The sequence below is a fragment of the Prosopis cineraria genome, unplaced genomic scaffold (genome assembly GCF_029017545.1).
Source record: "Prosopis cineraria cultivar Desert tree isolate PC_DT_omini unplaced genomic scaffold, ASM2901754v1 PC5, whole genome shotgun sequence".
In the NCBI taxonomy this organism is placed as follows: domain Eukaryota; kingdom Viridiplantae; phylum Streptophyta; class Magnoliopsida; order Fabales; family Fabaceae; genus Prosopis; species Prosopis cineraria.
In genome coordinates, this window is record NW_026555336.1 from 29,698,132 (window position 1) to 29,770,220 (window position 72,089).

Sequence of the window (72,089 nt, forward strand, 5' to 3'; positions counted from 1 at the left end):
AAAATTTTATTTTTTTTACATAAAAATTGAAAATGATTAAAAAATAAAATAAGATTTAATAATTTGAATTTTTAGGCTAGTCTGAAAGCTTGAAATATTAGGACCTTGCTTGATGAATTTTTTTTTATATGTTCAAGTATTTTAACTTCGTAAGGGCCTGCAACTAAATACACCCAGAAAAATCATCCCTTCTAAATGTCAGGTCAAAAAAAAAAAATAAACTATGTATAAATGCCCTTCTCTAGTTAATTTTATATTTAATTGATTTTTCGTGAACGTGCGTAAAATAATTATAAATAATTCTGCCTATGAGGAACGTGAATGACAGATTCCTCAACTTTTTTTATGATCCACTCAGTACAGATTTCTCAACTCGACAACCTCTTTGGAGATTAAAATATGGAATTTCTAATAATATATGATATTACTATTTCATTGTTTTAACACTAATAATTCCCCTTTTGTTCCTCGATATGACATGTTAATTAAACGTAGATTAAATATTTGAAGGACCCAATGGCATTTTTTTTTAGGAAAAATTTCAATTAAGAATCAGGAATATAATTTAATTATTGGTGAGTTTTAAAAAATTTAAAATTTCATTTTAGTCTAGCAGAATTGAAATGGAAATAATTTCAACTGTAAAAAGAATTAATAACCTTCACTTGTTATGTAGAATCATTAATTGTTAATTTTTTTTATTTCACTTGTTAATACCAACATGAGTTGTTAAATATATTAGTTTGTCAGATAAGCAACAACATTAGTTGCTGATTTATTAACTTTATTTATTAATTTACTAACATCAATTGTAAATTACAAGACTTGTTAATAATTTATAACTGATATTAGTAAATTAACAATTAAAGTTAGCAATTTAACAACTGATATTGCTGTTTGTGATTAAACAATTGATGTCAAGTTTTGTATAATTATTAACATGTCATTTCATGTATTTCTTTCATTTCTATATATAAGAGAAAAAATTGTATCACACAATTTAAGAAAGTTAATTAACTATAATAATTATGTCATGAAATAAAAAAGTGGACCAAACTGCACTGTGTTAATCAACATAGGTTGATAGGCATACATTAATTATTTTTTACTGATGTAAATTATGAGAGTTGATTTAAGAAATGTAGAATAAATTTTTATAAGAATGGGTGATTTTGCTTATAAAAAAATACAAATCAAAAGTGATAGTTTATCTAACAAAAAAAGTGAAAGAAGTAATTTACAACTCATGTTGTTAAATTAATAAGTAAAATAAAAAAAATTAACAACTAATAATTTTACATATCAAGTGAAACTATTTTAATCTTTTGACTATTAAAATTATTTTTACTTCAGTTGCCCTAGACTGAATTAAAATTTTAATTTTTTTAAAATTCATTAATAATTAAATGACATTTTTAGTCTTTAATTAAAATTCTCCCTTTTTTTACTCACAATGACATAATGATATTAAAGAAAAAGGTTGTACAACGCGATCATTCGAGCTGTTCCCTCACATCACATGCATCCAAATTTTTTTTTTTAAATAATTCACCATATCAGGGCACGTGAACAAGTGATTATTCATAATGAACCTATAATTAAGAAAAAAAAAAAAAAAGAAGCAATGCACAACACGCACACAATCGTGGTATACTGTACTTGAGGATCCACGCTCTTTATGTCGTTTCATGACCACATATGCTGCCTTGACCTTACATACTCTGTATTTTGAGTTTTACAAGTTGTTATGTACATTTTATTCATATACGTATTTTGCTTTAATATATTTATCATAATTTTTAAAATATCTAACATTTATTTCTATTTTTTATGAGTTCACTTGTTCGATCATGTTAACAAATAGTTTGGCCAAAAACGTCATGCATTAATGATTAATATTCTTTGTGGTGTATCTAACTGGCCGGATCATAAATTTAAAAATTATCGTGTAATATATATATATATATATATATCACATATTATATACGTGTAATTTATATATCTATATTTGGTGTTATATATAGTGGTGACTTGTTTCCTATAGATTTCTTCCTATAATAATATATAATTTATAGTATTAAAATTGAATTGAAATTCAGCATTAACCTTAAATTTCAAAGAAATGTATAAAGAATATTGGTTGCTTTAAGAAGATAAAGTGGAAGCATTAAGTGAGAAGTCACTGATACAGGCAGTCCACCTTGACGAAGGACCCAAAAAAAAAAAAATCTTTAAAATTTTACTCTAAATGTAATAGTTTATTAAAAGATTGTCCCCGTCAAATTTTGTTGTTAAAAAATAACAATTCAATTTGGTTTGGGTTTTGCACAAAATGACGTTTGATATCTGGTATGGGTTCAAAGAATTGTAGGATGTGTTTAACCTATCAATTAGTCAAAAGAATCCTTGATGTTGTGTTTGTTTATAATTGTATAGACCAAGTGAAATGGGATGGAGAGAGGGATGATCGATAGGAGTCATGACTCCCAAATTTTTTAGTTTTTTTTTTAATAAAATGTAATAGTTACTCCTTTCAATCTCATTTATAAATCACATTCTAGAAGGTTCATTTGGTCTCATTTATAAGTCATGATGCGTCTTTTTAGGTAATATTTAAAAAGTATTTTCAAAATTACCCTTCATGAGAGAAAAAAGGTAACAGGACATTACTTTTTAGATTTATTATATAGGGGCATGTTTGAAATTTTACTTACTTTTATTCCTTGTACTTTTATTGTATTGATATTGATTAAATTGGTAGAAATAACTTATAAATAGGACCAGAGGGACTATATATTTTCAGCTCTCTTAAGTTGGAACATTATAAAAGTTATGAAATATTAGATAGGATTCTCATTTTAATTCTATATATAATCTTTTATATATGTATAGAGCAACTATTTTAGTAGCTTGAAGATATGGTTGTTATAAGATCTATTCATTTTCAACAAAATAATGCTATACATGCCTTTAAAGTATTGATGTCATTTTATTTAATGAAAGAAATTATGAGAATTATTATTAACAAACTTTGTTAAATATTGCAACAAAAATTTTAAAATATATTGAATACTATATGCTTAATATCTATTATCAAATCTCTTATTCAAAAGTTAAGAGGTTTGGTGAAAATATTTTTGTAAAAAATTATTTTTTTTCAAAACAATCAAGCTATCAAAATTTATGATATGAATGATTTTTACTCTAATATAATTTGATATCATTGACATAAAGAATTTATGCAATTGAGCATTATTACTATATTGATATATTTGTTTACTACAATTATTAATTAAAAATTAAATAATAAATTCAATAAGCAAGTAATATAATTTATTATATTGAATAAAACTTTAGATTCTAATAATATATTTAAATTATTTAATGCTCACAAAGATGATAAAATTTTTATTAATTTAATAATAATTTACATTGAGAGGGAAATTACCAAAACAATTGTCATAAATATAATAACTAATGATTTTTATACCATAAAAAATCAATAAGCAAAACTTTATATATATATATATATATATTGTTATACATGTATAAAATTAAATATAAACATATATGTTGAAATATTTATATTATGTTGATGATATATATATATATATATATTTAACTTTTTAAATTATTATATATACTTTGTCATAATAGTCCCATTAATAAAACTTTCTAGCTCCCTCTCTACTAGTGATAGGCGGGCTTGGCTAAACCCAATTATCATAAAATCACTTATTTTTTAAGTTTAGCCCTTATTAATTGAGCTCAAGGCCAAGTCTACTATAAGCCCCTTTTTATTTTTTATTTTAAAAAAATTAATTTTTATACTATAGTATAATATATTCTTTTTAAAAGTATAAATTATAATTTTTAAAAATTAAAAATAAGTAACTAAATTTTAATTTTAAAATATAAACATATTGTTCTAAAATCTAAATTTAATTTAAAATAAAAAAATATCTTCTTTCATAGATAAAATAAAAAAGGCACCCAAATGGGCTGCCCAAGTCTAGGTTACAAGGTTGGGCTTCAAAACCTAATTATGTTAAAAATATCTAATTTTTCAAGCCTGAATCTTTATTAAAAAAAAAAAAGCTTAAATAGGTGGCTCATCAAACGTGACCAATTTTCCTAATTCTAATTGTAGCAAAGATATTATCTAATATGTTAAGTAGGCATGTGTTGGAAAAGGAGATAATTGTCATAAAACTTGCTCTACAGTACTGCTTTATACTATCTCATTGATTTTTATTTTTATTTTTTTTGCTAATGATGCATTATTTTTTATGATGGTAAGGAAGAAGTGTTGTGAAAAGATTAGGTTTATTTTTGAGGTTCATGGTAGAGCATCTAAAAAGCAAGCTAACTTGAACAAGTCAGGCATGTAAGTGAAAGGAAGATAGATCTGTGTGAATGATTAAGGATTGAAGAGACAGTGGATCCTTAGGTGTAGTGGCTTTTATTAAATAAAAATGGTGAATAAAATCAAAATTAGAAGCAAAAATTCTAACTCAAGCTAGAAAAGAGGTACTAATAAAGGTTGTAGTTGATGTAGTCCCTATGTACCCTAGGTTATGCTTTAAATTTCCAAAAAATAAACGTGCATAGAATTTGACAAATTAGCGACTAAGTTGTGGTGGAGTAGAAAAAAGGACAATGATGAGATTCATTACAAGGCTTGGGATAAATTAATCATTTCAACCAAATTTGGCACTCTAAGAAGAGACATACACATAGCAAAGCCCGAATCAAAATAAAGAACAACAACCCAGGTTAGCCTATTAGGTAGTTAGCTAAATGAAACCTTGTGTTCTAGAAGAGTGGCAATCTTGCACCTTGCCAATTGTACCATTTCTTAAAGAAAGCAGAGCACCTACATGGCCACTCTCCCTCGATGAGGCACACGAACGGTACCTAGAATGACACGAACAGTTGCTTGCTCCTTTTGACGTTGAAAGTCAAATTCAAAGGACTGCCCTATTTCCTTTCTCTATAAAAGGCAAGAGCACGTAATTAGAACTCTGCAATCTCGAACATTCCAACAACCTAACCTCAAATCAACTTTCTTAATGCAAACTCAAATGAACCCTATGTCAACCCAAGTTAACCCAAAGCGACCCTATTGTTCTTATAGCTTAGGCATCCTAGGCTACTTATGTAATGTCTACCTTAATATTACCAAAAATACATCACACATAACATACTATTATGGCAATTAAAATTAGGCAAATCCTTAGCATAGTATACCATGATAGAAAATGGTTAATCATAAATCATATTTAGAAAACATTTCAAAAAGTTTGAAATTGCAAGAAACCCTTTAAAAAAATATGTTTAAGTTCAAGCCTTGATTGAAAATTAGAGTAATTAAATAGTAGGAAGGATGAAAATCATACAAGATATGATAACAAATCAAATTAGGGTCTAAAGAGCCAAAAATAACATTTTTGACATAACACACAGTGGCATAATGCACATACACCACGGCATATGATGCAATAAGTATACTTCAGTATTTTGGCATTACGCCACAATATACGCATTTTACATTACAGTGTAAAATGTCGAACCCATGATAATAACATGATGTCATGACAAACTTTTTGACTAAACTTCCAACGCACCTCGAATCTTCGTTTGATGTTCTATTAAGATAACCTAAGTGTCTATAAAAAGATCTTTCAATGAACTAACTAATAAGACTGATTTTATTCCTAAATTATTTCATATCAAAAAGTTGGATGTCCAAACACATATTAACCATAAATTCACATTTAAAGACAACCCAAATGTCCAAAATCTAAATCAAGTACTAAAAGTGTAAACCAACATTTAGACCACACTCAATAAAGTCATGACAACTTGTGTAACATGTCAGGGTAGCCAGATATCACATATTTTACAAAATTCAATGTCAACCCCTTAACCTAAAAAACAATAAGGGGATGCATTTTAATATTAAATCTTACAATATTCAATCACGATCATCTTAAATTTAAAAGTTACACTTGTACTAATATTTTGATTATGTCCAAACTTCTTAAATCACAACACAACATTCTAAAGCTCAAAATATAACCAACCAACATAAATAATTAAATAGTGCAAATAATATCAAAATATGCATTTTTCTAACTAGCATTATCAAATTAGTTATACATATATAAACCACAATAAAGAGGCCTATAGTAAAAAATAAGCTCCGGTGCTTTCCCTTTGTCCTATCCTAAGTTAGGGCTTGTAAAATGTTAAGTAATATGGTGAGTATAACCATTCAATAACCAACGTAGTCTAATCTATGCACGTGCAAGTTAATCAATCATAGAAATGCAAACTGGCAATATAAGTGTCATATACACAAATCACACAACACAAAAATATCATAGTCACAATCATAACAATTATGTGAGAATTATTAAGGAAATGCATGATCAATCACCGCAGTCATGATCTTGTCAACTATATGATATAAGGTCTCCCTTACTTAACCACATAATGCTCCACAATCAAGATAATCAAGGGATTAACCCTCAAAGGATTATCTAAGGTTGTAAAATCACATAAAAAAATTTCTCAAAACTTTTACAATAGAATCCCAAATTTAACATTTCAAATCTCAAACAATATTTAATAAGCTCAAATTAGAGCTTTAAAAATAATGTAGAAGTTTAGAAATCAATTTGGATCTAAATTCGTGAGTTTTAAAACTCAAAACTGATATTTGTGTAGAAAACAACACATGCGCCGCGGCTCATGACATGTGCACCGTGGATTGTCTTCTTTGTGCCATGCACCACAGTGTGAGGCGCCATGTGCTGCGGTGCATTACATGAATTTGATAGCATTAGTGCTATCATTTGACAGCACAGGGAGCGAACTTCCAACACGTCTCAAATCTCCGTCCGATGTCTAATTGAGGTGGTTTTGGTGTCTACATGAAACTTTCTCCTAGCTATAGCTACCAGCACTAGTTTCACACTCAAATTCTTTTTCTATAAAAAGTTAGACATCAAAACTCATTTTGACCACTTTTTTACAAATTTTCTCAAATACATGTCCAAACTCAACCACACGTGCTAAATAGCTCACACCAACCATCCGACCATACTCAATAGACTCTAACGGACCCATGCAACGCACCACACACAATTAAAAACATGTTTATCATAAAACCACCACTCAACCTCGATTTTCTTAAAACATAAAAGGGGAGTAAAAGTTGCACAAATGCATCAATTTCATCCTAAATCTTTCAAAATATATATATCTCTACTTGCATAAGTATTTTGACCCTATTCATGGGTTTACAACCAAAACTCACTAACCCAAGGCACAAAATACACAAGTTATACATAAAATCATGCAAGTAGTGTAAAAATCATGTCAAATAATCCTAGTTGGCAAATACAATAACATATACACATGGAACCACAACAAGGAGGCATATAGAGAATTACTCTACAATCCTAAGCCTCAGTGTGTTCTTTCCGGACTCAGATCCGATAAGCTAGGTCTTGAAAATATTGAGAATAGAGAATTACTCCACATACACTATTCTATCAACCCAAAATTCACTATCATTTATACCAAATGGGCTCTTTAGGTTTCATTAATACACATGATCATTAATAATACTTCAAACTATTATTAATGCACACAAACCTCTCCCAACTACCATATTTATGTCAATTTTTAGATATTAAATACTCCCATGGACCAACCACTTTTAAAATCATCAATGTGGTGTTCCAATACTTTAAACAACTCCCAATTATATTCATTTTAATCAATGGAACTAAATCCATAATCTTATAGACTAAAAATCCATCTTCCAACTCAAACCCTACCATAAATCATCATAAATGAGGGAGAGCAAGGAAGAAGAAGGCTTAGATTACTTAACTTGAGTGTCTAGGAGCTTCAATTTATCGTCAATATACTCTAACCATAAGCCCTAGCAGAGATAAAGTTATGCTCTTTGACTTTCTCTTCCTCTTCTTTGTTTTTCTCGCACTGATATGAATATGATATATCATATTTTTAGCCATGCACTGCAGAGCACACTACCCTCCGCCACGGTGCATGGCACAGAGAAGCCTGTTACATTTAAATCTATCTTTATGCACCGCAATGGACAAACCACATGCTGCGACATGTGGCACAAAGAGAAATTCTTCACTTTTTATTCCTCTTTCCTTGCCCAAGTGGCCTACCATCAATCCAGACCCAACTTCTAAGGCTAAAATCACTATAATTACACTAAGTTAAGCCCTTTTGGCCATACACCTCATTACTCACTAATCAAAATAATTGGGTTAACTAATCATATTAATTTTCCTGGATGTTACATATGACAATTATCAATGAAATGTGTAATCATTACTATAGTCACAGTCTTATCAATCATGTGACCATAGATAATAATATGCATGATTAATGGTCACCTTTATATTCTCCTCATTTTCTCTTGTTAAACCCTAAAGTTAAGTCAATATCCATGTCACTAGTTACTCCAACAAGCTTTTGTTAAGTGGTGTAGGTCAACCAAAGTTCATAATACACATAACTAAACCATAGGTTTCCTCTCAATGAACAAGTAGGGTACCGTAGCCTTAAACTAGTCTCTTTGAGGAACAAGTAGAGACAAGTCATGGTTATGTCTCTCAATAAACATTAGGAATTGAACTCTAAATGATGGCCTTATCATGTGAATTTTATATCACTACTCCTCTCTAAAGACAAACTCCCACCAATCATGATTATATAACAAACATGCTTAATAAACACATAGCAGGACTTTATTCATTACATCAAGCTCAAGGTATTTAACATATTACTCATTTAGTTCACATTCATCATACCGCATATTCTCAATTAACATGTTCATCACCTAATTATATGCCACATAATCCCCATACCATAACACAATGTCATACCATCTCATCTTATTTAGAAAATCAAAAATAAAATTTCACATTTGAAAGCCGCATCATACATTCATTACATTACTCATTCATTCATCTTAATTCTCAATATGAAATCCCATTAAATCTCATTTTCCTCAGGATCACTTCAACCATCAATTTTAAAGGTATACTTGCATTTTATAAGTTCTAAAGCACAAATTTGTACTATGATAATTATGAAAGTAAGTTCATATATTCAAAATGTGTTCACAAAACTATATAATAAATCAACAAGCAAATACACAAATTAGATTCCTCCTATCACCTCAAACTTTTGAAAGAGTAAAAGGTGCACCTCAATGACAACTTGCTTTCCAAGTTAAGTCCAAGCTCAATTGATACACAAAAGGTTAATCTACAATCAACAATACTAATCATCATCAATATCACCAATTACTTACTTCCAACTCTTAAATTTTAATACTTTAATAATACAAAACTCTCAACTCTTGAGTTTAATCACAACATTAGGTTTAGTAACTCCTATTAGATCTAACTAACTTCATCAAACCCATCTATCACCATTACTGGCTTTCAATAACCCCAAAAATCCTCATTAATGGAACTTTAATGCACATGTTTATCCAAAATTGAGAGCTCACTCTCATGAATGAGTAAAACTACTATCTCTAATTTTAAATAACTCAAACAACTCCCATTAACTCCATTCAAGTTAATGGATTTGGGCCTAAAACTCCCAAAGTCCAAAAATCATCCTCCAACTATAAACCGTAACGTAAAAATGGTATACAAAGGAAGAGGAATGGCAAGGAAGGCTTACCTTAGTTATTAGAATCTTTAAATCTCCTCAAAACAATAGTAAAATTGTGCCCTCGTAAAGAGAATTGTGAGGCTTGTCATTCTCCTCTTTTTTCTTTCTATTTTCATGAATGAAAACGCCATTTTAAGTCTAATTTTCAACATTACATTGCGATGTAAATGCATTATGCCATGACATAATACAGAGTAGGCCAAATTCTAATTTTCTCTTTTCAATTTGAGTCCAGGTGACCCAATTTACTTAAGAACACAATCCAAATGCTAAAGCCAACCAATAGGCCTATTAAATATCTCTAACTATTCTCAAATTCAATTATATTTAAATTTATATAATCACCCTTCATTAGCTTAATTAATTAAGGAAATAATTTTTGAGATGTTATCACTTATGTTTCTTCTCCCTTTTATCATTGGAGTACCTATTGTATTTATGCCTTAGTAATGCAAATAGATTTAATTTGTCCTTTAGGATACTCCTTGTTTCTCATCTAGTTTTGGCACTACAAGGAAATTGTGGTAAAGGATCTTGAAAACCCATATAATTGTCTCATATACTATTTACCTCAATGATTTACTCCTCTAACACACCTAGCAAACCCTCAAAGGGCACGATGCTCCACACTTCAGTCTTAAAACCAAGCCAATATTAACTAAACTTAAGAGTGCTAGAGGGCTATAGTTTAGAGATTTTGTTGATTTCAATATTTCTTTGCTTATGAAGATTGCATGGAAGGTGTTGCAAGATCATGATGCTTTGTGGGTTAGAATTATTAAAGGGTTACATTTTCTTAAGAATGATTTCTTAGAGGAAAAGAATGGAGGTAAGGCATCATAGGGTTGAAGCTAGGGATATGATTAGACCAAATCTAATATGAAGGATTGGAAATGGAAAAAGATGATGATCTTGAAGGATATGTGGATGTGTTTAAAGGAATCTTTCAATTTTTAAGATAGTAAGAGTGAGGATATGGTGGTTAATTTGATAAGTGATGCATGGTAGATGTTGGAGGATTTAAAAGATAAAGTGCCAAGCAATGTAAGTGATGCGATAAGAAAGATTCCATTATCTAATATAAGTTGATGATAAGTTAAGGTGGGGGAGGAGTAGAAATGGATGCTAGAAGGTGAAGTTTGGATATGTAGCTATTAGAATAAGGAGGAAGTGTGATTGTAAAGAAAAAAATTATTTCTCATACAAGGTTCCTGATGATCTTTTGAAATTGATGTGAAATAGGAAGGGGAGAGAGAAAGAGAAAGGAGAAAGAGAGAGAAAACGCCAAGAAAGTAAAAATTCTTTATTCAATGATCATTAAAGTCTAAATACAATTTAGAACTGTATGGTTATTTGTAGAATTCTAGAAACATTAAAATAATAATTAAAATTTAAATTTAGATTCAAATCTTATTCTATTTAAAATTTAAAGGTAATGATAAGATGATTTAACTGGTCTAGATATCTTATTCAAAATGGAGTTTATATTGCAAAATTCATCTTCAATTATCTATTTAGCATTTAATTTAGAATGATCCTTTCAACAAACAAGATAACAATAGATATGACTAAATTTTTTTGCTCATTCATGACAACATCAATGGCCTTGGTTAGTGGCTGGTAACTATTTGACAACATTGAAATTGGAGCATGGTGGATTTGATTACCCATAAAATCATTAGAAAGTAAAAGGGTAGCTCAAAAGCATCCCAGTAAAATATAAGATCCTTAACATTAAGTACTGAACTAATCTTGGCATGAAGTTCGTGAATGTCATAGGCAAAGGTCTTAGCGGTGTTAGAAGTATAGGCTTTTATAGGAAGGGGTAAAAAACTAAGAGGCTATTTAGGATAAAAACTTAAAGCACCATTACAAGGGTTCTTAAAAAGTGAGTTGATTAATAATTAGGTTCAACTATCTGCATGTTAAGAGTTTAAGGTAGTAAGTCTTAAGTCCTTAATTTCTAGGTTCATGTTTGAATTTTGCAAGACAAAACAAAATTATCTTTCCTTCATGTTTGAACATATAAGTGCTCTCTCGCTCGCAATTGGTGACATTATGATCATAAAGCCATCGATGTCCTAAAATTATCAGGGGTTCATTCATAGAAAACACATCATAAAGGATTTATTTTTAGTACTCTCCTAACTAAAGGGAAAGGTAACATTACTTAATAATAAGGACAAATGATTTATTGATCCAAGATAAATGAAATGGTTTAAGATGTGACTTTGGTTGAAGACCAAATCTTGCTACTTTGACACTAGAAATCACATTTCTTAGGCTACCCCCATCAATTAATAGCTTATGCACTTGTTCCCTATATTTCACAAACATTTAGAAGATGCTATTTCTCATCCAAGAGTCCTTGGTTAATAGGATAGGTTTAATATTTCTTACAATATTCAAGCATCTTGAATTAGGGCCAGGACCTTCTACTATAATGTCTTCACCAATATCAAAAGGGTATTCAATAGGGTAACTATATATTAGTTTCAATTACCTTATCAGTATCATTTACATGGTATTCAAGGATTAAGGTATGTTGTGGAAACTTAAATGCAATATGGCATGTTGCATGACAACGAAAACACTCAATAGATGGGTTACTAAATTAGAAACTAGAACTTATAGATTCACTGGCATGCTTGATGTTACTCCTAAGACCAAATGTTTGACTAGGAGGAAGCAGAGAACTTGACTTAGATGAAAATTTGGTGGTTCAATTAGTAATAATAAGGTTTTAAGTATGTCTGAACTTTGTGCCTTTCATGGTAGGACTCATAAAAGGGGGGTTCCTGTAGAATGAATCTATCTCAATGGATTTATAATAAGATTCTTTGAAAGTGTCATGGTAGTTTACCTTAAATTCTCATTGTATTTTGTGCCTAAGGCAATTGAAAAAAATATCAAGCTCCTACCTGCTTCTCATTGACTTTGTTTGGTACCTCTCCTAAAAATGTTAAATACTATATAATGAAACATAGGGTCCTGATAGCCATAGTTCAATTTACATAGGTACATAATGTTGGTTTAGAGTTAGTTAATTAAGTGGGATTAAATTCAATAATAAAACTCATATTTGAATCACCAAGTCATAAAATCAAATATAAATGCATTCCTCACTCATACCCTCTTTGGTATATGTGATTGGACTTCTCTACACTCACCAATGGTGAGATGTAGCTTCGCCAAAGGCACAAAGCTCATAATCAATCCGTGGATGGTTCCCTTCCTTTTGCATTCCACAAAGAAGTGGCATATGTATCAAGGACTCACTCTATTCCCAGCCAAAGAAAGAACAGCTACCAAGAGCCTTAAGAATGGGTAACTACTATGCTTGTAGTGGCAAAAGATCACATGATTAGACAATTCATCTCATACATATATACACCCAACAGTTTTACCAAACACTTCCAATCAATCTTATCTCAGTCCATATCATATCATTTTAGTATATATAGTTTTCATAATCCAAAAATATCAAATCATTAACACATAACAATCCCCACTAAACAAGTCTTTACCCAAAAATATAATTTATCCCAGAACATGATATTATGCTTCGCAATATTGTATGTATGTATAACCTGTGAAACAATAATATTCTACAAAAACACTCAAACCGAGCAGTAGGCATACCGGGTTAATTAAATATGGTTACCTCTCACCATGCTTACACAAATCAATTCATAGTCTCCACGTGATGATGTCAACGCACAAAAATTAATTCACACAAGTCATAAGTAAATTCATCAATACTACTAACTCATAATTTTCCCTAATATACTAATCACCAATATCAATCCCTTTCCTCAATTTCTTTTTTGGCCAAAATGTTCTTTGTCTTACTAGTTTCTCTTATATTTGATTATTTTCATAACAACTGTCAATTTATTTACTTTTTAAACTCAAACAATTATATACCCTTTTTTTTTAGAATTGATTAAAATTACATAAAATTTTCACTACCAAGAACCATTTAGTTCAGTGACATAAACCTTTCCCTTAATATAAGGGATTTTGAGGTCAACCCCATTTTGCCAAAAAAGGAGAGGGGATTTAAAATAATAAGGTGGATGTGTGTGTTAGATAGGTGTTGTGTATTCTGTGAGTAAGTGATGCATATGTTTAAGACTTCCTTGTTAGAAAGAGTTTCAAATGTTAGGAAAAAGCATAAAATTTTCACTTGTTTTTGAAAATTGTATAGATGCCCCATAAACTAATAAGGTTTTATACTTTAGTCTAATTTTTTTTAAATGATTCTCCATCTAAAAAATTGTTGTCTTGAAAAAATATACTTTCACTGATGGCGGATAGTCTTGTAGAAAACAATTAAAATTAAAATTAGACTAAAGTGTTGATGACATTTTATTTCAAAAAAAAAAATAATTGTGCATACTTTTAATTAGTTAAAATTTAGCACCTAAATATTGACTCCTTGTGACTCTATTAAAATGCTACTCTCTATAATTCAGAAAATAAAATTATATGAACTAAAATTATTTCCTGAACATTATGGATCAATTTTTTAAATAGTGAAAAAGGATATGAATCTAGTTACACTGAATCAAAGTTCAGAGTTTGTGTTTTAAATGAGTCAAGGGATTAAATAATAATTTTTTAATAAATTTATTCACATTTTTATAAATTAAAATGTTTTTAAAAAATATGTGTAATTTATTTATTTTTGTTCGTCTTCTAAGGCACTAATGCCTTTCCTGATCCATCTCACGATATCTTACAATTTACAAGTATCAGTCCCTTGGATTTGTCAAACCCCCGGGGAAACAAAACCAGATTTGCATGCTTTTACTTTTTTTTGTTTATAGAGAAAGTGACAGTTAAATCTTAAAATATTAAATTAATAATAGTTAAATTTTTAATAATATTTTCTTAAAAAATAAGTTAATAATTATTATAAACTTTGAAGTCTCAATTACAAATCACTATTTAAATATTAATTATAAATTTTAAATTGTAATAAAAATTTTACTTATAATTATTTAAATTGATATTTGTAATTTATTTTGTAAAATTTTTTTTTGAATATCTAACAATTATTAATTCATTCCTTTGAGACTTAAAAGTCATTCTTTCTTATTTTTATTTTAAAAGCAAATAAAAAAAATCGAATACACGAAATTTATGCTGCTAATGTTAATGAAAATTATGACTCGCGTAATGATATCAAGGTACATGACACAGAGGCGGATAGATACAAATGAAAGCACCGACCAAATTGACTCATGAAAGAGTACTGAACGGCCATATCCATGTGGGCCAACCCATAATCTTGTATTTTATCTTTTTAATTTTAATTTTATTTAAATGATTAGTCTGTTCTGCCAAATTTTGTGGTCTACAATAATGCCAGAAGGCAGGTATGTGGAAGACACGTGGATTCACACCCGCGTGTGATCTGACAAAGATCGTTCGTTCTCATGTGCAATAAATATGAATCTTTTAACTTTTTTTTATACTAATGAATCTTTTAACTTTTTTCCTTTACTTTTGAAACAAGCGTTTGCCTCTAAAAAGTATTACTATCTTCAAATATTTTTTTAAAAGTTTAACATTTCAAAATACAAAATATATTAAAAATAATATTTTTTAATAATTTTTTAATATTATTGATATATTATATTCTCTCTTTTTAATATTTTTATAAATAAAATATTAAATAAATAATATTTTTAAAATTTAATATTTTTATTTTAAAAAATAAAATTATAAAATTTATTTGATATATTTTTTTAGTATGTTTGATTTTTTTAAAATATTTTATAATTTAAATGAAAGGAATATAATTACTCATCAATAAAAAAAAATCTACACGTGTCCGGATAAATAGTAAATAACTAAACATGCTTTTTTGGGATTCGGGAGATATGCTTACTGTCATTGGTTGCTTGACGGTCTCTGGCGAGCGGACATATATGTACAATCATAAAAAATACTAGTAAATTTGATTTTATAAAATAATTAACTTATTCTATTTATCTCTAGATTTTTGTTCATCCAATAGGCTGATAAATAATAAGTAACAATAACATGATAAATAGAGGAAGTGAAAGGATCATAGAGTGGAGTAAAAGAATAAATTAATTATTAAATTATAAGTTCAAGAACGTCCGTGATTCTAAATTTATTTTTAATATAATATTTATTTTAAATTTTTAAAAACAGTGTAATTTAACCTTTGGCATTTAGTTAACAAAAAAATAATATCAAAAGTTATATAAAAAGGCCAATAAAATTTTCTTAGTTCTTTTATATTATTTTTTGAATCATTGTCTATAATTTTTAAGTCATTTACTATAATTTTTGAGTCATTTATTATAATTTTTTAATCCTTTTATATCATTTTTAAATTTTTTTTGTTATTTTTTAATTAATTAATAGTTAAAGTTAATTTTTATTAATAACATGGGCTAGATTGTACTATTTTTAAAAATTAAAAGAAAACATTATATAAAAAATAAATCAAGAATTCTAAATGTTCCTAAACATATAGTTTAGGGCCAATGTGCTCTTTTATTGGATGAAAAAAAAAATCTGAGTCTGGGCAAAAACAAAAGAAAAATATGAATATTTAACGTGTTGTTTGTGTTATTCCTTTGCAGCAAATCTAAATGCTACATTTATAAGTTTTAAATGTTGCATCTTGTGCTATGGGAAAAATTGCATTTTGTAAATAAAATGTATCTAAATCATTGAGGTATTTAAATAATTCTCAATTTCTAATGCCCTATTTAATTATCAAATCTCTCCCCTTCCCTTATTACAAAATATCTACTATTTAATTATCAGTCCGTTGAATGGATATTATATTAGACAAATAGTAATGCAAAACGCATTTAGTTCAAAAGAAAGAAACTCTTACGCAAGTAGGGAAACTGAAAAACAAATGTTAGTGAACACGAACAGTGATCAGTTATCAATCCAATTTTAAACGTATTTGATTGTAAGATTTATAATGTCTTTGATTTCTGTTTCTTAATTTTTTTATTTTTAAAAATAAGAAAATAGAAACCCATCCTGGATTTGTTTTGGTTTTCTTTAATTTTCTTGTTTTAAAAGCGTGTTACATTTAAAGCCACTAGAAGCTACCATCACCAATGTGATTAGTGATTATTAGAGGTAGGTGAATGTTAATGGTAGAATGCAAAAAATATTTTAAATGAATTTTTTAAACTTTTAAACTTTTTAAGTTAATATAAATCATAGAAATTTTTTGATTTATTTTAAAAAATAATTTTGAACATTAATTAAATTAAATAGTTTTTGAAAATGAAAGCTGGGGTAGAATCAACCAAGCTCTTTTCTTTTCTGTTTAAGCTTCCTCTGAAGAATGCTTTGCATTTGCATGTCAACGATGAGTTAGTGTAGCCCATTATTGTTACCACATGATAAAATTCAATCACAGTAACATTCTAAAATATCTTGAGAGAGATTATGCTGCTTGTTTTATAGATGATATATCTTAGGGGAATGACACTTTAAGACTAAAAGCATATTGCTATCAATAAATAATGGCAAAAATATTCTGTAATACCGATGTAAGGAGACAAAGTGATTAGAATTTCATAGTTTGAACTGATGGTATTTTTATCTTTTTACATTTAAGTTATTTTTAGTTTAATCTTGGAGGACTAAAGTGAAATTTTAGATTCTGTAGGGATCCACCAGAAATTATTTGTTTTTTTAAGTCCTTAACTGAAATTCTCTCAACTTTATTTTCGTTTTTATTTCTTTATTCTGTTTCTTTCTTGTAATTTCTAGTAACCAAACAGCCTCTTAAGAAATGTTTGGTGCGCCAAAAAATGTTTTCTTAAAAAAGTTGAAAGTATATCTTAAAAGAAAATGGAATAGATATATTCCTTATTTCTTTTTAAAAATTGTTGTTCTATATCAAATATTATACAAAGTATTTTGATAGAAGGAACAACGGTCAAGAATATGGCGGATCAAATGTGGCTCATAACGAATCATTTATATCTAAGAATTGATAAGAATTAATTCTAAAGTTTTAAGAGTTAAAGGATAATTTTATTCTTAAATTATGATTTAAGAGTATTGAGGATCTTTTTTTTGTGTAATTTTTTTAAACTTTTGAAACAATGAAACACTGCTTTTACTATTAAGAAAAGTTAACTTTAACTGTTGATTGAGTAAAAAATTATAAAAAAACTAAAAAAATATATAGAAAAAGATTCAAAAATTATATATAAAGACTCAAAAAATTATAAAAAAGTTTGTAATTTTTTGTCAACTAATCATCAAAATTAACATTTATTAACAATAGAGACTATATTGTACTATTTAATAGGCAAGGGCACAATCAACCTAACCATTTAGAGGGGGCCAACTTTTAGATGACAAAATTAATTATTTAAAATTTTTCCTACTGAATTTTTAAAAATTAATTTTATGATTTAAAAATTAATTATATACACCTTTTTTTAAAAAAATAAAATGCCCAGTCTAGATATCAAATGATACTTCTTTTTACACTATAATTTTAATAGCTTTTTGTAATTAACTTGAACAAAACCTGATGAAGATCTCTTTAATAAAGGAAGAAGGGAGCATTATACTCCCTCTAGACTACAACATAAAATAAAAGTTTTACTTGATTCAAAATATATAATATTGTCTTATTTTTATAATTAATTTTTTAATTATATCTCTACTTCATTATCGTTTAACCCAAGTTTTAATTTAAGGAGGGAAAAAAGTGCACGCAAACAAATGAATTTTATGTAATTGTTTTCTTTGATATAATTTTCTATACCGGGAGAAAAATATCTATTTTATTCTAAAAAGTCACCTTCGGAGAAATTCTACTTATTAAAATCTAGCTGAAAAATACTTAAGTAAATCAGGTGCACCATATTATTTATGGTCTATCAAATAAAAATATAACATTTAGATGACATTAAATATAAATTAATTTTGATATTAATGATAGTAAAGAGATAAAATACAAGAAATTAAATGTACATTCTGTTATAAAAAAAAATCAATTAAAGAACATCCAACAAAATTTTATTTAGATTACTTAGAGTATTTTTATTAGATAGACTATAAATAATGTGGTATATCCTATCTATATAAGTATTTCTCTTATTAAGATCCAACCCAATTCAAATTCAAATTAATCGATAATGCTAAATATTATATATTTTATTGCCAAACAAAACCATGCATTGAAGGGAAAATGAGTGGGATTCTGATTTCTAACGATTTGGTAATTGGAGGAATTCTGAGAACTTTTATACAAATGGACGAACTGTATGCTTATGGGCTTGCTGTTTTTGTTTTAACTACATACGTATATCAGCAATTTTGGCTTTTGTGCTAATTTGCATCCCCTTTTGACATGTTTGTCTTATCAAGGGCTCTATTTCACCCATTCCACGATTCTCATGGTACAGTTGGTCGCTCAAATGAAAAGTTTCAAAAATATCTTTTAATAAAAAAAGATATCGGCTTAGTTTGAAGCAAACATTTAATATGTTGAGGGGAGAATTATATAAGAATCCACAAAAAAAAAATTGATTATTATAAAATTTATTGATAAGTGAACTAAGGTCAACATTTTGTGGTAATTAATTCTTATATTGAGCGAGCTTTTTATGGCTAATTGATGTAGTGGGGACTCAACGTATTTAATATTTTGATGGGTTCATATTTTAATTTTCCTCTTCAAAGTATCTTCATAGCTGGCAATTATAAAAGTAATCTTTTGACAAATCTTTAATGTATTATTGTCAAACTCTTGAATTGAGTTTATAAATTTATCGTTTTTATGTTTCTGCTTTATAAAATCATATTAACTCACTTATAAATTAGAATTAGATAAGATTACATTAAACTTGTAAGTTAACTCTCCAAATTTATTATTTTTATATTTTAACTTGTACAATAGTGTCAATCTGCTCATACACTCATTGAACAAGATACGTATATATTGTGTAGAACTTGATTCATAGAAATAGTACAATCCAACTCAATGAAAATAAATCTAAAAAAACCAATATTAATAAAAAAAGAAAATAAAAAAAACACCAAAAATAATTTGCTCTATTTTGAAGTCTTTATGAGTATAATAATTTATGAATATAGGTAGATTTAATTTCAATGATTTATATTAAAAAATATTTAAATTAAATTATGATTATATTTTATACTTTAATTATTTAAGAGGCTATTTATTAATAGAGATAAAAAATTTTATGAGTTTACAATTTGAATTTACATTTTAAGTTTACATCCTTATTATGAATTTATTTAAATTCACGAGTTTAATAATCTTGTTTGAGTGCCACATTTTTCTAATCTGTTAAAATAACTTGACATTAACTGTTAAATTTTAATGGTAAAATTTAATAAATAAAACTTAATGGATTGAAGAAGATTGATTTTTTTATAAATTTAATAAGTATCAATATATTGTTATTGATTTAAAGATTCAGCAACTCTTAAAAAAAAGTTACGTTTTTTTACACGTTAACTCTTTTATTATATTTTTAACATCATCCCATGATTTGGTAAAAAAAAAACATTATCCTATAATTTATTTATATTTTGTTTGATTTATTTGAAGTTGGATATTTGATTGTTTCTAATAATAAAATGCCATTAAGATGTGTTGAATTATTATTGGTTGAGAAGCATGCTCAACTTTAAAGATGTGGGGCCATCATAATTGGTGATGGTGAGCATCGCTTTCTCGGCCTTTCTTCGGATCTTTCTCCAATTCTCTAGTAGCTTCAAGAGCTCTTGTCTTTTTTCAAACCAAAAAAAAAAAAAAAAATTAATGTCGTTTTATTAAAGCCAAAACTAACCCTTTTGCCAAAAAAAAAAAGACAAAACCAATACTAACCCCCCAAAAAAAAGTACCCATTAATATATTCAACAAACTATTACAACTTCTTGAGTGATGCATTTGACCAAAATCTAATATAGATTTATAGATGTACTTGATGTAAACATGTAGTCTGGGAAACACATTGAACATTAATAATTATTTCCTATCCTCCTGTGAGAGTTTGATTTTGCCCACAAGGAATTACTCCCTCTAATCCTATATATTCAGTGCCTTCTAAAAGCATAATTTAATTTACTTTATAAGTCACTTAATTGATAAAATTGTTTTATTTTAAATTAAAATTTTTAAACTATTTTTAAAAAGTAAGAGAGATATAAAAATAATAATATTTTATAATTTGTTTATTTTTACTTTTTACTTGAGTGTTATGTTTGAAATTTTACTTATTTTTTTTCTTTATACTTTTATTATATTAATATTGATGAGGTTAATAAAAATAATTTATGAATAGAATTGGAGAGAGTAGATGATAATAATATAAAAAGGATTTTGCTGTATGAGCATGTAAAATATTGTTAAATGATAGTGAGAGACTTTGGAAGATGAAGTATTGTGTTTATTGATCCAAGGAGGCAACCAAAATTGATATGTGCTTTTGAATGGTGCTTGTTGACTTTGTTTTTAATTAATCAGATTAGTGATATTGCTTATATTGTCTATGAAGTATTATAGTGTGGTTTGAAATTCTCACGTTGTGGTTGAATTACAACAATATCAGTTGAAGTTGAGTCCTCCTTGTATTGGTGTTTGGAATTGCAAATCTAATGAACTCATATTTTGGGCTAAGGCCTTTGTAAATAGACAACTGATTATATACACGCAAGACACTTGGGTTCTTCTACGTCATTCTTAGTTGTTTTTTAATTAGAGTTGGCTTTCCTTTACTATAGAGAACATGCAGAGATTAATTTGTATTTAAAAGCTTAGATTAATTTGTGTCATTAAAATTTAATTAGAATGGTTCAAATTTATAGTAGAGAAATATTGGAGAGAAAACGCAGTAAAGAAAAACCTCCTTTTCCTTTCTAAACACACTTAGTGGTCATCAAGAGTATCTTTCATTGATAACAAAGACTAATCTCTTTCAAAATATAGAATGTAATGGGAAATCATATCCGGTGAAATTAGACTTGCTCCATTATCAACAGTTGAAAATTAAACTTTCAATTATTTTCTCATGAGATGAGAACATGTGCCACATACGCCAACTTGAATTGGTTTAGTGGCAAAAAAAATTAGAATTTGTTTTTTAAGAAAAAAAATTTATGAGAATTAGATTTTGGAAGTTCACGAAGATTAAAATATATTTTCAGGCTCAAAAAACACCTATAAGGACATCTATAAATTGCCTACTAATAAAATTTTTATATTAATAATGAAATTTAATCTTACAATTTTATAAGTTATGAATCAAATATTTATTAATCGTATTAATCTTTTAAAAGAAATTAGAATTGACTTCTATACGGTTTAGATTAAGTTTAGTCACCAAAACTTTGCATCAAGTGTATAGTTTATTTCAGGCCCAGCCCAAAAATGAAAAGTGATTTCTTTGGAGATAAGCACTAAGATTTACTCGCGGGAAAACACATACCTACGCGCAAGTGGGTATCCCTTTTATAGTTACTCAAGTTTTCAAATTTGACTTTGAAAATATTTTAATTGGGTCGAAATCAATCAATATTAGATTTTTATTTCAAATTTTTAATTAATTAAAACTAATTATTTTTAACTAAAATCACTTTAATAAAGTCTACAATAAATGCTTAATATTTCAAAAATACTCTTAATCTAATTTTTTTAGAAATAATAGGAAGTGAATTTTATAATTATAAAAAAATACAAATAACTTCATACTTTTGTGAAAAATTATACTCTCTTCATTAAAAAATATAAGAAATTTTTTGAGGAGTCAAATGTTAAAAAATATAAGATATTTTTAATTTTTTCAGGTGTAATCATTATTTTTTTTAAAAAAATACCCCAATTGAATATATTACTTTATTTTTTAGGGCAAAAAATCCTATTAAATAGGAATAAATATAAAAAATAAAGTTAATTTAAAGACAAGTAACTATTTTATTGAGAGGTAAGATTTAATTAAAAATATCTTATATTTTTTTACGTCGGGACTAAATAATAATCAATTTTTAGAATATTTTGAAAACTACTTTCAGCCCCCATTTGTTTAAGTTGTTTATTTGTGAAAAAATTACTTATTTTGTTTAATAAAATTTTATGATATTTATTTAAAATTTTAAGTAATCAGCTTTTTTTAAAAGTAAATTTTTGATTATTTTGAGAAGTTAACTTGAATAGTCACAAAAATAATTTGATGTGGTAAATCAGGGAATGCTCTTTTTTTTAAGACTAAAAATAAATTATTTTTAGATATTTTAGAGATTTTATAAAAAAATTATTTTTCACATATTTTATAAAAAATATTATTTTTGTTTGGTTCCACTAATAAAAAATTATTATTAGTTAATTTTTTAAATTTTATGACATTTTTCTTGATTTTTGTTTCATAAAAGTGATTCATAGTTAGTTATTTTTAAATTTTATTGTATCTTTGTTGATTTCTATTTTGTAAAAATAATTTATTATTTAATTTTTATAAATTTTATAGTATCATTTTATATCTTGAATTTTTAAAGCATTTTTTTCTTCTAGATTATTTTCATAAGCTAGTTAGAATAACTTCTTAAAATAATTTCATATTTATGTTTTTTTTTAAAATTCTAATTATTTTTAAAATTTTAAACAAATATTATAAAAACTCACAAAATAAATTTATAAAAAAATAAATGATTTACTAATAAAAAATTTGAGACAAATGGGCCCAAAATGCCACAAAATGTATAATAAATACATACATATATATATAATAAGATTCTAAAATAATTAATAATTAATTATATTTAATAAATAGAGATTCATAAAAATATCATAAAATCTAAAAATGACTAAAGAATAATAACGTTTTATTACTGTAACCAAACATAATTTAACATCCACTTTTTATAAAATCTATACAAAATATATTCCATTTTATAAATTTTTCAACTATAAAAAAACACTCATTTTTAATTTTAAACAACCGAGCCCTTACTATTGATAAATTATAAATAAAATTAATATTTAATAATAGATAGAGAATGACAATAAAGTTTCAAAAAATTAAAATAATAATAATTAAGCCTTGATCTAATTTTTGAAAAATATGTTGCAAATACTAACTAAAACATTTACTGATCATAATTACGGTTACAAACTAAAAGTTATATAAAAAATTTAACCATAAGATCCTTGAATTTTTCATATTTTTATGTGAATCTTCTCAATAAGCTGTTTTATAGCTTATTATTAGGTAGAGATGTCGCAAGTAACATCACAACCCAATAAATAAAATTTACATAATATAATATAAGGTAAATGAGCAAAATATTGTTTGAATTTTAGGTTGGATCACATCATAGATTCCAAACTCGTATATTGTGTAGAATGGTACAATCTGGCCCTATTTTACTATTAATAAAAGTTAATTCTTTAAAAAAATTTTAGATAGATCGGTACACCATGTGGTGTACCCAATAAAAACATGATATTTAAATTGTATAAAATATAAATTAATTTTGATATTAATGATAATAGGGAGAGAAAAGATAATAAATCAAATTTGTAGTCTATTATATGAATAAAATTAATTAAAAAAATATCACATAAGATTTTATTTATATTACTTGAAGTATTTTAATTGGACAGATTATAAATGACATAATGTAACTGATTTATCTAAGTATTTCTAATTTTGATTTTTAGTTAACTACAAAATGATAGAAAATAACTTAAAAAATTTTAGGAATGGACAACAAAAAATTTTAGGTTAAGTAAAATTTTAAGACCTAAATAAAATTACAATCTGACCCCTATTGAATTTTTAGCTCAATAGTATCATAGACATTAAATTTATTTATTTTATAAATTATTTTTTTAACTTTTAAAAATGATATAATTTAGCTCTGATTATTTACAAAAGTTAACTTTAATCATTAATTAAAGAAAAATTACAGAAAAGAAACTCAAAAATTAGAGGAAAAGACAAAAAATATTTTTTTGATCCTTGTATGTAATATTTTTATGTCTTTGTCTGTAACTTGTGAGTCATTTATTGTAATTTTTTATTTTTTGATAATTTTTTATTTTTTTACTATTTTTAATCAATGAACAAATAAAATTAATTTTTTTAATTGTAGAGGTCAAATTGTATCTTTTTTTAAAAGTTAATGGAACAATATATACGATAAATAAGTTTATATTCTATGATATTATTTGGTTTAAAATTTAACAAATAATTTGCTCATTGACTCTTTTAATATAGTTTGCATGACAATGTGGGTGCAGAATTGTCATTACATACAACATCCCTTGTCAAAACATTCATTGTCTTCACCAATGATTTTTTGTTTTTTTAAAAAAAGCAATGAAAGCAATAAATTGTTTAATATTATCATATAGTAGCAATGAAAGGAATGAACAACAAAACAAAAGCCTCAAGGGGGCCTTCAACGCATCCCGGAGGGCGGCAGCAGTCCGCGACAAACGGCACCGCCCCAGAGCAAATTATCATTTTAAAAATTTCATAAATTTATTCCAATATTATATAGCTCATATACAGATTATTAAGGTAAAACATGCGTGTGCTTAGATTTCAATTGAAAAAAATTGATTACAAAAAATTAATCAATATGATTGATTTTAATTACAATTAATTATATTATAATATGATTATGTTTGAATATTAAATTCTGAAATTGATTTTGATAAAAGTAAAAATGTTTGGATAATTTTAGTCAAATTTAATTTTAAATATACAAATTATTATAAAGAATATTGTTTTTTAAAAATGTAAATATTGATAAAGTTATGTGTGTGCACATGTTTTTGGACTATAGAGAATACGCATTTGTCGTTAACAAATGGAAAAAGAGTCTTACGAACAAAATAAAACAACCTAAAGGAAAAGACCTACAAGAACATTACAAATTAGCCAATGCCTTCTCTGTCCCTGGTAGTCACTGGTGTTTCATTAGTACTGGTGATAGGTCTGGAATCTTCAGAAAGGATGCTGAGCACAGGGAGTGGAAGTTGAAACATATCAGATTAAGGGTATGTTTGATTTACTCATCAATTAAGGTTAGAGGTGATCCCAACCTCATTTGAGGAGCAAGAAACTTATTGTAGTGTTTCATATTTTGTTTGAATGAAAAAAATATTGAATGGGCTTTTGGAGTAAAACCGGCGTTACAATAAAAGCTATCTCATAGAGCTTCTCAACACAATGCCCATTAGAAACATTATAGTGTCTCATATTTTATTAATATATATTAATATTATAATAATTATAACTTATTGATATTATATTATAATTTATATTATAATACATATGACTTAAATATAATTAAATTATAATTATATCATGTGATTTATAATTTATTAATTTTTTTTACAATTTTACTCTATTTTTTAATCTCCTTTTTTTTAAAAATTATAATCTTAAATTTAATATTTTTTTAGAGAAATATTAAATTAGTTACAAAAGTCTGAACAAGAAAATTCATGTTTATTTTTATTATTATATATTTCAACTGAATTTTAAATTAAATTATTTAAATAAATTTTAGTTTGTTAAATTAACTTTTTTAAAAAAATTATCTAAATATAAATCACATTAAAATCACAGACTTTTTTTATAACTTTAGTTGTAAATTTTTTAATTCAAACATATACTAATGCTGGTTACATTAATAATTTTTATATACATATAATAGGCTAAAATTTATAAAACTTTCTTAAATTTTGAGACAGTTACATATAACCCTTTCACATTTAAAAATTTAAAATTAATCCTCTAATTTTTAATTTTATTTTTCAAAAGCCCTTATTGTTAATTGTATTTTTTATGAGGTTTAAAGTATCATTCAATTAAAAAATATTATTAAATAAAAATATTATATTGTATAACTATTTATAATAATTTTTTTATATTTTTTGAATAGTTAAAACATTGATAATAAAAAAATTTTTATTATCACTGTATAAAATTTTAAATGTTTATGCTTATATTAGTTTTATCTATGTTTTTTTTGTTATCAATGATTCATGATTTTATTAGTTTAAAAGATAAATTTTTATTTATCTTCATGTTAGATAAATATTATCATGTTAGATAAAATTTATCTAATATTTTTATCTAGCATGGCAATATTTAAAATTTTAAATATTTTAGCTATATGCATTACATTAATCTAACATGAAAAATAAATAAAAATTTATCTTTTAAAACAATAAAATCATGCACCATTGATAACAAAAAATAAATAAAACTAATGTAAACATAAATATTTAAAATTTTATATAGTGATAATAACATTTTTTTGTTACCAATGCTTCAACTATCTAAAAAATATAATAATTTATTATAAATAGTTATACAATGCAATATTTTTTAGTTGAATGATATTTTAACCCTCATAAAAAATAAATAATTAATAATAAGGGATTTTGAAAAATAAAATTAAAAGTTAAGAGGGTTAATTTTAAATTTTTAAAGGCGATAAGAGTTATATGCAACTATTTTAAAATTCAAGAAAGTTTTATACATTTTAACTTATATAATATTATTAAATTTGTCATATTCTATTTAACATATAAAATATGTATAATAAAGTTGTATAAAAATAAAAAATCACCTTAATATGTAATACTATTAAGGTAAAACATGTAAGTAATCCAAAGCAAGCATACATATCAGATTAACCCTGGTTATGTTAATAATTTGTATGAGCCATATAACATTATGAATTAAATGTGACAGTTAAATATATTTTTTAGGGTTGGGCGAGAATTTGGGCAGGGAAAAAAATGAGTTAGGACGGCTGGAAATGGTTCCGTTAATCTTAAATTATTCAGCGTTCCCTTTCGGCATTTCCTTATGCAATCGCAAATCATCTCTCAAAGTGGTCAAAACGCTTCGAATATTTGGGGAAAAAACCATTTGATTTTGACCAAAACTCAGACTCTCTTGAAATGAATTGGACTTTCTATTTCATTTTTGACCCAAAAAAACAGAATGACAAAAACATTACATATAAGTCCTATAAAATATATTTATTCATAAAATTTTTTTTATAAAAATTTAAAAACCACAGCCAAATCTCTTAATATTTGAATATAGTTTGAAATCATAGTACAAAGACAATAATGTTCTTACTTATAATACACGATCAGTATAACTATTATACATATGAAATTACAGTTGTAAAAATTTAAAGTTATAGATAATTGTAAATTATTGATGAAGTAGATATAAATAATTAGTGTTAAACTTTGTTAGTAATGCATCATTAATTTAACTATTAGATATGTGAAGTTACAGTTATAAAATATTAAAATGATATGTAAAATATTGATGATGTATTTATAAATAATTAGTGTTACCTTTGACAATAATTAATGCACGATCGATTTAACTATTAGATATGTAAAATTATAATTGTAAAATGTTAAAGTGATAGTTGTAAATTATTAATGATATAGTGTATACAATTAGTATTAAACTAAACTTGTAATGCATGATCTACTTATTGTTGAATTTGTGAAATTATAATTGTAAGAAATTCAATTGTAAATTACTTGAATAATGTAATTTATTTTTAATAGAGGCATTATTGTCTTTACACTTTAATTTTAAATTACACCTAGGCAATATTTAAAAACCAAACCGAATAATTAACCAAAAATATTAGTGGGTCATGGGTCTCATGGTTTAACCAGTTACTGATGGTTGAATTGGTAACATAATAATTAAATAAAAGTATTTATATACATAGTATATATTAAAAAACAAGTCAAAGCGGTTCATGCGCTGGGTCTCAGGTTTTTGCTTAGGGTTTTTAAGAATCGCTTGGGTCAAAGTAGGTCAACCCTAATTAATTGCCAAAATGAGTCAAATGGTTGAAGCAGACATTTTTTTATCCAAACAGTTTAACTGCTTAGACTATTTGGGTCTAAAAATAGTGCACTTAGATCTCAAAAAATCTAATTATAATTTTTAATTTCATGAAATATATTTATAAATAAATCTATTTTATATGATTTACACGTAATTATTTCAAAAAGAATCATTTCTCCATTCTTGAATAAATTTTTTTGTCATCTTTTTTTGGCCTAATTTTTTTTTTCATCTTAGTAATTGGTAATGCAACCAAATGACAGGGACCCATTATTTGAAAATACATATACATACATATATATATATATATATATATATGTATGTATGTATGTATGTATGTCGAAGTATGATGTCTAATCAAAGCACAAAATTAACGTAAATATGACACTTCTTTAATGAACTTGTACACATTGCACATGACATGCTTATTTAAATAATGGGCTTTAATTAGACTTTAATTGAAACACAACAAAAGACTCGTGACACAATACATCAAGCCACCATGGAATCTTAGAAGTTGGAGCTTAGAAGCATTTTCACACCTAAGAGCCACCCTTTTTTTTCTTTTCTTTTTTATTACCAAAAAAAAATTAAATGTTAAGCTTGGAGGGCTTATTGAGATCCAAATCCTTACCAACTAGCTTTTGTTGACAAGGGCCCACTTTTTTCTTATTAATTTTAATCTCTCTATCTTGCAATGAATGCATGTAAAGGAAAATTACAATCAAATCTTAAATAAAAAAAATTAATAATTTCTTCCCTTTTTTATAATTAAGTCAATAATTTTAATATTTACACGTGGATGATCAAAAAGAGTAACTTTTTTTTTTTACATGAAACTTAGGTGTAATTCTCCCTTCATGTAAATTATTTGGACCCTTTGTTACAGCATATTTGGATGCCAACTTAGACTCCATTATTGAATTGGGCCTAAACTTCTCATAATCTTGGAGCAGATCTAGATTTTCAGTTTCTCACGTGCTTGGATGTTGATAATTGCTTTAAATTTAAGAGACCAAATCAATAAAAATTTAACTTGAGAAATATGGGATTATAAAGTAAATTACATTTACCAAATAGGATGGTTTCTTATATTTTTCACAATTTATATTGGTATTATCTGTTGGGTCTGTGTAACACCCTCAAATTTATAAACCGATTTTTCGCAAATTATTAATTCAACAAATCATTTTTTTTTTTTTATTGAACCCTTATCATACCCTTATTATGGTAGAAAAATTTCTACCATGATACATCCAAGACAATATACCATAGGTCTTAAAATATCTCAAAAAGCAATTAGAACCATGAGGGACAGACATGATCCTCATAGCATGTTATTCAAATTAGGTCATGAATCAAAAGGGACAGACATAATCCTCTTGGACATATAAATGCATTTAATAAAAAGGATTAAAGTTTACATGCTCCATAGACAAGATATGTCCTAAGTTGGCACAAGATACATTGTATAATCCAAAATAAGAGGCAACGTAAAAGATGGTGTCTCATACACCATAATTACACCTCTGGTGCTTTCTCGGCCGGATTCGCTCCTGTAAAAATATTAACCACGGGGAATGAGACTTAAAAGTCCCAGTAACCAAAAATTAATATGTAATGATGCATGCGGATGTAACTAATCATGCGATTGCTAAGTAGGCACACAAAACATTTAACCGAACAATATTTTCAAACAAACCGAACAAGTATTAATTGCATGACTGCACCTTATATCCTCCTTTCACCATGCTCAGACGCCAAATCACCCGGCCAAAGGTGAGTTGGACCAAGCGACACGCCACTCATTGGGTCCAATGAGGGCTTACCACGTGGTAATAATTAACCGAACAGAAATTCCCATTAACATCATACATTAAAATATCCTGACAAGTCATGCATCATTCAAATATCCAAACAGGAATATATCCGAACAATAATATCTCATCATGATAAAATAAAAATAAATTTTTGACCCACTTGGCAATAATTTCAAACAAGTATATAACAGTATTTATTTCAATAATTCATAGTTTTTCCAAACAACAAGTCAACACATAATCATTCACAAACACACTCATCACAAACACATTAATAATGGTTACCTTGTGTCTTGAATAACAAGTTCCCCTTCACAACTCCTTTTTTACCACTATCTTTGTCAATAATAATCTACATAATTATTTCACAATACTATATATTAATTTTATATTAAAATAAATAACTCTAATTAAAGAATTAGAAAGTCTTAGATCTATAATCCATATTAATACTAATTTAAGATTTATGCCTCATTTAACTTTTCAAATTCTTTTTCTAAAATTCTCGTACCCTAATAAACTATTTTTTTTATCTTCAAATCACTTCTAGTATCACAATTCATCCTTCTATATTCTAAAAATTCGTCCAAAAATAAATTAAAAATTTTAAAATTATCCTGAAGCCTCAAATCACCTTTCTATAACCTCAAAAATACCATTCATATTTAAATAAATATTTAATAATCATAAGTTTATCCCTACATCTCAGATTGTACATAAATTCAACCATATAGATCTAGATTTTAACTCAAAAATTCTTAAACATGAGTTTCAACCTCAAGAAAGTATTCTATAATATTATTATATCCCTAAGAGTTTTAACCTATATTTTTAATCCATCATATCATCAGATTAACTAGCCTATAGAAAAAAATCCTAATCAGAATATTTACTCTATCCTATAAAAATAATCATATCACTAGAAAGCTAATATTATTTAGAAAAATAATATAAAATTAATTTTGTAATAAATAAATTTTTAAATACTAGTCTAAACAGGAAAGTTAGAACATACCTGAAAAAAAAGAAAATAATCTCTCTTGCGAGGAAAACGCCGAGCAACGTGAGAGGAAGAGAGAAAAAAATATAAAAATGAGATTGTGAGTCCCAAAATTATATTAAAAAAAAACTATAGGTTTGAATTTAATTATTCAAACCTTTGGGCCAAAAGTTATAATTTTCTCTAAATTGCATCTTAGCCTCTCATGCTTCCTAATGCACACACCCCCTCCTTTTTATACATGAAGGCACCTCTTCTCTTCCCTCATCTAACCAATGTGGGACTTAGAAACAACAACCTTCACTCCTTTTTTTTTTGTTCCTTCTACCTCTCTTTTTTTTTAACACACAATAAAAAATTATTTATGTATTATATCTTAACTAAATATTGCTTATGTGATTTTAAATTAAATTTTTAAATTATAATTAAATACCTAACCATAATATCATTTTTAAAATAACCTCAAAAATATAAATTTCTATTATTATTATTATTATTTTTTTTTTAAAACTTAAATTTCATAATTTTTTTATTATATAAAAATCAGAATGTTACAGTTTGGAGATTTAAACATTTAAAGTTGAAAAGGAAAGTAGGAAAAAGTGCCCAAGGTGGCAAGGCATTAATTAATGGGTGATTTATGAGAGCCAAAGGTTATTGAGATGGGAATAAAGTTGCGGTTATAATTTGATCAAGTTGTCCACTTGGTGGCGATGCAGGCCGATCTAGATACGGCAAGTTTTATTTCTCAGGGTTTGAATACATTCAATTAATTCAACCCCAAAAAAGTCCAATTTAGAGGCTGCACAAGAAAGAGACTATACAACTGGACAAAATCCCCATGCCCCAATATATATTACTTCAAGTTTCAACCTCATTTTGTACTTCAAATTTGTTTTTGGTTTAAATAAAACCCTTTTATTTGGTGTGAGCAGTTAGGTTCACTCACTCAGTAAGTGTTACACATGATATGAAAATAACTATTTAATTTAATCAAATAATTTAAGAGATCTTGCCTCATAATATTCAAAAAATGGAATCTTAAATTTTTAAAAAGTATAGCATGTAAAAAGTGTTTTGAAATATTCACTAAGTGAGTAGATTTAAATCATGTATCAAATTTAAATCCAAATTCATTGATTATGCATTATTTTATTTTATTTTAATTTTAATTAAAGATTGTAGATATCCTTCATTAAATTGAAAGTAAATATTATGTACGAATCATTAAATATAAGGTACTCCCTCTGATTTTTTTAGAGAAACTATCATTTTTGACTTATATTTTTTTTTAAAGATAAATATAATTTTAGGTTCCTGTATTTTATTTGTGTTTTACTTTGGTCTCTATATTTTTTTAGTATTTTAAGTCTCTACACTTTTATTTTTTATTATTTTTGATCATTTTAAGAAAAAAATATAGAGACCTTGGAAGGCCCTAAAACAATGAAAAAGAAAAGTACAAGAATCTAAAACACCCAAAAAAATATAGAGCCCAAAAGTAAAAATTAAATAAAATATAAGGACTAAAAGTTATGTTTATCCTTTTTATGACCAAAATAACTCATTTTAATAAACATTTATTACATATTTATTAAATCACTTCTCATAATTTATAGAAATGAGAAACAATTAATGTATATTTATTTGATTAATATAGGATATTTTGACCCATTTTTTATTTTCAAATATAATTGTTATAGTTAATTAACTTTTTTAAATTATAAGATATAAATGTTTTCTATTATATATAAAAAAAGAAAGTGGATATCCTTTATTAATTAGAAACATTTTTAATTTTTAATTTATGATAAAGATAGCTACTTCATTTAGTGGGATGATTTTTTCATTTATTATATTTAAAACGGGAGCGAATATGCAGTGAGCATAAATTAAAAAGGAAATAAATCTATTGGTTTCATACTTCTGGTTACAAGTGGGAGAGGAAGAATTGAATTGCATGATCGATACAGCTCTCAAATTTCTGGTCAAATCCTTCATCGATGTCCATTCAAACTTCAAACTTGAAAACCCTTCGTATCATCATCGTTAATTACCCATTATTATTATATTCATTGTTCATCATCATTGCAATAATTGTGTGCTCTTCTCTCTGCTTCTTCCTCTTTCTTCTTCACATGTCTATCTCCATATCCACTTTCTGACGCAACACAGCCCAAATGATCCAAAACCAACTCTTCTCTTTTTTCTTCTTCGTCTTCGCCTTCACATCCAGATTCACCTTGTGTTCGTCTCTGAACTCAAACTTCGAAGCTTGTCAGCCAGCAACCTGCGGCAAACACCGAATAACCTACCCATTTTACATCGAAGGCCGACAAAAACCCTTCTGTGGGTACCCAGGTTTCGGGCTTTCTTGTTCCGGTAATGGCTTCCCAATCGTTAGTGTCTCCAATACCCAGTACATCATCCATGAAATTTCTTACCCCAACCAATCAATTCGAGTGTCCGAGGCTGCTATCTCTAACCGCAGTTCCTGTGCGATTCCTCGTAATCACAACCTCACCCTTGATGGAACCAGATTCAGTTTCGGTCCGAACCAGAGCGACCTGTTCTTGGTGTTCGGGTCATGCAACACGGGGTCGCTGCCGGATAATCTTTTGAAGTACAGAATTGGGTGTTCTGCAGAGAATGAAACGATGCCGGTTTTGGCCATGACGGAGGAGGGTGGAGATTTGAGGTCTGCGACGGAGAAGTGTAATGGTGTGGTGGTGAAGACGAAGATAGAAATTAATGGAACGAAGAAAGGAGAGATTAAGAATGGAGATTTGTTGAGAAGAGGGTTTGTATTGAATTGGACTGTGTCAAGCTGTAGTTTGTGTGAGAAGACGGGAGGGAAGTGTGGCTTCAACGCCGAGCCAGAGGTTTACAGCTTCAAATGCTATTGCCCGGATAGAGATCATGCTCTGAAATGTGATCCTGGTTAGTCTCTTTTTCTCTATCTCTGAGTTAAATTTAACAGTACTGTCACAAAACATATGACATTGATAGACTGATTATTCTTGGTTGACTGATGTTGTTAGTGGTGGGTTTGTCATGATCACTCACTGCAATTGATATGATAGCAATAGCATAGACCATGTGGTGTAGGAATTCCAGAAATTTTCAACAAAGTTTGTTCAAGATGAAGAACTATTTGATAGGAGATAATGGAGAAACTGGTCAAAATTCATAATCTAGACTTCGTATAGCATCTTGGAATTGTTTTAAGAGAGAATTAGAATTACATTCATGGAAAAAAAATTAATTATTACAAAATTCATTGATAACTAAACTAAATTGTATCAACAACTGGTTGTATTGTCAATGTAATTTAATTCAATTATCAATAAAAATTATAGTAATTAATTTTTTATATAGAATTTTAATGTAGTTCTTCCTTATCTTTTAAACACCCCCAACAAAAATCACTTAGGAAGCTTCCGATTGGTAGATTTGAATTTTATATTTAAAATTTGAGGATTTAAAATTTTAAGTAGAACAAAAAGATTTAAATTAATAAAAAAAAGAGAAGATAAATGAAAACGGGATAATAACAAGGGTGTCAAAGCAGTTGACGTTTCAAAATATAATTAGGATGTATGGAAATTTGAAATTATGAAATAATTATAAAAAAGGGATATGGATATTAAAATTAATAAATTTTTATGAATTCAAATGATAAATTTGACCCGCGGTGGGGTAAGGATTTTCTCTTGCTTTTTCATCAACTTCCCCATCAAAATCTAGATGGTTCATAATTTTATTTTTTTATAAACAAAAAGTAAATAATCCATTTCAAATTACTAAAATTTAATTTAAACACTTTTTAAACTAATACTATAAAATAAATAAAACATTTTTATCAAAGATCAGATCTAAATCGCGCAAAAAATTAATTTTTTGATTAGAAAAGGAAGACTGGGAGAGGAAGATAAGAAATAAAAGAGGCCAGATCAATAAATCTATGGATCTAAAAAAATAATTTTATGATTAGTTTGACGGCTGTTGGTTTATGTGTCGAAGTTTTTGTTATTTTCATTTTATCAAAGAGGCCTGACCTATAAATCTATGGATTTTGGTAGATTATTAATTAATATTATTGAAGGAAGTAAGACGTCATTATACAAAGGATTGTTTACTCAGTATAATAGAAGTCAAAAGACGCAATAGTAAAAATAAATGGCTAAGGGAATGATATTGATAATTGAACATATTCTATCTGTTTTTTTTTTGGGTAAATAATCATATTTGAATTTTTTATTTCTATTTATATATTATTCTATAAGTCAAAGACAATATTACTAATTTTTATTTAATTACGAACTTATCCTCTTTAATGTTATTATTGGGTAAGAGAGATAAGTATGAAAAGAGTAAATAAAACAACCTACGAGCATCTATAAAAATTTTAAAATAATTTTAAGGCATTAATGATATTTCTTAATTCTTAATTTGTGTTTAAAATTCAGAGAGATAAAAAAAAGTGAAGGAGTGTTTAGTTCATTGATTGAAAAATATATCAGTTATTAAAATTACCCATGCCCTTTTTTAATAAATATCTTTTTTTTCTTTGGTGCTCACATAATCACTTAGGTGAAAAGAAGATTCCATGAGGTTAAAAAGTTTTTGGGTAAAGTTTTTGAGTGTTAGTATAATATATGTCGTTATGTCAAATGAAAGAGAAAGATGTTTGTTACTTTTTGAATTTAGTTGCAATAATAGTATTTGATATTTCGTTGTTAGAATCTTCAAATTTAGGTTTCCTCACAGCAAAAAAAAAAAAAAAAGGGTCAGCCATTGAAAACCAAAATATAATTTGTAAAAAAAATATTTTTTATTCAGAAGACAGTCAAATTTAAAGTAGTCAAACATGTATTTCTGGTTTAAGTAAGAGTAAGATTAGGCGTGATAATTGCCAAGATAATTACAGACAACATAATTTAATATCCTGTGGCAATAATGTATGCAACGTTGCCATAACAAAAAAAAAAAAAAATAATAATATAATGAAAACACTAATCAATACGTTACATAAAAATATAAAATTATGTGCTTACCATGCTTCAGACAGGGACAAGTAGTAGCTGGTCAAAACAAAACAAAAAAACACGGATATGTAGTTTATGTTGAATAGTATTCCATTTCATGGAGTTGTTTTATGATTATTTATTTACTTGAAGATCTAATGTTACTTGTATTTACAAATTAAAAAACCAAAGACAAATAAGAAGTCTCTTTTCATTTGCAATAAACTTCCCAATTGAATTGATATTTAAGTAAACACAAATTCAACAAATCGGGGGAAAAATTAGAACTGTCCCATTGCAATGTTTTTGGCGGCAATTTAAGGCTCTGAATTGAAATATTCGGAGCCTGAAATATAGGGAAAAGAGATCAAAATTTCTTGACTGATGGCAACATAAATAATTAATTATATATGTATCTAACAAGCTCAGAATGTTCTTTGAAGGGCCACATGATTTTTCATGCGTAGTTTCTTGTCAATATTATATCAACTGAGGATATTGTTTGTGCAAAATATAATTGGAGTAGAAGTTTTCAGCTTGGAATGGATTCTCTGAAGTTGATAATAAGCGAATTTCCTAGAATTTTCCTTTTTAAGATAGAAATAAAAGGTTTTATTTTATAAAAAATAATAAAATGGGGGAAATATTAAAGAAAAAAGAACTTTAGAGAAATTTACGCATCTCAATTTAAGAGGACTTGCTCCCTTTCTAGCTAGTTAAGAATGTTCATCAGAAAATTGCCTGTTTTTGCGTTTGTTCTTTTCATTTCTTTTCCCCTATTTTTCAGCCATCCATTTTTTCCTGAAAGTTTCAATCTTCTTGTTTCAAAGAATTCACAAATGTATTGACAAAAAAAAAAAACAAAAAAGGAAAGAATCCACAGATGTAACAAAACTTGAGATAGAGAGACGTAGATTGAAAACCAAATGGTTTGGATTTTCAAGAGTCAAGTTTTTCTGCTGCAGGTCAACCGCCAAGACTTGAACTTGCTTTACCTTCTCCTTTATTGAATACAATCTTTCAGTTTGATCAAAGGCAGACCATTGAAAGAAATCTTTTTGCTACCTGGTTTCATCATATAGCCAGTAAAATGTAAACAAGGCCATAGGTTTAGCCATTAGTGAATCAGATTCTGCTGTGAGTTCATTTGAGGATGGCTTCAGTTTATGTCTTTAGGGTCATCTTCTTGCTTTCATGTCTTCTTCTTCCACTTCATGTCGCTGTAGAATCGAAGTGTCCAACCTCATTTGACTGTGGATATCTGGGCAAGATTCAATTCCCATGGACCACCTCAGAATACTCAGATTGTGGCTTATTTGTAATACAAGGTTGTGATGGTCCTAATGTTCCTAAAACTCTACCAAGCAATAAAGGAACAACCTTGGAGGTTTTAACTGTCAGTCATTCTGTTTCTGCTGAATCTACCATTGTTATCAGGGACTTGGGTCTCCACGACCGTTTAAGAAACAGAAACTGCGAAGCCTTTACTAGTAATTACACTCTTCCTCTCACCTTCCCTTCTCCTTTGGCTTCTTTCAAGATGACAAACATTGTACTCTTCTTCAGATGCAACCGAACCCTCCATGTCAGAAATCCTGGTTCTTTCTTCAATTTTACCTGTGGTGATTCTGATGTCATTTATTATGATCGTACATACCCAGAGAGCAATCAGAGCCATAGCTTATTATTATCATCTTCATGTTCCGTTATTCAGTTTCCTGTCAAGGACCTGCCTGATACTTATGACCCTTTTACTTTCATAGCTTCCTCGGTTGTTCTTCAAGTACGATTATCTGATGATTGTAGTAAGTGTCACTATGACAAAGCAGGTCATTGTCAACTTGACCCCAACAGAATCTTTTACTGCGAGGGAGGTACAATCTAATGAGGTGTTTGGTCTGAGGATATTCTAGACCAAATAGATGATATGTAATGCTTGTTTTTAGTATGGTTTGTTCTAAGTGATACGGGATAGAAACATTTTGAATAGTGTCTTGAATAGTGTCCAAAAATTATGCAGATTTTTCAATTTTTCTTGCTTTGTTCTGAAATCTTGATACTTTAACAGTAGCTGGTATCGCTCTGGATTGTGTCTTTGACTGATTCAAGTGACTGTTCATTATGGGTATAACCAAGTCTGACATTTTACTGTTTCATCCAGCAAGCTGACTGAACATGATTCTCATTATTGTCTTTTGCTTTAGACTTCATTGCTTACTCTTTTTTTTTTTTTGACTAACAACTTCGTTGCTTACTCTAAAAAAATGTCTTCTTTAATTTTTGCTGCAGAGGATAAGAGCAGGGTTCTGAAGCTGGGACTCGGAATAGGTATTGTTTATATATATATATATATATATATTCCCCCTCCCCCCCCCCTTCATTCTTTACTTTTGTGCCTTAAATGACCCAGATTTGTTATGTTTGAGGAGTAATTAAATTCTATCAGATGTTAAAGATGGAGCTTCCCTGCTGCTACAGGATTAGGTATTGGGCTTCCAGCCATTCTGGCGACCGTGTGGCTCATCGGATGGTGGTGTTACCGGAGAAAACATGGTTTAGATGATGATCAGTACTTAGAACCCAGAATCTCTTATTCTGGTGTCTACTCAAATTCAGAGCTAGAAAATGGCAATATCTACTTAGGAGTCCCACTGTTCTCTTACAAGCAGCTTCAAGAAGCAACAAACAACTTTGACCAAGCAAGAGTACTTGGAGATGGTGGCTTTGGAATTGTTTACTATGGTAAGCTATTCTGATACTTGTCTTTTGTATCTCTCAACTTTCATCATAAAGATTAACATGAACTTTAATGATTAGGAAAACTTCGTGATGGACGAGAAGTTGCTGTCAAACGGCTATACGAACATAATTACAGACGAGTAGAACAGTTCAGGAATGAAGTGAAGATACTTGCACATCTACGCCACAAAAATCTTGTGTCTCTCTATGGCTGCACTTCGCGCCAAAGTCAAGACCTTCTTCTTGTCTACGAATATATCTCAAATGGCACTGTTTCTTGTCACCTTCATGGTGATTCCTCAAACCCCATGTCGTTGCCATGGAATATTCGCATCAAAATTGCCATAGAAACTGCAAGCGCCTTGGTTTACCTTCATGCTTCAGACATCATCCATCGTGATGTCAAGACCAACAACATCCTTCTTGACAACAATTTTAACGTCAAAGTTGCTGACTTTGGACTTTCTAGATTGTTTCCTAATGACGTGTCTCATGTTTCCACAGCTCCACAAGGAACGCCAGGTTATGTAGACCCAGAGTACTACCAATGTTACCAACTTACTAGTAAGAGTGATGTGTATAGCTTTGGAGTCGTTCTTATGGAGTTGATATCTTCTAAACCAGCAGTTGATATCAGTAGAAATAAAGATGAAGTGAACTTGTCGAGTTTGGCAGTGAAGAAGATTCAAGAGAGTGCATTTGTTGAGCTGGTAGATCCATGCTTGGGGATTGAGAAGGATAGTGAGGTGAAGAGGATGGTAGTTTCTGTGGGAGAATTGGCATTTCAGTGTTTACAGAGAGATAAGGATTTGAGGCCTTCCATGGAAGAGGTTTTAGAAGCTCTCAAGAGGATTCAGAGTGGAAAAGGTAATGAGGTTGAGAATCTTGAAGATGGTGGGATTTTTGATAGTGAAAGTGTGAGTCCATCAGGGCCACCACCACCGCCATCGCCGCCTTCAATGTCGCCGGAGAAGGAAGAGGTTGGCTTGTTGAAGAAGGTGAACCTGCTTCCTCCTTCGCCCAATACTGTGACTGATAAATGGAGAAGTGAATCTTCAACCCCTAATATCAGTTGTTGATTGATGCTGTTGTTTCAAGAGACAAATGTAAATGAGTATGAAATTGGGTCACGAGTTTCTGATCCATCCTTCTATTATTTTTAGGATGCTTATATTATACCGACCATCATATACTCTTCTTATACTTGAGGGAAGATGTAGTTAAATTATATAAAACGACAAAGAGGCGAAAAAGAGAGAGACGCAGATTGTACATGTTCCCCCCCCCTCCCTAAAAAAAAGGGTAACTAAAATGATTCACCTTCTAAGCACGATTTCTTTCGTTTCTTTTCCTTTGGTTGCATGAGTATTTCTTGGATTATATTGATTTATAAAATTGTAGAATAATTGATATTAAAATTATTTTAGATGATCTTATTTTTTCTTAGGTTCTAGTATCCTAATATCTGACCTAGATTAATGTGGTTTGCCACGTTTGCCGGCATAATATAACATTAACTCTTTAGAACTACCTTTCAATTCCCCAGTTGACTTGCCTTTTCATGAGCTACTTTTATTTCTACCTTCCAAGTGTGAAATGGTTCTGATAGAGTACTGTAATTACATACACAAGACTTAAATTGAAACCTCTATAAGAGGAATTGATCTCTTATCCAGTTGATTCAAGTGATAATAATATTTTAGGTAACCATAAAAATACATATTTTGGCTTAGCTTAGCTAGATCCCCTAATAAGCACAACAAAGCAATGCGAATAGCTTAATTAAAGTCCGTTTAAATAATTGAGCTAATTGATATTTAGAGCATGTTTTATTTTTGTTTTAAAAAATAGTTTTTTAAAAACAAAAATTAAAAACATCTCAAAGTTGGTTTCATTTTATTATTCTTGTTTTCAAAATGCATTACTTTAATTATTAAAAATTACAATTATCTCAATCAATAATTATTATAAGCCATTATCATTAACTGCCAGTGACCATCACTATTGATCGATTTATTAATTTTAAAACTATTTTTTAATATTTTTTAATTAACACAACCAAACTTATTTTCTTTTTGTTTTGTTTTAAAAACAATTTTAAAAAATTATATTGTAAAATAGCTTTTTTTTAAAAAAAGAGAAATAAACCAAACAAGTTCCTAGTGTCTGACTTTGATTGTTGAATATGAGCTTTAGGTGACATCAAATGTGTATTTTTTTTTTAAATATTATAAGACACTACTTCACCATTCAATGTTCATTAGGCACCACATAGTTTGTCAAGATATTTCTTTAGTGGATTAATGATCGTAATTAATTGACAATTGACAATTTGATGTTTCTTGCCTCACCTCATTAAATTAATTTACACCAGCACCAACAATTACAAGCATGATTACAAGACAAACCCCAAAAAATCGTTTATTTAATTTCCACACATTTGTATAAGAGGTTGACGGTTGATGCCATTGAATGATACAATCATTAATTCGGCAAGGACTAGGGCTATGCAAAAAAACCTCAGACCTAGTTTGTTTGGTTCGACCTGGTGTGACCCGGTCTTAAAAAAATCAACCTGAATAAAAGATTGGACTAAACGGGTCAGACTACACATACGGGTTAGACTAGACTAGTGACTGCTCTTTTGGACCAATTAGTTTGGCCCGATCTAGGTTTTTTTAATATTTAATATTAAATAATTATATTATTTACACAAAAAAATCAGTTACGCTGACTCGTGAGCTTAGATTCTCAGTACCCTCACCTCACGGCTCATGCTCACGCCTCACGTGTATGCCTCGGATTAAGTCTCTGAAGTCTGAAGTCTATCTGAGCTGAGTACCCTCAAGTCATTTCTCCATTTTGCTTGCCAGTTGCCCTAGCTGTAGCTCTCTAAAGTTTCACTCATCTCTCCGCCTCTCCTTGGTCGGCCGTCGCCCTGTTTCTCCTTAAGCATGCCGATGAAGAAGAATATCGCGATCGCTTGACTACTTCACTCAGCCTTCTGATTCATCATGCATTTTCCTCCTTCTTCTCTAGTGATGGCATCGGCAGCTGAAAGGTATTCGTATTTTGTGGTTTTTCTTTTGGTTTTGCTTGCTTTGTTTCTAGTTTTTCTTTACTCGACCTTTTGATTCATCTTGCATTCTGGTTTTGCTTGCTTGGTTTCTGGTTTTCCTTACTTTGTTTTTGACTTCTCCAATGATTTCTGTTCCATTTTCGCATGCTTCTATTCTGTTACTTCTCTCTTTCTGGTTTTGTTTGATTTTTGTTAAGGTTGCTACGATGAGAGATGCATTATTGTTGCCATTTTCAAAAGTACACACTTTTACCTTTTCGGCTTTGGTTTTGGAGGATCATTCCTCATTTTTGGTTGATATAATCTGATATTTATTATAATTTTGGTGAGGTTGCTATAATCTGATATTTGAACCTTATATCAGTATTTTAAGGATCAATTTCTGCAACAATTAGATTACCTATGCTTATAATATTAATTGTTGGATTTGATTTGCTAGTGATCAACTGATCATGACAGAGAAGTGGCTCTATATATGTCATATTTCTTTGAGAAAAGTCTGACTCTATATTTCTGTTTGTGATTTTATAAGTTAATATTGTGTCTTGTTTTTTATATTAGAGACATGGTGGACGAAACTTCTGCATCTGCTAGTATTGACCAACCTTTGCCAACACAAATTAATTGGTTCTAATCAAAATGAAATGCCACCTCCTATTGGACCAACTTCACCAACTCCTCCTCCTGTAGCTGTTAATCCTGCCTCTAACCTTGCACAAGAATGTGGTCTAGAGAATGTGAGTAGAAAGAGAAAAGAGCCTGAGAAGAAAAGTAAACAATCACAAGTTTGGGAGTATTTTGTGAAGTTACCTTTGGAAGAAACAAATAAAGAGGTTAGAGTTTCTTGCAAGTACTGTCATGCAACTTATGCTTGTGACCCAAACAAGCATGGGATAACATCATTGAAAAGACACTTTTCAAAATGTCCTAAAAACCCACATAAGGCTACCAGAATACCAAAGCAATCAATGTTGAACTACATGATGCCAAGTGGGCAAGGAGGGGGCTTAGTCTCTTATGTTTTCAACTAAAAATGATGTAGAAAGTCATTGGCTAAATTTGTTATTTGGGATGAGATGCCATTCAGGATAGTTGAGAAGTATGTGATTAGAAACTTTGTGAGAGATCTAGAACCAAGATTTCGAATCCCTTCGCGAACAACAGTTGCTAGAGATTGTTGGCAACTATACCTTAGAGAAATCAAGATGTTGAAGCAAGTATTGAAGAAGTCTGCAAATCATGTTTGCTTGACAACTGATTGTTGGACATCTACTCAAAATTTCAATTACTTATGCCTTACTTGTCATTTCATTGATCCTGAGTGGAAGTTGCACAAGAGAATATTAAATTTTTGCATGATTGAAAATCATAGGGGTGACACAATTGGAAAGACAATTGAGAAGTGTCTATTAGAATGGAAAATTGAGGGTGTTTACCATAACAATGGACAATGAATCGTCTAATGACATGGTTTGTGGGGGTGATTACCTTCAATTAAGATATTATGCACATATTCTTAACTTAGTAGTTAATGATGGGTTGAAGGAGTTGAAGAATAGCTTTGATGCAATCCGCAATGCAATTAAATATGTTTGTTCTTCTCCTGCTTGTCTCTAAAAGTTTAAAAGTGTTGCTGAGTTGGAGAAATTGGACATTACTAGCCTTGTTTGCCTTGATGTCAATACTCGGTGTCGCACCCGGAAAAATGCGACGCGAACGGCGCGCGAGCGGAGGTCCCAGCCTTCGCGGCGGGAACCGGATCAAATGAGGAGTCGCCACCAAGATTTTGAGGGAAATCTCGGGAAACCGATTAATGGAAGATAAGGGTGATCTGCAAAATTAGAGAATAGGTTCGGGAGTCGGTTGAGTGTAGGGAAGGTGTTAGGCACCCCACAACACCCGTTCGTGAGAACGGTTACCTGAAGTTTGTTGTGCTCTTTTAATATGGTTTTATAATTATTTTAATTATCCATTTTGTATTCATGTGTTTTAAAAATGATGAGAATTAAGTGTGAAATGTTTATTTATTTACGAGGGAGGACGGACTTAACTCAGAATCTGACTCTGAGGCCTACGTACCCTGTGATGGGGATCAAAGTCCACGTAGTTCGGGCTTGAAAGTTTGGTGATGAAAATATTTTTGAAGAGAAATTAATTAGAAATAATTTACCATTTTGCAAATAAAACCATTTCTGAAATTTTGATATGTGTGTTTTAAATTACAAAAGGTAATTTAATTTTAATTATTTTCTTCATTTTTGAATTTTTGGAATAAAGAAAGGAAAGGGTTTAAAATTATTTTTCTTTATGATTGAGGATTTAATCGCAGTACCTGCAGAACCTAATTAGTTCATACGATAATGCAATTGCTCTAAATATCTGCGGAGATTCTAAAATCTCACACGATAAAAGAGTTTGGCAATTTAATTTATTTATTTATATTCTTATGTATATTTTTAAGTGTTAATAATAATTTTTTTTTAGCATGTAGATACATGTTTTGAAGAATTTTAATCAACATACCTGTAAAGCCTTATTGACTTATACGGTAATATGATTATCTTAAATATCTGTGAAGATTCCAAAATCTCACACGATAAAGGAATTAGATTTAAATAAATACATCTTTAATTTGATTAATTTAATATATAATTTATATATATTTAATAAACTTAATCGTTATATCTACAGAGTCTTATTGACTCATACGATAATACGATGATCTTAGAAGCCTACGGAGACTCAAAAATCTCACATGACTAAAAGATATAATCGGTAAATGTGGTTACAATTTAACTACATTAATTTGGATAATTAAGTTTCTTAAATTGTATATTATATGGTTATTTACAAAAATTACTTATCTATAATAATTGAAAATCACTATATCTGCGAGGGCTTATTGTCCTACACGATGATGTGATTAATTTAAGTCCCTATAAAGATCCTTAAAATCTCTCATGGAACTTAAATAAATTTTTAATTTGAATTATAAAAGGAGAGTTAGTTTTAACATATAAGCTTTGCTCTCATATCTGTGAAATCTTGTTGATTTTCGTGACATGAGATCACTTTAAATGTCTGTGGAAATTTTTAAAATCTCACACGACAAGTAAGTGATTAGAAACTAATTTTCTCTTACTTATTTTATATCTTTTCAATTGGGTAAGGATCAAATTCTCACCTCCTCCTTTTATAAAATAGGCTCGTCATAATAATTGAAATCGTACATGTGATCATCATAGAAAGTGTCATACAATATGAGTGTGATATTATTGACAATTAAAGGACCTTAGAACTAATGGGAATGAAAAACATGCCCACACATATTGATGTGTCCTTTTATGCTTTAACACATATTTAAAGACCTTGCCTTAATAATTGCACTAACTTTTTCTTTATTTGAAATGAGATTACACCTAAAATTTTATTAAGCTTAGTTATGGTAGCAAACAAAATTATTATTTGCAATCTCTTTATCCTTCTTTTTCACACTCTCTCTTTTTATTATTAGTATTATTATATTTATATTTTTTTTAGAAAAAAAAAGCAATCACATTGATTTTTACTTAAGAACTAAAAAAAATGAAGGACGTGTATTTAAATATGAAATTTGTTTGGAAGTTAATAAACTGAAATCAAACCGAGAGTTTCAAATTTTTAAACAAGCAGACTACTAAACCTGTGTGTAGCACGTCTCAGCTTCGTCTTACCAGTCGAGTAGATTCCTCTCTTTCTGATCTCGTTTCCTCTTTCTCTCTGTCCTAGTTTCCTGCTTTCACACTCCTTCTGTGCACATTCTCACTCGGTCTCTGTTTTTTAGTTTTCACGTCCAGCTTTCTTCTCTCTCTCCTCCTGTGTGTAGCACGTCTCAGCTTCGTCTTCTCTCGGCTTAGTCAGTTCCTGTTTTTCCAGAAAATGACTCGCCTCTCTCGGTCTCTTGCTCCTCCTCTCTTGCTTCTGTTTCACGTTGTTATTTCTCCTTCTCGGTCACTCTTCTCTTCTCTTCTCCTTTGTTTTTTTGTGTTCTGTTTTCTGTTTCTTCTGTCTGTCTGTTTCTCTCTTCCTTTCTTTCAGTCCAAAAAACCGTCCCCCCTCTGTTTTTCATTCGGTCTTATATAGGGGATGGAAGAGGTGAATCATTGCTTTCCTTCTCTGCTTTTCCTTTCTGCTGCGTTTTCTGTATGCGCCGAAGTTTCTGCTCTGTTTTTGTGTGCTGTCTGTTTTTCTGCGTTATTTCTCTGAGTGTATTTCTCTTTTCCTGCCTTTTGTTGTGTGTGTTTTTCATTTCTTTTCTGCATCGTAGGCGTGAATTTTTGTTTTGGCTGTACCCAGCCATGTATATTTTTGGTTTCTATTTTCTTCTTCTTTTTAATTAAAACACACATACACATATGTATATTTTTAAATAAAAAAAATTTAAGGAGAGAAATTTAAAAATATTTAAATCTAAAAACAAAATTGATTCCTAATAATTTTGAATGGTTGGGATAATTTAGGAGAGATTTTAAAATATTTAAACAACATTTTTTTGATTTTGTTAAAGTATAATTCTAAAAAGGATTAACTTTTATTTTTGTATTTTTATATTTTTTGGATTTATATTTATTATTAAATTAAAAAAATGCCCGGACAAAATACGGTGTTCACACTCGGTGGAATTCAACTTACTTGATGTTGAAATCCACTTTGAAGTTTCAAAAGGCTTTTGAACGCCTAGAAGATACAGATGAAGATTATATGGGGCAATTCATTAGAGGCACTACGCGTGAAGGCCCTCCTAAAGCTAGTGATTGGAATAAGGCATGTGTCTTTCTCAAATTTTTGAAGGTATTATATGACATAACTTTGATGTTTTCAAGTTCACTAAATGTTACGTCTAACACTTGTTTCCATCAAATTGCTCTTATTCATGAGTTGTTGGAAGAGAACATTGTGAATGTTGATCCTTTGCTTATGGAAATGTCCCTATGTATGAGAAACAAGTATGAAAAATATTGGGAGTCAAACAGAGAATATGAATCCTTTGCTTATTATAGCGGTGATTTTGGATCCTCAGTACAAGCTTGCTTATGTGAATCATATATTTAAGCAGCTTTTTCTTGATCTTAAAGCTTGTATGGCCATGAAAATTCAGATCAAAGATGTCTTATACCGTATGTTTGATAAGTATTCTAAAGGACTAGGGACAAGTACCCTAAGCAATGCTACTTCTTTTACACTTCTGTTCAATGCTTGAAGGCCAAGGGGGTATAGATCCAGGTCGCAGGTGGTTAGCATCTCAAAAAGAAAAAACCTCATTAGACCTATAATCAGAATTAGATAAATATCTTTCATCTAATTTTGCTGATGATACCCCTGTTGATGATGATTGTGATATATTAGCATGGTGGAGAGCCAATTCTAGCAAATACAAGGTTATTTCTATGATGGCACGTGATGTCTTGGTTGTTTCAATGCCTACAATGGCCTCTGAATTGGCCTTCAGCACAGGAGGACGTGTGGTGGACTCTTAGAGGAGTTCACTATCACCAAAGATAATTGAAGCACTTATCTGTGCTCAAAATTGGCTGCTTCTTGGATAATCCATCTCTGAATTTGCATCCATGCTTCAAGAATTTGATAATTTTTAGGAGACCGAGGATGTAGTGAAGACTGGTATGTGTTGCAATGATGATTTTGACTATTTATATTTTATATGAATTATTATATGTTTCAATTGTATTTGTTTTTTTTTTGTGATGTAATGCCATTGACTATTTATATTTTATATATTTTTTCAGATCTTTCTAGTGTTACTGATGTTGGAGAGGATGGTTGTGTGAACGTCATTTGATGTTGTATGGCGCTTATGTTTGTTAACTTTCAAACTTTCAGATATTTTGGATATATTTTGGGTAAATCTCACTAGTTTTTTGTTATGTGAAGAAGCATGATGATAGTTTGATAGGCTAATGCTTATTTTTTGGCTAGCTAGCTATATCATGTGGTTGGCTAGAATATGTGGATAGTCATTTTTTTGGATAGACTATAGAGCTTGACAATGAAATGTTGAATTGTTGACTAAGTAGACTAAGTCCGTTGATGCCGACCCAGATGAGTCAATATGAGGCCAAGGAGTAATAATGAGGGCTAACAGTAATAGCAGTTCCACCAGTAATACCTGGGATAGCAATAGCAGGTTCTGTTCTTGGGTGAGATGTATATATTCTGAATATGAATATATTAATGAGTTTATTACTTAGGACTTATCTAGCATGCATGTTTGAGGGGGTTGACGAGAGCTGGAGGTAACAAATAGTACCATGAACGTGTGGGGAATATGATGTTTGGATTAGCATCTATGCAGTCATATGGGTCTTCAATTTTTTCTTTCAGTGTTTCATTTCTTTTAATGTAATTTGACAGTAGAGTATCAAGTTGTCTTAATATTAGAAACGAATTAATCTATTGTCATTGTATATACTGCTAAGTTAATACAAGTGTCTACTTAGTTTATGTATTTGCGTCACTCTCATGCATGCTCTCGTTCCTCTTTAGCTCAAGACTTGGAAAAAAGAAACATATGCAAAACATATATATTCTTTTGTGTTTTCATGCCATATTGATGCAAGTAAATAGGAAAGGTGATATAAAGGCCTTTTTTTTTTGGAGAGAGTTGGATTCAAGAAACTGGACTGGTCCAGTTACCTGGTGGACCAAGTCCAACCCGGTCCAGGTCCCAGGTCCAACGAGACTGGACCAGTCTTTAGACTAAAAATTCTAGCTCGGTCTCCATTTAGATTAGACTTTGGGTTGGCATTTAACCTGGTCCAGTCTAGTATTTGTGCAGCCCTAGCAAGGACTTATATGTCATACCATATCTGTGCCCTTGCTTCTTTCTTGGTCAAGTATTGTTGGAAAAATTGATGCTTTATTTTCTAAAGTTTGCCTCAATTTGTAAATCATTTCTTGTGCTTTAATTGGAAATTATAACTAGTATAATATAAGTGTGAACACTGTATTTTATTCGTGCATTTTTTAAATTTAATAAAAATAATAATAAATAACTAAAAAATATAAAAATATAAAAATAAAATTTAATCCTTTTTAGGATTATATTTTCAAAATAAAAAAATTTAATTTAATTGATAGGGCTTAATTTTATTTTAGATAATCTTTTTTAGTTAGGATTTTATTTCTTTTAGTTCATTAAAATAATCAAAAAATATAAAAATATAAAAATAAAATTTAATCCTTTTTTGGATTATATTTTAACAAAATAAAAAAAATCTTGTTTAAATATTTTAAAATCTCTTTCCAAATTATCTCAATCATTTAAAAATATTGAGAGTCAACTTTAAAAGTTAAATTTCTTTTTTTAAATCTTGTTTTTCATTTAAAAAATATACGTGTGTGTGTTAATGTAAAAAAAAAAAGAAAAGAAATTAGAAAAAAAATATAAGGCTGTGCGTTTCACCACAGCCCAAATGAGACAAATCCTTCGGTGAAAACAGAGGAGCAGAGAATGCCAAAAAAAAGAACCTGCCAGACATGCATGCATGAAGAAAATGTATGGAGATTAGACTCGCAGAAGACGCAACACACACGAAAAACACACAGAAAGATAGCCATGCAAAGACACACACTCATGTGGGTAGAGAAAAGATATGAAGAAGACGTGCACGGAAAATGAGAAAAGCAAGAGAACGCCAGATGCACGCACAAAGAATGCTAGACAAAATGCAGAGAAAGACGCATATGAAGAAAGCAAGCAGAGAAATGCCAGTCATGGGACTTTTGGCCAGATCAAAAAACTTAGAAGAAAGAGAGAAAAATTGAGGAAAGGCATGTCAGAACAGAGTCAAGAAGAGACCAGAATGCGAGAGGACTTCTAAAGAGAGAGCACAGAGAAAAAAAATAGAGCATAGAAGAAGCCTAAATAGAGACGGAGAATGAGAGAGAAGAAGAGACCAGAATGCGGGGGGACTTCTAGAGAGAGAGCACAGAGCAGAAAAATAGAGCATCGAGACAGACGAAAAAAGCAGGAAAACTAGAGAGGAGAGGCACATAGGAAAAGAGAAGAAAAATCGAGCACGGGGATGAGAGGAAAGCCAAGGAAGGAGAGAGCATTGAGAAGGAGAGTAGAGAACTGAAAAGAGTGAGGGAGAGACCGAGAGAGAAGTCTGGATGAAGCACTGAGAATGAGAGAGAAGCTTTGAGAGAGGGAATCTGAGAAGGAAAAGAATGAGAGCGAAATGCAAAGGAGAGAGAAGAAGGAGAAGAGACCGAGAGTAGGGGAGCCTTCTGTAGCCTTGTCTCTATTGCTAGTCAGCCAGGAGGTGGTTCATGGTGTCACCAGATGCCTCTGTTTTGGCAAAGGGCTTGTCACTAGTTGCTGCACCACTTACGCCATCTTCTTCTTCATTTTCTCTTGGATTACATTTCTGGGAGCAGAAGCATGTTTGGTAGCAGGATCAGCTAGAAACGCATATACACACATACTCTCTCTTTTTGTTTCTCTATCTCTTCCTCCTGCCAAAGAGCATTGATTCCCATCCTGATCTTTGAAGGTTGCGATCTGAATTGATAGTAAGATTTCTCTCTTAAATCTCTTTAGTCACAAAACTAGATAGCTGTTAATTTACTCCATAAACTCTTGTATATATTTTGCTTCAAATATTAGTAATCAGTATGTTTATAAGTTAGTTTTTCTAAATGCCAAAGGATTATCTTCTTTATTTATTTGCATGCTCATTATGTCACCATTGGAAAGGAGTTCCAATTTTTTTGGATGAATTTTGAATTTTATAATTGAGATCCAATAAAAATAAGTGAGTATGTATTTGTTTGTTACTTATTTGTCGTGTAAAATTTTAAGAATTTTCACAGGCATTTAAAATGATCTTATGTCACGCAAATTAATAAGATTTCATAAGTATGAGGATCAAATCTATATATATTAAAAAAATGGGTTTTAATGGCTCAACATTAAAATTAACTCTCTTTTTATAATTTTAAAAAATAAATAAAATATTTAAGTTTCATGTGAGATTTCAAGAATTTTTTTAGAGAATTGAATTAAGTACATTATCGTGTAGGATAATAAATCCTCTCAGATATCACGATTCTCATTTTATATGAATTTTGTAAATAAAATAATAAATATTTTTTAATTAATTAATTAAATTAATAAATTTAAATTATAATTATATTGTCTTATTAGGTCTTTTAGTCATGTGAGATTTTTAAAACTCCGTAACCTTTAGGATAATTTTACTACCGTGTGAGTCAATAAAGCTTCACAGGTATAATGATTAAGATTTCTATATTTAAAAATATATGTTATATAATTACACATTAAAATATATTTTAAGTGAATATTATTTAATTCTTTTATTGCGTGAGACTTTGAATCTCTATAAATATTTAGAATAATTTTATATTGTGTAAATCAATAAGATTTCACAGATATGGGAGTAAAACTGATATGGGTTTCAAAGGCCCATCATTAAAATTAACTCTCTTTTTATAATCCAAATTAATAATTTATTTAAGTCTCATGTGAGATTTCAAGAATTTTGTAGAGACTTAAATTAATCATATTATCGCGTGAGATAATAAGTTCTTGCACATATAGTGATTCTCAATTTTTATAATAAATAAATAATTTTTGTAAATAATGGTATAAATACACAATTTAGAAAAATTAATTAATCAAATTAATGTATTTAAATTGTAATCATATTTACCAATTATATCTTTTAGTTATATGAAATTTTTAAATCTCCGTAGACTTCTAAGATAATTATATTATCGTATGAGTCAATAAGACTTTGCAGATATAGCAATTAAGTTTTTTTAAAATATATATATATATATATTATGTTAAATTAATTAAATTAAAAATTACTTAAGCGTATATTATTTAATTTTTTATCGTGTGAAATTTTGTGATCTCTGCAGATACTTAGGTGATTATATTACTGTATAAGTCAATAAGACTTTACAGGGTATGATAAGTAATATTTTTGGAAAAAGTGTATATGTACATACAAGCTTAAAAAATTATTATTAATACTTAAAAGTATACATAAAAATATAAATAAATAAATTAAGTTGTTAAATTTTTTTGTTGTGTGAGATTGTGAAATCTCTGTAGATATATAGAATAATTCTATTACCGTATGAGCCAATAAGCTCTGCAAGTATTGCGATTAAATTCTCAATCATAAAATATAAAAATAAATAATATTCCTAAACACTTTTCTTTTCTTTATTTCAAAAATTCAAAAATTAAGAAGATAATTAAAATTAAATTACTTTTTACAATTTAAAACACACATATCAAATTTCAAAAATTATTTTATTTGTAAAATGGTTTTAATTAATTTCTCTTTAAAAAATATTTTTATCAACAAACTTTTAAGCTTGAATTACGTGGACTTTGATCCCTATTATAGGGTACGTAGGCTTTAGAGTCTGATTCTGAGTCATATTCTCCCTCGTAAATAAATAAATGTTTCCCACTTTATTATCATCATTTTTAAAACACATGAAAAAGGGATAATTAAAATAACTTTAAAACCATATTACTTTAGCACAACAAACTTTAGGTAACCATTCTTATGAACGGTGTTCTGGAGTGCCTAATATTTTTTTCACATTCAATCGACTCCCGAACCTACTTACTAATTTCGTAGACCATCTTTATCCTCCTTTAATTGGTTTCCTAAGATTTACCTCAAAATTTTGGTAGCGACGCCCGTTCCATCCGGTTTCCGACCTGAAGGCCTGCACTTCCGCTCACACGCCGTTCGCGTCGCATTTTCTGGGTGTGACAATAAGGCTATGTAATTTGATTTTGAATTATAGGTCTAGGAGCAATTTGAACTTTAAACTCATATTTGATACATTTTGAATCTTAATAATTAAATTTAGGATAATTTTGCCCCCACTATTAAATTAAATTAAACGCTTGTTATTTTTTTTAAAAATGGGGCATATTGTGCAATTTTTTTCAAATTCTATTTCTCTCTCCTCCCTCCTTTGAGAGAAATTGCACGTTAGGCTTCATTTTTAAAAAAATTAATGAATGTTTGGTTTATTTTAACCATGGGGGAAAATTGACCCAAATTTAATTATATTTAGGATTTAAAATATATTAAATATAAGTTTAAGGTTCAAATCTCCTCTTAGGCCTATAATTCAGAATTCAATTGCATATTAATCTTATGATAAAAATAGAGTCATCATACTATATCTAGATGTGTTTTCAAGTATCTGTTCCCCTAAAGAAACACGCATCATAATAAGAAGTTATGACATCCATTAATAATGGACTCTATAATTTTCGTATTATGGTGTCTATATTCACTCAAGGGAAACAAAGGCCGTCATATTATAATGTCACCAAAATGCAAATTTAACTGTCACAAAATATATTACTGTTCATTAGTAGATCCTTAAGCTTTTATTTGGTTAGAAATTCAGTCCAGAATCTCCATGTCGTCGTAAGCATCATTCTCCATCTCCATTTTATCAAATCCTTCTCCAATCCTAATGGAACATAAGCATTGAGGCAAAAAAGTAATATATATATATATATATATATATTTATTGCTTACCTTGTACAAGCTTACATTTTCCCTTCTATTATATAAGTTTTGAAATTAAAACGCTAAATTTGAAGATAGTTTTACTTAATTCCAAAATTGTTAATCACGAAGGTATACCTAGATGAGTTACAACAGTGGTCTCTTTTAATAATTTATGCTTAAGCATCATGGCTAGCTAGACTTGGAGGAATATTTATAAAAGCTATGAGTGAACTTATCATTTAGGGAGAATCATATTTAAGGATCACTTAAAGAAATTATTTACAGACAAGAATAAATATAAAATAAATTATTATTTAAGTGGGAATATGATTTATTTTTTCTTAAATAAGACTTTCTGTTAATCATTATTTGTGAATGATTTCTTTAAGTGATCCTTAGACACGATTCTCTTTAGATAGTTTAGATTAAATGTTTTAATTAATATTTTTATTTTATATTTATTAAAATAAAAAATTATGAAATTTTTTATTGAATCTGATTAGAAATTTAGACAATCCAAATTTAATATATGGTTCAAGTTTAATGTTAATCTTTTTATAATTTTAATATTAAATTTGTACTATTTATAGTATATTGGATGGTCAATTTATAAAAAATTAAATTTTTTCATTAAATCTAACCACTAGTTTAAACATCTTGATTTAATATAGATAATTTAAATTTAATATTAAATTTTTTTTTGATCTTGATATCAAATCTATAATATTAAATATATTTAGATAGTTAATTTATAATGTTAATTGTGTTGGACTGTTGAAATGAGTACATGCCAAATACAATTTAAAATTAGACTGTTTCATTTTATTCAAACCCTGATAGGATTCTCATCTTTGACTTATTTGTATTGTACATGTAAAAAGTGATCCTGCTTGAGGCAACATAAATGATCTTTCCCAATAGTTCTAAAGGAAAATGACAATTAGGGACCCATAAAAATAATAATGACAATTATAGATAATGAATTATTAAAATTTCAATAATAAATTATGGTTTTTATTTGTAATAAATTATTTTTTGTTGATTATTTTGGGATTCATAATGGAGTTTAATAAATTCCCAACAAACACTACAAAAATTTTCATCTATATTTTATTGATTTTTCAAGCAACAGCAAAATCACAAGTAATTGACTTGTGATTCTAATAAATTTTCAATTGATATTATAAATAATTTAAAGTATATTTTGTAAATTTTTTAGGTGATTTATTTATATTATTGATAACAAAAAAATTATAAGTAATTTTTTTTAAATTCTCAACTAACGTTACAAATATTTTCATGTGCATTTACTTAATTTCTCAAGTGGTTTATGTGTATATTAATATCAAAAAATTGAGATTCTCAATAACTTTAGCAAACTTCCAACTGGCATTACAAATAATCCCAATTCAGTATTTATATTTTTTAATTGCAAGTAAGAACTATGATTTTTTATTGAAATTTCAATAAAATCTGTAATTATTATTAATGTGCTTATGAGATTTTCAATTGTCATTTTCCCTTGTTATAATTAACGTGTTCCACGTCCACGACACGCTTTAATTTATCAAACCTTGACTCAGTCTTCCTGCTTCTCTAGCTATTACCTTTCTGCTTAATTATTGCGTAATTCTTCAGCTCTTTTTGACATTTTACATTTTACATTTTCTCAACTCTTCTCAAATCTTGCATTCAGATTAGTTTCACTTTTAGTTAATCGGCAGCATTAAATATAAATAATTTATAATGTTTGACAACATTGACAACAATGAGCATAATCACTTAATTATTTAGGACCTAAGATTAGTGTTGACAACAGTCGGTGTTAAGCACTTTATGTTGAGAGAAGGACACGTTTGTCTTGTTCATCCTCTTGGTCAACTGTCGTTTCACAGACCTTCTCCGATCACTTGTGTGTTTCATGGAAGAACATATTGCAACACTAAATTCCACAACAGGATAAAACCTTCAAGCAAGTTATTACTCGAAAAAACATTCATTGGCTAAACTTATATTTTCTCAACGAGTGAGACTTTCAGAGGAATGGTTCCACCAGTTCATGTGTTCGTCTTCTTCTTCTTCTTCTTCTTCTTGTTTTTTGCTGACCATGTGCTTTCTTTCTCTTCTGCTTCTAGGGAGTGCCCAGATTCCTTTGACTGTGGAAATCTGGGCGATCTCACGTTCCCTTACACCACACCAGAACGCAAGCACTGTGGAATGTTGCCGATTGATGGATGTGAAGATCCTAATCCCAACAAAGATAAAACTGTGAAATTACCTGATAATGATAGACGACGAAGAAAGCTTGAGGTGAATAGGATAGACAAGTTTGCTGCTATTGTTCACGTTAGAGACAGATCGTTTGGTAAGTGACAGCTGTGATGCCTTCTGCTGCAACATTGCTCTTCCAGCTCTCAGCTCAGCGTTGGGTTATTTTCAGATCCTCCAATCTATAACATTATATAAATGTAGTAATAACAGTTCGATCAAAGTTATTAGCCCTACAAAGCGATTCTTTAATTATGAAGGATGTGCTAAACGTAGGAATGAGATCATCTACTTTAATTTGGAACTCCAAATCAAGATGATGATCTTCAACCTGCTACTTTAGCAGCATATATGTTCTTGGGATACAGATTCATCGTGATAGATCTCGTGGTATTCTTGGTTTATCACAAACCACTTATATTGAGCGAGTACTTAAGAAATTCAAAATGGATTCATGTTCTTTCTCACCTGCTCCTGTATAGAAAGGTGAGCTGTTGTCAAAATTACAGTGTCTTAAGGATAACAAGAAGAGGGCTAAAATGAGAAAGATATCATAAGCTTTTGTTGTCGGTAACTTTATGTATGTTCAAGTGTGTACTCGACCAATATAGCCTTTGCCATTGGATTGTTGGGTCAATACTTAAATGATCCAAGTCCGAATCATTGGAAGGCTGCTAAGAAAGTTATGAGATATCTTCAAGGTACGAAGAGTTATATGTTGACTTACAGAAGGTCAAATTCTCTTGAGGTTGTTAGGTATTTTGATTATAATTTAAAGGGATCAAAAGATCTTGAAATTGTTGGCTTTTCAGATTCAGATTTTGCCTCTTGTTTGTATGATCGTAGGTCTATGATCAGCTATGTTTTCATGTTATTTGGAGGAGCCGTTTCTTGGAAAAGTGTGAAACAGACACTTACAGCAATTTCATTTATGGAAGCTGAGTATATTGCTTGTTTTGAGACTACACGCCACGCTATACAGCTAAGGAAGTTGATATCTGGCATGCACCTAGTTGAGTCAATATCACGTCCTCTAACCATTTACTGTGATAACAAATCTGTAGTGTACTATCCTAATAACCACAGAAATTCCAGTCGTACAAAGCATCTTAATATCAAACTTATGTTTGTGAAAAAGAAAATTTCTGAGTCTCAGACTTGTGTGGTGCACATTCCTGGCACGCAAATACTTGCAAATCTGTTGACCAAGGGTTTACTTGTAGAAGTTTTTCAAAATCATGTACCTTGTATGAGTATTGTGAATTCCTTTGATGCCTTGGTTTAGTGGGAGTTTGAGAACCTTTATGTTGCAATTTCTCTTTAGGCTTTGTTTTCTTTTGTGAGTTGTGTTCAGTTCAGTTAGATGCGTTTATATCATTTGTATCCCCATAGGATTCAATGATTCTATTATGGTAAGCTATGCATGTCACTTGTTTTCCTATAGGAATCAGTAATTTATGTTGTTATCTTATTGAGCTGTGTTTGAAATAAAATTTCATATTTTATTCATATTATGAGACATCATATCACTTGTTTTCCCATAGGATCTAGTGATTTTGTGGAGTTTCATTTTTTAAAATTTGTTTGTGGCTTGTTTATACAATTTGCTTAATTAATGCAATCTAAGTGGGAGATTGTTGAAAAATTTATTTATAGATTAACATTAATTAATAAGCCCAAGCAAATTGGTCCTTATGATCTTATGTGGACTGTGATAGTTGGACTACGCAAGTGAGCCCAATGGGCAGAGGCCCAACCCACAACCCAGTAGCCGTCAGTTATTTCCTATCTCTTAACTGACTGAGTCAGAGATAATAAAAAATAATTATTTAATTATTTAAATAAAGTGGTTACTGATCTAATCTATATAAGTCGATCAGTTGATAACCGCAAACACACGATTCATTTTTCTTCTACTCCATTATCTCTACACTCTTTGAAGACTCTAGGATCCAATGGATTGTACATCTGTCTACACTTAAGGTAATTGAGCTATCTTAAGCGATCAATGGATTCCTTAGGTACGCACATAATTACTTTATTTTATTATATTCAATTATATATATGAATTGAGATATTAGACTTACAGGATGTGCAAAGCGTGGGAATGGGATCATCTACTTTGGAACTCTAAATCAAGATGATGATCCTCAACCTGTTACTTTAGCTGCATGTCAAAGGGTTGATCTTCTAGTAAATAACATGGGTTTTTCTAAGGACCCATTCATGTTCATAGCTTATGAATTCCCCTTTAAAATTCATTTCTCTGATGACTGTCTACGATGTTTTTAATGATGGAGGTTTATGCCAACTCAATGGCAAGGGAGAATTTTATTGTTCCAAATCCAAAGGTATGTATACATGTATGACATATATGATATGTAAGTTAAAATGTGTTTGGATATTAAAAAAAAACCATAATTTTGGATTTATAATTTATTTTAAAAAAATATAACTTTTACTCCTTATATTTTTTGGTGTTTCGGTTCTTTATTGCTTCAAGTCCCTTAAATTTTATTTGTTTGCAATATTATTAGTCCTTGTCATCACTAAAGGAATTAAATATGTTAATATGTACATAACTCTATTTGTTAATTCTATTATTTAGTTGGTAAAGTATGAAGTGATGAATTGAACTATAAGCAAAATGGCTACTAATCTTTTTATCTATTTTCTAGCTGTTGTGTCTTTTTTTCCTCTAAAGTTTATCACGCATTGAATGATTTTGATTTATCATTTGGCTTATTTATTTATTTATTTATTTATTTTTTGCCTTCTACATAACTTTCTATACAACTATTCAATTTTAACAAGCTAGCACAAGTTGGAGTTTATATACACGTTTGTCACTGTTAAATCCTTATGGTCATATTTAAAATACATGGACTACTACTGTGGATAAATGAAATTTAAGATACTTATTGGAGCAACAAAAAAAAAGTATATAGAAACTAATACTAAAACATGTTAGAAGTATATGAACCAACAATTATATTTTTTTATTAATTTTAACATGTATTAGGAGTGTTTAGATATTTTTAAGAAAACCATAATTTTAGCTTTATAAATGAATTTGACGTATAATAAAAGTGTTTGGATATATTTTTAATAGAAAATTATAGCCTCCAAAATTGATTATTTAATTTGAAGTATCTAAACAATGCATTTCCATGTGAAGAAATATATTCACTCTTCTTATTTAATTAGATGGTTGTTTGTATGCTTATTAATTGACTACCAAATTGACTCTTCTTATTTTATTTAATTTATTGATATAATATAATTACCTCCAATACTAATTACTCTATATGACATGTTTTCTTAACTACTATGATAGATGATCAGGATATAACACGAGGTTGGAAGTTGGGATTGATAATAGGTACTTTAACTTTAGTACTTTTACTCAGGATCATGTGTAAATTATTCACAATTTGATGTTGCAAGAATGAGTAAAAAAAGTGAATCATCGTGTGAAAAGTTTAAGAACCTGATCATGTGCTTGCATTGGACAGGAACTGGAGTAGGATCAGGGATCCTAGCATTAGCATTGGCCTTTATCTTCCAACATTGCAAACAAACACAGAAAAGATCTTCGTCCTATGTTCGACTCTAATCACTGAATCAGTACCCAAATGAACTAGATCTAGATAGAGGAAAACTTTTCTTTGGAGTCCCAATCTTCTCCTCTAATGGACTTCAAGATGCAGCCAACAACTTTGACCTCTCCAACAAACTTAGAGATGGCTTTAAGATGGGTGTGAAGTTGTAATAAAGCATCTTTTCCATCACAACTACAAGCGACTAGAACAGTTCATGATTGAAGTTGAAATCCTCACTCGCTTGTGTCACAAAAACCTGGTCTCCCTCTATGGATGCACTTCACATCAAAGCCATGAGCTCCTCCTTGTATATGAATACATCCTAAATGGCACACTTGCTAGTTATCTTCATGGCCATTCTGCAAAACCCATATTGTTGACATGGCTTGTACACATCAAAATTGCCATAGAAACCGCAAGTGCATTGCCTTACCTTCATGCTTTTGGTATCACCCATCATGATGTCAAAATAAACAACATTGTTCTTGACAACTATTTTTGTGTCAAGGTTGTAGATTTTGGACTTTCTAGATTGTTCCTTAATGATTTGTCTCATGTTTTTACAGATTTTCAAGGAACACCTAGTTATATATCATTTTTGCTTTTGGCTAATGAATAAAAGTGATGTGTATAGTATTGGGGTTGTGCTCATGGAACTTATATCTTCTTTGCCAATAGTTGATATGGGAAGGAACAAAGATGAGATTATGTTAGGGAATCTTATAGTGAAAAAGATTCAAAGAAATAAATTTGAGAAGCTAGTTGATCCTTGTTTAGGAATCAAAAAGGATAGTGACATGAAGAAGAAGGTGGCTACATTGGGGGGAATTGGCGTTTTAGTGTTTACAGAAAAATAATGAGATGAGACCTTCTATTAATGAGGTTTTAGAGATTTTGAAGAAAATTGATGAGAGTAAGCAAAAAGATAGTGAGAATAATGTAGGGGAAGGCGATAGTGGTAGTGGTGTTAGAATTTCAAAGGATAAAGCAGAAGTTGAATTATTCCTTGTCCAAGTTGATTTGAATTATAGTTGTAGTCTTAATTCTTAGCCCTCAAGAAGTTGGGTATGTGATTCTTGAATATTCATGTTAAACATGAAGACATTGTTCTATGTGAAGAAAATAAACTATTTATTTGTATATTAAGAAAAAATTTATAAAGATTAAAAAAATTCATCAAATAAAATAAAACAATTTATATTGGAGAGAAAAATTAAAAATGTTCTATGTTCTTTCAAGTTATAATCATCAAGCATTTTTTAATAAGAAAAAACATAGACAAGATAAATACAATGAATTACAAATATGAAATATATGTTTGCATTATTAATAAATAATCATGGAGATTAGCCAAAAAAATCATCTAAGATGAAAGAAAAATAAAAAAGAACAAGTCGTGAGCTAAGGAAGAGTAAAGGATATGCAATGCTAAAAAGTGAGTCCCACATCCCATGGAGTGAAAGAGGGAAGGGGTGAGGTTCTCTGAAAAAAAGCATTGGCAAGTAAGGAGGATAATGAAGTGGAATCTCAATACCTCTTGTTTTCTCTTTTATTTTTATCTTTAGTTTGGATTTGGATGTGGGGAAAATTTTAGAGGAAAAAAATATTAAAAGAGAAAATTCTCTAAAATAATAATTTTTTTATTTTAAAATTTTTTTCTCCTAATATTCTCTTCTCGGAATTTTGTTCCCATTTTTATTCAAGCAAACCAAACATTAACGCTAGCAATTTTTTTAATTTGGTTTTTAACCCAAGAACCTTCGTCATAGTAAGCATCTTTCTCAATGTTCATTCATCATATCCTTCTCAAATGCTCTCACTGATTAGAAGGATCAAGTTAGAAAGGTAAGCTTTTTAATTTGATTTTTTTTCTTCGCTTATGCAAGTACATAACCTTTTTTTTCTATTATAGAAGTTTTCAAAGGAAAAAAACATTAATCGATGTGGTTAGAATGCAAAGACCATATTGTCCTACAATGAGTTTCAAGATGCAACCAATAACTTTGACCCCTCCAACAAACTTGGAGATGGTGGCTCTAGCTCTATTTACTATGGTCATCTTCCCTATCACTCTTATCATTTCTTTTAAATCTTATGTTTTATTTTATAAATTCCTAAATTTTGAAGCTATTTCATTTATAGGGAAGCTTCGAGATGGGTGCGAAGTTGCAATGAAGCATTTATTCCATCACAACTACAAGCGAGTCGAATAATTCATGACTGAAGTTGAAATCCTTACTCAAGTGCGTCACAAGAACCTTGTGTCCCTCTATGGTTGCGCTCCACTTGAGAGCTGTGAGCTGCTCCATGTCTATGAATACATCCCAAATGGCACTCTTGCTAGTCACCTTCGCGGCCGCTTTGCAAATCTTGGATAGCTGGCATGGTCAATTTGAATCAAAATTTCCATAGAAAACGCAAGTGCATTAGCCTACCTTTACACCTCAGGAATCATCTATTGTGATGTCAAAACACCCAACATTCCCCTTGACAACAATTTTTGTGTCAAGGTTGCTGATTTTAGACTTTTTATGTTGTTCCCTTATATTATGTCACATTTTTCTACAGCTCCTCAAGGAACACCAGGTTATCTTGATCCAGAATATCACTTTTGCCTTAGGCTTACAAATAAAAGTGATGTGTATAAATTTGGGGTTGTGCTTATAGAGTTGATATCTTCTTTGCCTGCGGTTGATATGGGAAGGAATAAAGATGAGATTACATTGGGGAGTCTTGCGGTAAGGAAAGTTCTATGAAATAAATTAGAGGAGCTAGTGGATTCATATTTAAGGATTGAGAATGAGAATGAATTGAAAAAGAAAGTGTTTATAGTAAGGGAATTGGAATTTCATTATTTACAAATAACAAATGAGGTGAGACCTTCTATTGATAAGGTTTTAAGACTTTGAGGGAAATTGAGGGTGTGAAAAAAAGGCAGTGAGGATGTAAGGAAAGATGATGATGATGTTGGCGATAGAATTTCATAGAATAAAGGAGATAGAAATGTAGCTCGACCCATGGTGGCTTCAATAAGCTTTGATGAGGCAATGTTCTTCAAGTCACCATCTTAATCAACAGTGTGACTGAGAAATGGATAAGTGAATCTACTAATCCTAATTTTAGCATTTAATAATCTTTAGGCATACCAATTATTCATCATTGACCAAGTTCTGCTGCTTTAATATGGATTTGGATTCCATGCGGGGAGAAAAATCTTCACACTCAATGTATGGTGACACGTGGCAAATTTACTAGCGTTTGATTAAATTAATGATAAGAGGCAAACATGCACATGAGAGGAGTGAGATAGCGAGTAGGCATTATCTATAGTGACTTCAATAAGCTTTGGTCATGCAACGTTGTTTAGACCATTATCTTCATGTAATTAAGAAATGGATAGGGGATTTTGCTACTCCTAATTTCAGCATTTAATAATTTTTAAGCATATCGTTTTTCAATTGTCCAAGTTTCTTTGATGTATAATTATAATCTTATTTCTTACCCTTCAAGAAGTTGGGTTGATTCTTGAATATCAATATTACTAAAAAAAAAAACAATTCCACCCAGCCCTTTTTTAATGTTTGGCTAAAATTATAGAGTGAATTATGAATTTTACATTACAATTAGACTAATTATAACATAATTAATGCCATAGAGATTGCATGTTATATTAAGTGTTCAAAACATTTGGCTATAATAGATGAAGTTAAGTCAGCAACATTTGAGATGGGGGCTTTTAAGGCTCAAGGGCTGGATGGAATTCAAGCTTTCTTCTATCAGGAATACTGGCATATTGTGGGTAACTCCTTATACTAAATGGTTAACGAAATCTTTGAGAACCCGAACAATTTGGAAAAAATAAATTAGACTAATTTGGTACTTATTTTGAAAGGGGGTAAACCTAAATATATGAAAGACTTTTACCCTATCTCCCTATGTAGTGTTAGCTACAAAGTCATTTTGAAGGTAAATGCAAACAGGGTGAAGTAAGTTATTGATAAATTAGCTGGCCAATACTATAATGTCCGCCTTGACATTACTAGGACAACACTCACACATCATTGTGATAACTCGAATTAAATAAAATCCTTAGAAGAAGTTACCACAACTCAAGGGTTTAAAGATAATCAGTTAAAACATTAGGATCCCAAGAAAACTTTTTTTAAAAATATAGTTTAAGCTCAAACCATGGTTAAAAATCGATTAAGAGCAAATATAGAAGTAGGGGAAACAACTACAACAAAATCCAACTTAAATGCCATTTTTCAACAAACACTGCTTCATCTGCCGCGACGGATGGCACAGAGATGAATCCTTTAAAGGCCTTTTGAGCCGCGGCACAACAATCATGCGTTGCGGCATGCATCTGTTGTCATGATAGTAGATTACTGTCATGACTTTTCTTTAAATTTTCGGAGCACACCGTTTTGCCATCCGACATCCAATTTGAACGATTCAAGTGTTCACACGAAGCTCTTTGAGCCCTCTAATTAATGGCACCAGTCTTACACTCATAAAATCATCCATTTAAAAGATGGACAACCGAACCCAAATGGTTCATTTTCACAACAAAACATATACTATGGTGTCCAACACACAATACACAATGCCATTAGCCTCGGAGACAACTTGATCACCTCAAATGGACCATACACCATATAACAATCCATTCACATGACAAAATTAAGCAATTATGCTCAAAATGACTACTAAACCCCCATTGGACAAAAACACAATGGGGTGGACAAAATCTAACACATCAATCAATTGGTCATTTTGACACTTAAAACACTTAATATATATATATATATATAAATCACTTATAAGCAACTTGGCCAAGCACACCATTAATCTGTATCATCATTCTTGGACCAAGATATACACACTTATCATAATTTCATACAAGCAATATCCAAATTATGTCATATTCCTAAGTTGGCAATAATTATCGACAATATTCGTTACAACATAAAAAAAGAGAAAAAGGAAGAGCTATACTATGATGCTCTTTACTCTTCAAATGTCCCTTCCTTCCCCTTGCCCTTACCGAAGCCTTCACCTGTAAAATATAAACACGAGGTGAGATAAACATTTCAGTAACCAATATAGCTCATTAAATATTTATTACCATAAATAACCATGAAAAAGTATCAAAACTATAGTATTATCAAGCATACCAAAAATTATGAGATATATATATCTCTTCTTAAAAAAAACACATAGTTTTACACTAGGATAATCATCTAACCACCGAACCTCCAATGTCCCTCAACATGAAACTATAGGCTCTCTTGATTCAATCACTTGTTGACCCGAGCACACTTTCAATGATAGAAATACTCGGCCAAAGGTAATCTAACCCACCTACGGACTATGATTTTTTCCTCTTCATACACTTGTGATAGAGGCGTCGTTGACTCCTAATTGCACTCTAACGGGTACTAGGGAATTGCCAGACTGTCCGGATGTCCCATGGTAACAGTCCCATATAATGCTGTACTAGATGTCCCATGGTGTCAGCCTGACCATATAAATTTTTCACTCATATATCTCCACACACACATATTCCCACATATCTCGGGTGAACTCCCACCTTATGATCATGCTCTTTCACAATTTTCACTACTTTTCATCACATTTTCACATCACACTTATACACACATACACATACATATATATATATATATTTCAATTAGAAACAATAACCATTTATAAAACACTTTTTCATGCTAAAATCACTTACAATGTCAAATTATGCACAAAACTCTTCAAAACCACAACTTTATCATTTAAAATTATTTCTACACAGTGATAATAGTTAATAAACACAATAAACTATATGGTTACCTCAACTCTTTTGTCACACAAAAAGGGTTACCATGGCTCAATATTAGCTCTACATATTTTATATGCACAATGTGGCTTGAACAACACTCAATCTACACCAATAGGTGACAATCATCAATTATCACTCCAAATAACTCCGAATTCACTAGGTTCTAAGTGCTTAAAATACTCAAATTCCTTTTCTAACAACATCAACCATTCCCACGAACTCTAACCATCCTATTACACATTCTAACACACCAAACTGGCTAATCAATGTTCCACATTGTCTCAAAATTCTCAAATTATACTTAAGGTTCATCCAAACCCTTACCAAAAATTCTCAATCACCACAAAACTCATAAACTTAAGGTTAGAAGCTTGATTTAACTCTTCAAAATCTTAAATAAACTAATGGGTTTGGTTTAAACCCAAAGGAATCAAAATCAAAGCCCCCATTACCCTAAATATTCAAATTTTTGCTTAAAGGAGGGAGAAGAGGGAATATACAACTTACCCAATGGTGAATCAAACTCCAAATGCCCTCAAAATAGCTTAGGGATCGTGCCCTAATAGAGTAAAAGCTCTCCTTCGTCACTTTCTCATTGTTCCTTATTTTCTCTTCTATTTTCGATCTATTTTCACGATCTAATAAGTGCTGATTTTGCTCGTACGCCGTGGCACACTGACTCGCCCACCGTGGTGTATGGCACAAAAAGCCTCATGTAATTTTAAACTTCCTTCCTTACCATGGCCCGCTTGAACCTCGATCTAGCCCTCTTCTAAGGCTGTCTAAGGATCCAAAAACCATATTAGTCTCCATAAACCTCACTTAATAACAATTTATCTAAATTGACTAAATTACCCCTTGAAAACATAATTACTAATAAAGGAACTTATGATGTTACAAATACTAATGTAGCTTTATAGTTAGGAGGCAAGGGAGTGAGAACATCATAATTGCACAAGAGGTAATCCACTCCATAAAAATAAAAATAAGGCAAAAAGGGTGTATAGCAGTTAAAGTGGATTTCAAAAAAGTATATGATAGAATAGAATAGGGTTTCTTGAAAATGTTCTTAAAGAAAATTAGGATGGATGATTTCCTGTATAAGTTGATTTTAAAATGTTTATTTAATGTAAAATTGAGAATCTTAAAGAATAGAAAGACTTTAAAGGAATTCATCCCATCTCAAAGGTTGAGATAAGGTGATCCCCCTATCCCCATATATCTTCACTCTTTATATGGAAAAGCTAAGTCATATCATCAAGTATGCGTTATTAGATAAGAAGTGGAAGCCAATACATCTGGGTAAGGATGGACGTCTAATTTCACACTTGTTCTTTGTAGATTACCTTCTCCTCTTTAATGTTGCAAGTTTGAGGCAAGTTTAGGTTATGGAAAGTTGTACAAGTCCCTGGCCAAACGGATGAATAAATAGAAAACCAGATTATGTGTTTTTTGAAATATGAATCTAAATAGAAGTTTGGAGATATGTAGAGAGATGGGAGTAAATGGAAAATGTTTAGGAATCCCACTTATACATGGGAAAGCTCCTTTCAATCTTTTCACCCCTATTATGGAAAAGAAAAAAAAGAAATTGGCTAGTTGGAAGGATAAATTCCTTAACATGGTAGGTAAACCCATCCTTATTAAGTCTGTTATTTCAGCCCTCCTGAGCTATGATATGTATAGAATACTGCTCCTAGTTAAAATTTTAGAAGAGATTGAGAAACTTAGTAAAGGTTTCCTTTCGGGGGAATGATGAAGATCAGAAGAAACTCGACCTAGTTTTTTAGAAGGAGATCACAAAAAGAAAAAAAGAAGATGGTTTGGGCATCAAAGATCTCTAGTTATATAATTAAGCCTTCATTATAGAGCTATGTTAATATCTAGAATGAACCAATTATTAGAGGTAAATAGAAAGAGAAAAGCCTCACTAACATGGCATGGCATTGTTAATATATGGAATACCTTTAAAAATGGATTAGGGAGAAGAATCACTATAGGGCAACAAACTTTCTTTTAGAAAGACATTTAGAGAAGCTTGGGCAAATTGTTAGTTGAAGTAAACAGGGAAAACATGATGATTTGAAAAATGGAAGAAAGAGTGTTTGAGTACATTCAACCTAATGGATCTGGGACACCTAGAATCTAGGATTATGGTTTGACTTGCCTACTGTTAACACTATAGCTCACACTAAGATAAATATTGAGAGAAGTGAAACAGATCCCATGATCTGGAATTTATCACGAGATAAAATGTTTAATGTTAAATTTTCATATTTGTTTCTTTCTACAGGTACACAAGATTGAGACAGCACTCTTTGGCGAAGTATTTGGAATGAAAAGGTTTAAGAAAAATGAAATCTTTCTTATGGCTTATTGATTACAATAGAGTTCATACTACTAAACTACGTAAAAGTAGAGGAATTCAAGAGGATAGCAACTATTCATATGGCTGCAACGGTAAAGAAAATTTAATGCACCTACTTTATGATTGTAATCATGCCAAAAACAAATGGTTGGACTTAGTTTCATCTAATTATTAGGGAGATTTTTGTAACTTAGAAAATTATGAATGGGTTAAATGGAACTTGTCTAAAGAGAGAGGGAGAACTGCTGTTAAAAGTATCTCTTGGAGCTCTATTTTTTTGTTATGTTTATTGGGATATTTAGGTTAATAGGTGTAATATAGTCTTTAGAGAGGATAAGGAGTTTTGTTTTGGAAACCCTTTTAGTGTGTATTTTAGGGCCCTTTAAGACTTCAAGATAATGCATAACTTCATTAAGAATAAAGGGCATGTAACCCCCCCTTATATCAACCTGGTATAAGGAGAGTATTAACACGATCACCACATTATGCCTATAAACTAAACTGAATTCAGTAATTTTTTTGAAAAATTTGGGGCCTAAGATTTGTTTTGAAAACCTCTAAGAATCCCCAACATATCAAAGAAAAATAAAGCATAGCACATCGAAAGATTGAAGCTTGCATTTATAACATTCAATGTATACTTTTAAAATCAAGAAAACAAGTCAAAAGCTGGACCTTATGCTGTGGCATGCACTGCAGTATTGGCACAGAGCCACTAGTTGACCCTCTCTGTACAATGCGCCTTGGTATGGCACAAAATGTGTCGCAGCGTACATTACAGTTTTTGCTGCTGTCATTTGACAGTTCACAGGATGAACTTTTGGTGTGTGTCGTTTTCACATATGACATCCATGTGTAGTGATTTAAGCACATACATAAAGCTTATTTCATAACCTAGTTAATGAGATAAGTTTGGACATGATCAAAAGGTCCGATTAAAATTTGAACATCTGGTTGTAAAAAGTCACTTTTCTTAAAAATTCAGTGCACCGAAGTGCTCTAATCGTTCACATTATCTTATTTGACTATACTAGGCCTTAAACCAAGTCTAAAAGGACCTAACATACCCGATTGAACATATTTTATAGCACATATACATACAGACCAACATTTGGCCACTTAACAACCAATCACCACATATATGAACTTTTCACAATTTGGCATTAAAATGCCCACTTGACAAGCTCGCCATAATTTCACATCTTTTCACAAGCTTTTCACATTCATAGCATATTCACAACATGTTTACCATTAAATCTGAGCCTTATTAATCATTTAATCACATATTTACACATATGAGTTAAGATTTACAAAATTCACTATGAATTCACAACTTTAAACATGCAAGCAAGTTTTATGGCAACTTATGTGTGTGTATATATATATAGATATATACCACATTCACATTTATTTGAGTTCATTACATAAATTCTAAATTTGCATGGTTTTAGCAACCCTAAGTTGGCCCTGAACCTTTCCCCTTGTCTGGCTCACCACTAACTTGACCTGTAAAAATGTATTCATATGGTGAGATAAAAATTTTAGTAATAAAATAACTCTCTACTACTGACTATCACATGCAACCACAAGCAAGTATAACATAATATAGAGTAAACATAGCATATAGCATAAATATCACCTCAAATCACTATATCAATGTAATAATTCACCACTTTCACAACTCATTTCACAATTTTCCACTAATATAGCATAACATGATCACTACTATCCAAACCTTCAAATTACCCTGATTTAAAACTATAGCTCGCCTTAGACCAACACACACACACACTCATTGGCCTTAAGCTCATCGTTAGTGGTAGAATCATTTGGCCAAAGGCATTCTTTCACACTTTCGAACCATGGTTTCTCCCATTACACATAATGGGATATCATTGGCTCTAACACCGCATCATAGATGGTAAGGTGCCTAAATCTCTAACACCGCACCTCAATAGGCACTAAGGAGATAATTTCTAACACTGCACCACAATGCTTACTAAAGAGATATAATTCTATAACACCATACCCTGTCGAGTACTAAGGAGAATAATGCCATATAGTCTTTCATTACTTCTTCCTATAGGTGAACTCCCACTATTATGATCATGCTTTAGTACCGTCACAGGTTCACATTCAAAATCACACACACACAAAAAATGCATACAATCACACATTTTCATTTGTTTGTTTGGTCAAAAGTCCATTTTCATGCAACAATCATGTAATACCACAAAACATGTTTAGTTTAAAATAATTTTACGCATTATCTATAATACTTTTAAACAATAGCAAGAGATAATCAAATAAAGGAAGTTATTCGTTTACCTCAACTATTTTGTCATAAGAAAGGTTATGTAATATCCTCCTTCTGAATCCAGAATTAACTCCATAACCTCCATATTTAAAGAGATTGGTTTAAGGTAAATGACATAATACGAAGTTTACAAATAGGTGAAAAAGTTAGAATCCCAAGTTTTAAAAACTAAAACCATTTCTAAAGATTTTTGGAATAGATAAATCAGAGTTTACAAATATGTGAAAGCATGGGATCATTTCAAATATTAGTGCATTTACAAAAGAATAAAAAAACAAAGTGATATTGCAAAATTGAGGCATGCGCCATGGCTCATAAACATACGTCGTGGCGTGTTCGCCTTTGTGCCATATGATACTGCTCGTTGAACCACGCGCCGTGGTATATTGCACATTTCATGATAGCAACCTTCTATTGTCAATTTGAACTTGCACTTTTTCAACTTTTTTCGCAAAATTGAGTGTCCCATTGATACCACTTAGACCACATGCAATACATCAAAACTAACTTGTGCAACGTACCACATCACATCAAAAACTTATAATTTATAATTTCAGTAGTCAACCCCTTTAATTTAAAAACATAAAAGGGGGAATTTAAGCACTTCTTTTCATCAAATAATTCATAATCAACATATAATATGCCCAACTCTTATTTGCATTAGTATTTTGGCCCTATCATAGATATCATATTTTATAGACTTACTCCTTAGGGCCCAAAATACACATATAGCTCATAAAACACATAATGCAAGAATAAAAAATGGACTATTCCTAGTTGGCAATTTCAATTATCATATATACATAAAGACTTAAAAATAAAGAGGCCTACTAAATAGGATCGCAATCCTAAGCCTTTGGTTGCTTTTCTCTATTCAATCCTCTTAAGCTATTCCTTGTAATATTGAATATAGTAGGGTGAGTACAACTACTCAGTAACTAAGGTTCAACTAATTCACACTAATGCATGTCAATTAATTTTAATGCAAGTGGCAATTGAATAAACTAGTTCAAATATGAACATATTCATAAATACAGTTTATTCTTTTCCTTTCTAATAGAACATTCACATATGATAATGATAAATATTAGATCATATAACATATTTTCAAAGTGTTAGTCCACATTTCTTAATCATGAATAATACATGCTCAAAGTATGCAATTTGAATTAATAGCCTTTCTCAAAATACAAGGCTTTCATTGGTTTATTTCAAAATAATCACGAAGTAGCAACCATGTGCCTTTTCTCACTAAATGCATGATCACACCTCCCTTATATCCTCCTTATTCCTTTGACCTGAAACTGTGGGCTTTCATACACTGGCATAGTATATAATTCGGGACTTCCCTAGCTTAAATACTTGTGAGGAGATTACCTAGCCAAGGTTTACCTAACTTATTTGTGAAACACAGTTTCTCCCATTTTCTCACACTGTGGGGTGTCATATTCCTTTGAACCAATGAATTGCTAGCTAGGTTCGAGTCTCTCATTGAATCAATAGGATAGTCCCTTGTTGAACAAGTGGGATAATGTGTATATAAACAATCTGAGCAAGCCATCAATTCAGATGGGAGCCTTACCATGTGGATTTAAATTTCTACTCCTCCACCTAGGCGAACTCCTACCTCTCAAGATCACATAATGCATATTCATGCAATAATTCATATTTAATACATATTATGGAACTCCACACCACATATGTCATTGAACTTCCTAAGTACATAATCATTGTACCCTATCATAATTTACTTCATTGAACTCTAGTTAAACTAAGTCATTGAACTTTATATTTTCACAATC

General features: G+C 29.8%; 2 protein-coding genes across 2 annotated transcripts; both read left to right on the top strand.

Moving 5' to 3' along the window:
• Positions 1–33,415: 33,415 nt before the first annotated feature.
• LOC129311837 (LEAF RUST 10 DISEASE-RESISTANCE LOCUS RECEPTOR-LIKE PROTEIN KINASE-like 1.2) lies at positions 33,416–40,565 on the top strand. Its single transcript, XM_054954311.1, has 4 exons — positions 33,416–34,412; positions 38,789–38,827; positions 38,978–39,241; positions 39,317–40,565. Exons 1-4 carry the CDS (start codon positions 33,653–33,655, stop codon positions 40,315–40,317), a joined length of 2,064 nt encoding a protein of 687 aa, XP_054810286.1. The 5' UTR covers positions 33,416–33,652; the 3' UTR covers positions 40,318–40,565.
• On the top strand, positions 36,275–38,781 carry LOC129311840 (uncharacterized). Its single transcript, XM_054954312.1, has one exon. It carries the CDS (start codon positions 37,653–37,655, stop codon positions 38,382–38,384), a length of 732 nt encoding a protein of 243 aa, XP_054810287.1. The 5' UTR covers positions 36,275–37,652; the 3' UTR covers positions 38,385–38,781.
• Positions 40,566–72,089: the final 31,524 nt, after the last annotated feature.

What these genes read in the sequence shown, in the direction of transcription:
- LOC129311837 (XM_054954311.1), top strand. Translation starts at nt 33,653, where the DNA reads ATGATCCAAAACCAACTCTTCTCTTTTTTCTTCTTCGTCTTCGCCTTC. An exon ending in TGCTCTGAAATGTGATCCTG is followed by an intron (nt 34,413 to 38,788) that starts GTTAGTCTCTTT and finishes TTTTTGCTGCAG; the next exon opens with AGGATAAGAGCAGGGTTCTG. An exon ending in CTTTGGAATTGTTTACTATG is followed by an intron (nt 39,242 to 39,316) that starts GTAAGCTATTCT and finishes TTTAATGATTAG; the next exon opens with GAAAACTTCGTGATGGACGA.
- LOC129311840 (XM_054954312.1), top strand. Translation starts at nt 37,653, where the DNA reads ATGGCTTCAGTTTATGTCTTTAGGGTCATCTTCTTGCTTTCATGTCTT.